Source organism: Hyla sarda, chromosome 5, assembly GCF_029499605.1.
Source record: "Hyla sarda isolate aHylSar1 chromosome 5, aHylSar1.hap1, whole genome shotgun sequence".
Classification (NCBI taxonomy): domain Eukaryota; kingdom Metazoa; phylum Chordata; class Amphibia; order Anura; family Hylidae; genus Hyla; species Hyla sarda.
This window is the reverse complement of record NC_079193.1, coordinates 165,619,691-165,691,779: the sequence shown is the minus strand read 5'-3', so window position 1 is coordinate 165,691,779 and position 72,089 is coordinate 165,619,691. Positions and strand designations below refer to the sequence as shown.

Sequence of the window (72,089 nt, the reverse complement as noted above, 5' to 3'; positions counted from 1 at the left end):
GAACTACTACTCCCAGCATGCCTGAGAATGTTTGGGAGTTGTGGTTTTGCAACAGCTGGAGGCACACTGGTTGGGAAACATTGTTTCCTAACTCAGTGTTTCCCAACCCGTGTGCCTCCAGCTGTTGCAAAACCACAACTCCCAAACATTCTCAGGCATGCTGGGAGTAGTAGTTTTGCAACAGCTGGAGGTCCCCCCCCCCCCCTGTGAATGTACAGGGTACATTCACATGGGCAGGGGCTTACAGTGAGTATCGGGCTGCAAGTTTGCAATGCAGCAAATTTTGCGCGGCAGCTCAAACTCGCAGCGGGAAACTAGCTGTAATCCCCTGCCCGTGTGACTGTACCCTAAAACCACTACACTAACACAAAATAAAATATAAAGTAAAAAACACTACATATACACATACCCCTACACAGCCCCCCTCCTTCCCCAATAAAAATGAAAAACGTCTGGTACGCCACTCTTTCCAAAATGGAGCCTCCAGCTGTTGCAAAACAACAATTCCCAGTATTGCCGGACAGCCGTTGACTGTCCAGGCATGCTGGGAGTTTTGCAACAGCTGGAGGCACCCTGTTTGGGAATCACTGGCGTAGAATACCCCTATGTCCACCCCTATGCAAATCCCTAATTCAGGCCTCAAATGCGCATGGCGCTCTCACTTTGGAGCCCTGTCGTATTTCAAGGCAACAGTTTAGGGCCACATATGGGGTATCGCCGTACTCGGGAGAAATTGCCTAACAAATCTTGGGGGTCTTTTTCTCCTTTCACCCCTTATGAAAAGGTGAAGTTGGGGTCTACACCAGCATGTTAGTGTAAAAAAATAAACTTTTTACACTAACATGCTGGTGTTGCCCTATACTTTTCATTTTGACAAGAGGTAAAGGGGAAAAAAGCCCCCCAAAATTTGTAACGCAATTTCTCCCGAGTACGGAGATACCACATATGTGGGCGCAAAGTGCTCTGGGGGCGCACAACAAGGCCCAGAAGGGAGAGTGCGCCATGTACATTTGAGGTGATTTGCACAGGGGTGGCTGATTGTTACAGCGGTTTTGACAAACGCAAAAAAAAAAAAAACACCACATGTGACCCCATTTCGGAAATTACACCCCTCACGGAATGTAATGAGGGGTGCAGTGAGAATTTACACCCCACAGATGTCTGACAGATCTTTGGAAGAGTGGGCTGTGCAAATTAAAAATGTTGTACAGCCCACTGTTTCAAAGATATGACAGACACCAGTGGGGGGTAAATGCTCACTTTACACCTTGTTACATTCCACAAGGGGTCTAATTTCCAAAATGGTATGCCATGTGGGGGTTATTTTGCTGTCCTGGCACCATATGGGCTTCCTAAATGCGACATGCCCCCGAGCAAAATTTGCTCTCAAAAAGCCAAATATGACTCCTTCTCTTCTGAGCATTGTAGTTCACCCATAGTACACCTCAGGTCAACTTATGGGGTACCTTCATACTCAGAAGAGATGGGGTTACAATGTTTGGGGTGTATTTTCTGCTATTAACCCTTGCAAAAATGTGACATTTGGGGGGAAACACACATTTTAGTGAAATTTATTTTTATTTTTTTACATATGCAAAAGTCGTGAAACCCCTGTGGGGTATTAAGGCTCACTTTATTCCTTGTTCCTCAAGGGGTCTAGTTTCCAAAATGGTATGCCATGTGGGGGATTTTTGCTGTTCTGGCACCATAGGGGCTTTCTTAATGCAACATGCCCCCCCAAAAACCATTTAAAAAAACGTACTCTCCAAAATCCCCTTGTCGCTCCTTCGCTTCTGAGCCCTCTACTGCGCCGGCCGAACACTTTACATAGACATATGAGGTATGTGCTTACTTGAGAGAAATTGGGCTACAAATATAAGTATACATTTTCTTCTTTTACCCCTTGTAAAAATTCAAAAATTGGGTCTACAAGAACATGCGAGTGTAAAAAATGGAGATTGTGAATTTTCTCCTTCACTTTGCTGTTATTCCTGTGAAACACCTAAAGGGTTAAAACGCTGACTGAATGTCATTTTGAATACTTTGGGGGGTGCAGTTTTTATATTGGGGTCATTTGTGGGGTATTTCTAATATGAAGACCCTTCAAATCCACTTCAAACCTGAACTGGTCCCTGAAAAATTGTGAGTTTGGAAATTTTGTGAAAAATTGGAAAATTGCTGCTGAACTTTGAAGCCCTCTGGTGTCTTCCAAAAGTAAAAACACGTAAATTTTATGATGCAAACATAAAGTAGACATATTGTATATGTGAATAAAAAAAACATTATTTGGAATATCCATTTTCTTACAAGCAGAGAGCTTCAAAGTTAGAAAAATGCTAAATTTTCAAATTTTTCATCAAATTTTGGGATTTTTCACCAAGAAAGGATGCAAGATACCACAAAATTTTACCACTATGTTAAAGTAGAATATGTCACGAAAAAACAATCTCGGAATCAGAATGATAACTAAAAGCATTCCAGAGTTAGTAATGTTAAAAGTGACAGTGGTCAGATGTGCAAAAAATGGACGGGTCCTGAGGTTTAAAATGGCTGGGTCCTTAAGGGGTTAAACGTATACATTTTCCTGCATGTAGTTATGATTTTTTTCAGAAGTGCGACAAAATCAAACCTATATAAGTAGGGTATCATTTTAATCATATGGACCTACAGAATAAAGAAAGTGTGTAATTTTTACCGAAAAATGTACGGCGTAGAAACAGACGCCCCCAAAAGTAACAAAATGGCGTTTTTTTTTTCAATTTTCACGATGATTGTTTTTTTTTTTTTTTTCGTTTCGCAGTAGATTTTTGGGTAAAATGACTGATGTCATTACAAAATAGTTTTAGGTGCAAAATTGAAAGTTGTGATTTTTTTAAAAGTAAGGAGGGAAAAAATGAAAGTGCAAAAACAAAAAAAAACCTGGACCTTAAGGGGTTAAAACCAAAACCTCTCCCCCAATACCCATGATATATTTTCTTTTCCTCCCCAAAAAATGGGTCTTGGGACACAGAGTCAATAGCATTGGGGGTTTGCAGCTTCCTCATTTGCGCAGCGCTCTCTCACAACCTGCGCATTTGAGGTAACAGGTCAGGGACGGCCACACACATCACATTCCCAGAATGATGATTCAGAGTATAGGGTTTGGGGCGGGCATCATTTTTACTTGCGGCTATACTCTGGGTCATCATTCTGGGAATTGGCATATCAGTATTAAAATTGCAATTTTCATCCGCCCCAATAGTACACTTCATCCATTCCTGGAAAATACATTTAGGTAACACCCGTCTAGGCTCACATGTGGGTGTTCCTTTCTTGTATTTTCCTCTGAATGTATGTAACTGTTAGGTCCGTAAGAAACATCGGCCTCAAATACAAAGAGTTCTCGCTCATGAGCTCTGTCTTATTTCCTGGCGACAATTTGGAGTCTCATATTGTTCCCAGAAAGATGAGGCAGAGAATAGGTTGAAAATTGCAATTTTCAAAAGCTACCTCTCATCCATTCCTCGAAAATAAATTTAGGAAACACCCATGCGTTCAAAATGTTCTCCTTACCCCTATACCCATTCCTCAGGGTGGGTACTTTCTGTAATGGTGTCACATGTGGGTGTTTCATTTTTGTATTTTCCTCTGAATGTATGTAACCGTCAGCTACTGATATGCCATAGGCCTCAAATGCAAACAGACCTCTATGACTTCTGAGCCTTGTTGTGCGCCCGCCCAACACGTTACCCCATATGTGGATGTGTTTCCATAGTCAGGAGAAAAAGCCCTCCAAAATTATTTGTGACCCAATTACCCCTTGTGAAAATATAAAAAACTGGGTAACCCCAGCATTTTAGTGTAAAAAAATCTAATTTTTCATTTTCTGGCCCACTTTTCAAATAACCTGTGAGGTGTAAGTACTCACTGTACCCCTTGTTGTGTTCCTGGAGGGGTCTAGTTTCCAAAATGGTGTCACATGTGCGGGGTTTCTACTGTTCTGGCTCCATGGGAGGTTTGAAAATGTACATGACCCCGGCTTCCAATTTCAGCAAAATTCTCTCTTCAAAAGACCAATGGCGCTCCTCCTGTTCTGGGACCTGTAGTGCCCCAGCAGAGCACTTAACATACACATATGGGGCATTTTCTTAATCCGGAGAAATTGGGCTTCAAATTTTGGGGTCCATTTTATCCTTTTACACCATGTGAAAATGAAAAATTTGGAGTAACCCCATAATTTTAGTGTTAAAAATCAAATTTTTCACTTTTACGGCCCACTGTTACAAAAACTTGTGATGGGTAAGTACTCACTGTAACCTTGATATGTTCCTGGAGGGGTCTAGTTTCCAAAATGGTGTCACATGTGGGGGGGTTACTGCTGTTCTGACATCATGGGAGGTTTGAAAATGTACAAGACCAATGGCGCTCCTTCTGTCTTGAGACCTGTAGTGCGCCAGCAGAGCACTTAACATCCACATATGGGGCGTTTTCTTAATCAGGAGAAATTGGGCTTCAAATTTTGTGGTCCATTTTCTCCAATTACCCCTTGTGAAAAAGAAAAATTTGGGGTAACACCATCAATTTAGTGTTAAAAATCAAATTTTCCATTTTCACATCAAACTTCAACACAAAGTCGTCAAACACCTGTGAGGTGTTAAGGCTCACTATACCCCTTGTTATGTTCCTTGAGGGGTGTAGTTTCCAAAATAGTATGCCATGTGTGTTTTTTTTTTTTTTTTTTTTTTGCTATTCTGGCACCCTGGGAACTTAAAGGGGTATTCCAGGAAAAACCTTTTTTTATATATATATCAACTGGCTCCAGAAAGTTAAACAGATTTGTAAATTACTTCTATTAAAAAATCTTAATCCTTCCAATAGTTATTAGCTTCTGAAGTTTTCTGTCTAACTGCTCAATGATGATGTCACGTCCCGGGAGCTGTGCCTGATGGGAGAATATCCCCATAGGAACTGCACAGCTCCCGGGACGTGAGTTATCAGAGAGCAGTTAGACAGAAAACAACAACTCGACTTCAGAAGCTAATAACTATTGGAAGGATTAAGATTTTTTAATAGAAGTAATTTACAAATCTGTTTAACTTTCCGGAGCCAGTTGATATATAAAAAAAAGTTTTGGCCTGGAATACCCCTTTAACCTCTTAAGGACCCAGGGCGTATGGATGCGCCCTCACACCCTGGGCCTTAAGGACCCATGGCGTATTCATACGCCCTGGCGTTTTCCGGTCCCTGCCGCGCGCCGGGCAGAGAGTGCAACCGGATACCTGCTGAAATCCATGTAGGCCCCCCATGTCGGCGATCGCCGCAAATCGCAAGGGAAATCGCCCTTGCGATCTGCAACGATACCGGGCTGATCGGGTCTCTGGGACCCGACCGCCCGGTAATTTTGCATGATCCCGGCTGTCAGACAGCCAGTACCATGCTAACGTATCATGCTAACGTACCATGCTAACGATCCCCTGCGATTCTTCGGTTAGTTAACCGACCAATCGCAGGGGGGGGGGGGGCGGTTACTTCCTCCCGCCCTGCCCGGCCCCTGGAAGTCCGGAGAGGACGGGAGGAAGACCGGAGGACGCGGCGGGGGACGGGGGAGTGCTGGGGCCCGGCCCCGGTACTTACCTCCTCCCTGAAGACCCGGATCCAGACTATGAAGACGGCGGCGGCGACAGGTGAGTTCCTCTTCAGCCGTAAAGCGACATGCATTGCTGTAATGGGACCCTGTATACTATAACTCCCAGCATGCCCAGACAGCCCTTGGCGTCTGGGCATGCTGGGAGTTGCAGTTTTGCAACATCTGGAGGTCCACAGTTTGGAGACCACTGTGCCCTTCCAGATGTTGCAAAACTACACATCCTCAGCATGCCCTTACTGTCCAGGCATGCTGGGAACTGTAGTTCTGTAACATCTGGCCCTTCAGATGTTGGAGAACTACAACTCTTAGCATGCCTGGACAGTTTTGGCATACTGGGAATTGTAGTTTTGCAACATCAGGAAGGGCACAGATTGGGAACCACTGTATTAGTGGTCGGCAAACTGTAGTCCTCCAGGTGTTGCAAAACTACAACTCCAAGCATGCTGGGAGTTGTAGTTCGGCAACATCTGGCTATAAAGATGTTGCCGAACTACTACTTCCAGCATGCCTGAGAATGTTTGGGAGTAGTGGTTTTGCAACAACTGGAGGCACACTGGTTGGGAAACATTGTCTGTCTCCTAACTCAGTGTTTCCCAACCCGTGTGCCTCCAGCTGTTGCAAAACTATAACTACCAGCATGCACTGATAGACTGTGCATGCTGGGAGTTGTAGTTTTGCAACAGCTGGAGGTCCCCCCCCCCCCTGTGAATGTACAGGGTACACTCACATGGGCAGGGGCTTACAGTGAGTATCAGGGTGCAAGTTTGCGATGCAGCAAATTTTGCGCGGCAGCTCAAACTCGCAGCGGGAAACTCGCTGTAACCCCCCCGCCCATGTGACTGTACCCTAAAAACACTACACTACACTACCACAAAATAAAATAAGTAAAAAACACTACATATACACATACCCCTACACAGCCCCCCTCCCCAATAAAAATGAAAAACGTCTGGTACGCCACTGTTTCCAAAATGGAGCCTCCAGCTGTTGCAAAACAACAACTCCCAGTATTGCCGGACAGCCGTTGACTGTCCAAGCATGCTGGGAGTTTTGCAACAGCTGGAGGCACCCTGTTTGGGAATCACTGGCGTAGAATACCCCTATGTCCACCCCTATGCAAATCCCTAATTCAGGCCTCAAATGCACATGGCGCTCTCACTTTGGAGCCCTGTCGTATTTCAAGGCAACAGTTTAGGGCCACATATGGGGTATCGCCGTACTCGGGAGAAATTGCCTAACAAATTTTGGGGGTCTTTTTCTCCTTTCACCCCTTATGAAAAGGTGAAGTTGGGGTCTACATCAGCATGTTAGTGTAAAAAAATAAATTGTTTACACTAACATGCTGGTGTTGCCCTATACTTTTCATTTTGACAAGAGGTAAAAGGGGAAAAAAGCCCCCCAAAATTTGTAATGCAATTTCTTCCGACTACGGAGATACCCCATATGTGGGCGCAAAGTGCTCTGGGGCGCACAACAAGGCCCAGAAGGGAGAGTGCACCATGTACATTTGAGGTGATTTGCACAGGGGTGGCTGATTGTTACAGCGGTTTTGACAAACGCAAAAAAAAAAAAAAAACACATGTGACCCCATTTCGGAAACTACATCCCTCACGGAATGTAATGAGGGGTGCAGTGAGAATTTACACCCCACTGGTGTCTGACAGATCTTTGGAACAGTGGGCTGTGCAAATTAAAAATTTCGTACAGCCCACTGTTCCAAAGATCTGACAGACACCAGTGGGGGTAAATGCTCACTGTACCCCTTGTTATGTTCCTCAAGGGGTCTAGTTTCCAAAATGGTATGCCATGTGTTTTTTTTTTTGCTGTTCTGGCCCCATAGAGGCTTCCTAAATGCGACATGCCCCCCGAGCAAAATTTGCTCTCAAAAAGCAAAGTATGACTCCTTCTCTTCTGAGCATTGTAGTTCGCCCGTAGTGCACTTCAGGTCAACTTATGGGTACCTCCTTACTCAGAAGAGATGGGGTTTCAAATTTTGGGGGGTATTTTTTTGCTATTAACCCTTGCAAAAATGTGAAATTTGGGGGGGAAACACACATTTTAGTGACATATTTTTTTTTTTTAGTATGCAAAAGTCGTGAAACCCCTGTGGGGTATTAAGGCTCACTTTATTCCTTGTTACGTTCCTCAAGGGGTCTAGTTTCCAAAATGGTATGCCATGTGGGTTTTTTTTTGCTCTCCTGGCACCATAGGGGCTTCCTGAATGCGACATGCCCCCGAGCAAAATTTGCTCTCAAAAAGCCAAATATGACTCCTTCTCTTCTGAGCATTGTAGTTCACCCGTAGTGCACTTCTGAGTATGGCGGTACCCCATAAGTTGACCAGAAGAGATGGGGTTACACATTTTGGGGGGTATTTTCTGCTATTAACCCTTGCAAAAATGTGAAATTTGGGGGGAAACACACATTTTAGGGAAATTTTTTAATTTTTTTACATATGCAAAAGTCGTGAAACACATGTGGGGTATTAAGGCTCACTTAATTCCTTGTTACGTTCCTCAAAGGGTCTTGTTTCCAAAATGGTATGGCATGTGTTTTTTTTTTTTGCTGTTCTGGCACCATAGGGGCTTCCTAAATGCAACATGCCCCCCAAAACCCATTTCAGAAAAACGTACTCTCCAAAATCCCCTTGTCGCTCCTTCGGTTCTAAGCCCTCTACTGCGCCCACGGAACACTTTACATAGACAGAGAAATTGGGCTACAAATATAAGTATACATTTTCTCCTTTTACCCCTTGTAAAAATTCAAAAATTGGGTCTACAAGAACATGCGAGTGTAAAAAATGAAGATTGTGAATTTTCTCCTTCACTTTGCTGCTATTCCTGTGAAACACCTAAAGGGTTAAAAGGCTGACCGAATATAATTTTGAATACTTTGGGGGGTGCAGTTTTTATAATGGGGTCATTTGTGGGGTATTTCTAAGATGAGACCCTTCAAATCCACTTCAAACCTGAACTGGTCCCTGAAAAATAGTGAGTTTGGAAATTTTGTGAAAAATTGGAAAATTGCTGCTGAACTTTGAAGCCCTCTGGTGTCTTCCAAATGTAAAAACATGTCAATTTTATGATGCAAACATAAAGTAGACATATTGTATATGTGAATAATAAAAAAAATATTTTGAATATCCATTTTCCTTACAAGCAGAGAGCTTCAAAGTTAGAAAAATTCAAAATTTTCATAAAATTTTGGGATTTTTCACCAAGAAAGGATGCAAGTTACCAAAAAATGTTACCACTATGTTAAAGTAGAATATGTCACGAAAAAACAGTCTCGGAATCAGAATGCTAACTAAAAGCATTCCAGAGTTATTAATGTTTAAAGTGACAGTGGTCAGATGTTCAAAAAATGGCCGGGTCCTAAGGTGTAAAATGGCTGGGTCCTTAAGAGGTTAACGTCCACATATGGGGCGTTTTCCTAAATGGGAGAAATTGGGCTTCAAATTTTGGGGTCCATTTTCTCCTATTACCCCTTGTGAAAATGAAAAATGTGGGGTAACACCATCAATTTAGTGTTACAAATGTTCAAATGTCCAAATTCAACGCAAAGTCGTCAAACACCTGTAAGGTGTTAAGGCTCACTTATACCCCTTGTTACGTTCCTAGAGGGGTGTAGTTTCAAAAATAGTATGCCATGTGTTTTTATTTTATTTTTTTTTATTTATTGCTGTTCTGACGTCATGGGGGCTTCCTAAATGCAACATGGCCCCCAAAAACCATGACAGCAAAAAATTTTTTAAAAAATCCCACAGTTGCTCTTTCCCTGTTGATTCATGTTTTGAGCCCACAGAGCATTCTATGTCAACATATGAGGTATTTCCATACTTGAGAGAAATTGGGCTACAAATTTTTTTTTCCACCTAATACCACTTTTAAAAATGAAAAAAAAAAAATGGGGCTACAAGAACATGTTAGTGTAAAAAATGCAGATTTTGATTTTTCTCCTCCACTTTTCTGCTATTCTTGTGAAACACCTAAAGGGTTAACAAACTTTCTGAATCTCATTTTGAATACTTTGAGGGGTATAGTTTCTATAATGGGGTCATTTATGGGGTATTTCTCACAGAAAGGCCCCTCAAATCCACTTCAAACTTAACTGATCCCTGAAAATTTTCAAAACGGCTGCAATACTTTGAAGCCCTCATGTCTTCAAAAAGTAAAAACATGTCAACCTTATGATATCAACATAAAGTAGACATATTGTATTTGTGAAATCAATATAAAATGTATTTGGAATATCCATTTTCCTTAAAAGCAGAGAGTTTCATAGTTAAAAAAAAATTCAGAATTTTCATGAAATTTGGGGATTTTTCACCAAGAAAGGATGCAAGTAACGACAAAAAATTTCCACTATGTTAAAGTGGAATATGTTACGAAAAAACTGTCTCGGAATCAGAATAATCGCTAAAAACATCTGAGTTATTAATGCATAAAATGACAGTGATCAGAATTGCAAAAAAGTGCTCCGTCCTTAAGGGGTTAACTTTGTTTAAAAAAAAAAAAAAAGCAGCTTCTCGTGCTCTCTGTGCCCTCCAGTGGCTGTAAGGTGTATCTGTGTATAGCACGGTACAGTACAGCCCTGCCCACTCTAGTGGCCAATGGTGGTTTTTTCTTCTACATAGTTTTCTATGGGTTTTTCCACCCAGTACCTGTGCCTTGTGGCGGACCAGATGTAATATCAGTTTCAGTCAAATTTTTTTCAAATTGGTACAATCCTGTGCAGATTGCATGGTGCCTGCACTAGGATGACATGCAACTTTGTGAAGCGTTCCATAAGTATATGTCCCATCATCCATCAAGGGGGTGTCCTGGCATGTCATATATTATGATTCCCTCCTCCATGGGCTGCCGCATTCGTGGCTATTGCTCCGGATTCTTATGTCTAGTGTGAGATCTCCGTGGAGGCTTTCCTGCGTGGGCATGGATTGGTCCTGATGTCGATATGTCTGACAGTAGGCTTGCCTGTCACTCATCTCTCAGCTGCCGCGTCTGCGGCTGGCACTCCGGTACTCCACTACTAGTGCAGGTGTCCGACAGAGTGACTCGTTGTCTACTACGGACCCAGACCAGTAAGCCAGACAGTGGTCTGCATGGTTTCCTCACAACACACAGCTGTTGTATCTGCGACTGGAGTTCCGGTTCCCAAGCTGCTGTTCGCAATGTCCAAAGGAGTGAACTGTTGTATACTATGGACCCTTACCAGTAAGACTGACTGTGGTCTGCATGGTTTCCTCACATCACACAGCTGATGTATCTGCATTTGAACTTCCCATTCCCCACTGGTGTGCGTGGTGTCCGAAGGAGTGACCTGTTTTATACTATGGACACTTCCCTGTAAGTCAGACTGTGGTCTGCATGGTTTCTTTACATCATACAGCTGATGCATCTGCGGCTGGACTCTCAGTTCCCTGCTGCTGTGCGCGGTGTCCGAAGGAGTGACCCGTTGTATACTATTGACCATACCAGTAAGCCGGACAGTGGTCTGCATGTTTTATTTATATCAAACAGCTGGTGTATCTGTCACTGGATGTTCCGGTTCTCCACTGCTCTGCGGAGCGTACAAAGATGTGTTTCTATGGATCCTAGACGAGGTAACGGGGATGCATTCCACGGCTCTTCAGCCTCCCCCGATCTCCCAAAGTGGCGGGGATACTATCCACAGCTCTTAGGACTCCCCTCCCACCTGTGACAGAGGGGCACAGTGATCGTCTATCTTGCTGTCCCCTTTTATCCAGCGCCTGGAAGTGTATTTGTTCAGCCAGACCATTGTCTGCACGGTCCCCATCGCTGTTGGTCTCCCATATCTGGGCTGCCGCGGGCTTGGTCAGGTTTCCCGTACCTCTCTGCTGGTGGAAGGACTCTGGATGAAGGTCCCTGCAGGTGCTCGGGACTGATACCAGTCAGCCACCCGGTCACCTGTTAGGTTGTGCTCCAATACTCCACTTTCCGTGGGGGGGATTTGATGGAGTTACCCTGCGCATTCGGGAATCCTATACAGTCAGCCCGACTGTCTGCATGGTCTTCTACTATGTCTGGTCCACTACCATACACTTCCCACGCCGTTGACGCTAGTTCAGGTTATCCACTTCTAAGGTGTAGTTTTCAATCTATACAATACACCACATACATGTTCGCAGGATTCCCTTCTTTACCAGGTTCCTCCCTGCATGCCTGCCGCTATCTATGCTGAAGGTTGGTAACCCTTTTTCGGTGTTTGATTCTGTCTACTGCAACCGGTGTGGCCATGGTCCCTAGGCCAGATAGCCAGATGGTGTCTGCAAGGTCACTTTCCCCATCCTTGCTGCTCCCGCAGCTTCAGTCCGGTGACTCGTTTTCCAGGTGAAGTTCCTAGAGTGTGTCTCAGTGGTTTCATTGGATCTTTTATACCTACCTGTCAGACTATGTTGGCATGTTTCCTTTCCTACACACATCCCCCGTCTCTTGCATCTGCTACTGCAGCCCTGTTGTGTGGCACCATTAGGAGATGGGGTGTGGGCGTTTCCTGCAGGTTCCATGGACTTTCACTGAAACAGCTGCATTCTCTGTTCCCCTTCTAGGGTGTATCGCTGATCTGCTTGGGGCATGGTTGCGCAACACCGTCGGGTGCTGAGCCTGTCTTTCAGGCTGCCGAACTTTTGGATGTCTGTTCTTTCGTGTCAGCAGTCTTGGTACCCCACTACTATCAGGCGGTTACCAAGTTGGTGTCCATACATGAGCTGGGCCACTCTGCACGTGTAGAGCCCACCTTCCCTTTCCTTCAGTAGGCTGTTCCTCGGGTGATTTTGTTTCCGACAGTTAAGCACCTCTGTTCCGGCATGGGATGTTATGGGGCGACACAGTCAGTTCATCCCCCGATCCCCTTATAAGCCCAGGTTCCTGTCCTGGGCCCCTCTGCGGGATGGTTCAAATGCTGGCTCAGTTACCTTAGAATGACCAGTATGGCTCAGTCGTCGCCCCTCTGGTCCAGTGTTTTCCATGTTGGGGTGTTTCCTTCCACTCTTTGGTTGCTGTGGGGGCATGTACTTCTTCCATTCATAGTCACGTCTTGGTATCTTTGCCCAGCACCAGTGTACAGATTTCCAACCTCTCGGGGACACACAGTTTGATCTTCTATTCCTCGATATGTTGTTGGAGGGTTCCTTGGGACTATATCTGCCCTGTACTTTGTCCCCTTGCCTTGGGTGGCATTTCTCTGCTCCTGTAGTGCCTGGCACACTTGACCATTCCCCTCCCGTACGGGGATCAGGGAGCTTGGCATGGTCGGGGCCTGGTCTTCATCGAGACTACCCCTTGTTTCTCTTCCTCTATATAGATGGGGTACCTGGCTTTTTTTGCTGAGAGCAATCAGCTGAGCTGCGCACCTTGCAGCCTGGCCGGTCTTTCTGTACTGCACTTACTCTTGTCCAGATGTAGAAGTTTGTCCCGGAGCGTTTCGCACGTTGGGTTTACTTACTCTACAGGTGTACGTCTTCCAGGTGACAAGGCAACCTCCATTTACCATGTCAGCTGCTCCAGTGTTTCGGGATGCTCCATTTGGCCGTTTATTCTTATATGTACATCTTCCTGGTGACCCGGGTACCTCCAGTTACCTTGCTGATGTTCCGGGATGCTCCTATTCAGGGCATTCCATTCTTTTTTGTGGCCTTATTCCTTTGTCTCCTCCTTAGGGGCCAATGTATTTCCGAGGCAGTGGGCAGTGGGTCCTTTATGCTACTTGAGCTCATTTTGCCTCCCAGGTGCTAGCGGCGGGCCCTTGGGATGGGGTTTTTGGTCGGCAACTGTTCCGGTCATTGCTTTTCTGCAACAGGACTCTCCAGAACCTGTCGCCTTCATTCTTTATTTTTTCCTTCTGCTCAGACGTACACTGCTTTCCATGGTGTCTTTTTCCACCATGTTCTCTTGCCTCGGTTGACTCTGGATGGGGTTCCCTTGTTCTGCCTTTTTCCGTTTTCTATTTTCCTGCCAGGCCAGCCTTCTTTCTGATTCTGTGTTCCTTGGAGTTGATTTCCTATCTCCTCCCGGGATGGTTCCGGCTCCTCTGGTTTCCGGTCAACCCCTTTTTTTCTGTCTCTCTCTATGGACCGTAGGCTTGGAGTATCAACATAGGATGGTCTCTTCTTGGCATACTAGTCCATCTCCATTGACGGGGGTTCTTCCGGGAGCTCAGTTTGTGGGCCTTGGTTGGCTCTGCCAGGAGCTCGTCCTCAGGCCTTATGGTCGAGGGGTTTCGGTCTCTGAACTGATTCCCCTTTCGTTGTTGTTTTTTTTTTTTTTTCCCACCCTAAGGGACTACTTTGGTACGTCCCATCAGTAAAGTGTCCCCCAATGAAGAGCGACCGAGAAAAGGAGATTTTTTTTTGTACTCATCGTAAAATCTCTTTCTCGTAGCCTTAATTGGGGGACACTGCACCCACCCTTTCTTCATCTTCTTTCCAGATAGTTTTTTTTTTTCATGTTCTTGTTTTTTTTTTTTTTTTTTTATCTGGGATTCTTTTCTAGGGTCCTTCGGATGTATGTCTTTGTTGGTTTCTCTACCTGGCTGGTATATCCTGCCAGGGAGGAGCCAACTTTTTTTCCCTAGTGTCAGCACCTCCTAGTGGCAAGAGCATATACCCATCAGTAAGGTGTCCCCCAATGAAGGCTACGAGAGAGATATTTTACGGCGAGTACAAAAAAAATATCTCCTTTTTGCATTATGGAGTTAATGTTGTAGGTCAAGGTGATTATGCACAGAATGGGTCATGGAATATAGTAGGCGGATTCTAACAATGTCAACATTTCTGCGATTATTATAGAGTTATGAGCTGTAGGAGACGCTGGTTGAAGTGTAAATGATGAAATTTTTCCAAAAATAGTGTTCTTCACATGTATTCACAAACAGCAAGAAAAGAAAACTTCTTCTGAGGAAGGTGGACTCCAACGAATCACACAAGGGGACAAAACAGACTGTAGTAAGAAATCCTGCTATTTAGGACACTTTGTTAGGCTAGAGTTACACTGCTGATTGATTTCAACTGTAGAGAGACAGCTGCAGTTTATAAAATTGCAGACAAATCTGTATTGCTTTGGACACTCAAATGTTAAATTAGTTGCTCTACAATAGGTTACAGTGGAGCTCTGAACTTAGATTTATAAAGGTGTGACACTAAAAGGCCACTAACATGTTTGTCATAGAACAGAATTATGTTTTTTATAACTGTGGCCATTTTGTGGCCTAATGCACCTAAGCCTAGGTTTTTAAAAGCTAGTAAGTCTAAGTTGAAGCACCTGCAAAAGAGGCTTGGTGTATGTTTACACTCTATCTTTCTTGAGGGGGAAAAATATGCTGTGCAACATGTGGCAGCAATTCCAAAGGTGGCTTTGGGTTTTTTATTTATTTTAGTGGAAATTGAACAGATACAGACAGTAGCAAAAAAAAAAAAAAAAAAAGGACAATGTAATGATCGAAGAAACCATGTCTGCTGGTGTACTGTAATTTTTCTCATTAAATAGATTGACATTACAACAAAGTCTTTTACTGCGAGGGGTAGCAGTAATGACAGAGTGAATCCTCTCAGACTAATAGTAGTCAGAGTCCCTAGTAGGTATCAGTAAGAGGATGATCAACACCCTCTTCCCCAACACCATGTCAAATTTGCATTCACATCCCTCATTCCTGAAAACCACCAGTTCACATGACATAACTGCTCCAGATTTCCATTTGACAACCACTGGGTCTTGATATATGGACCTTAAAGGGATTTTACCATGGAAAAAAAATGGTCTAAACTAAATTATGTGAAATTAAATGTATTTCCAATGTACAAGTATTTCCTATTTAAAAGATATATTAATATAATTGGGTCTGTGGGAATGTGTGTTAGGTTGCCAGGCAACAGCAGGGTCACAATTTACAGAGGAAACCAAAAACTGATAAGGTCATAATAAATATATATAATATATACACACTGTTTAAAAAAAATAAAGGGAACACTTAAACAACACAATCGAAGGGTGCATGCACACCACGTTTTTGCAATACAGTTCCCGTATCAGGTTTTTGATGAAAAACGGATTCCTCAAAACCTGACTAAACTGTATCAAAACGTGTACAAATTTTAACCCATATATGGTTAAAAACCGTATACAGTTTAAAAAATGGTGTCCGGTTGCATCCGTTTTTTTTAAGAAAAGAACGGACACGTTTTTAACTTTTCACTCCATTTTGAACAAAGTTTCACTTGTTTGATTGAAATTCCAAGAAAAAAAACTGTGCAAAGTCAAAAACCGTATGGTGAAAACTGGATGGAACTGTACGCACATACAGTTCTGTACGGTTCCCATTGACTCCCATGTTAAAAAAAAACATATACCGTTTAATACAGTTTTTCACCTGGACCATAAAACGTGGTAGACTGCGGTTTTGGGTACGGATAAAAAAAAACCGGACAAAACCGTATAAGTTGTAAAACGGACTAAACCGGATGATGCGTTTGACATACAGTTTGCAATGTTAAGTCAATGCATACGGTTTTCTATACAGTTCCATACGGTTTTTAACTTGAAACCGTATAAGGGAACTGTATAGCAAAAACGTGGTGTGCATGCACCCTAACTCCAAGTCAATCACAGTTCTGTGAAAGCACACTGTCCACTCAGGAAGCAACACTGATTGACAATCAATTTCACATGGTGTTTTGCAAATGGAACAGACAACAGGTGGAAATAAAGGCAATTAGCAAGACACCCCCAATAAAGGAGTGGTTCTGCATTTGGTGACCATAGACCACTTCTCAGTTCCTATGCTTCCTGGCTGATGTTTTGGTCACTTTTGACTGCTGGCGGTGCTTTCACTCTAGTGGTAGCATGAGACGGAGTCTAAAACCCACAAAAGTGGCTCAGGTAGTGCAGCTCATCCAGGATGGCACATCAATGCGAGCTGTGGCAAGAAGGTTTGCTGTGTCTGTCAGCGTAGTGTCCAGAGCATAGAGGCACAACCAGGAGACGTGGAGGAGGCCATAGGAGGGCAACAGCCCTGCAGCCGGGTCACTACCTCCGCCTTTGTGCAAGTAGGCGCACTGCCAGAGCCCTGCAAAATGACCTCCAGCAGGTCACAAATGTGCATGTGTCCACTCAAACGGTCAGAAACAGACTCCATGAGGGTGGTATGAGGGCCCAACATCCACAGGTGGAGGTTGTGCTTACAGCCCAACACCGTGCAGGAGGTTTGACATTTTCCAGAGAACACCAAGATTGGCAAATTTGCCACGGGCACCCTGTGCTCTTCACAGATGAAAGCAGGTTCACACAGACGTGACAGAGTCTGGAGAAGCGGTGGAGAATGTTCTGCTGCCTGCAACATCCTCCAGCATGACCGGTTTGGCGGTGGGTCAGTAATGGTGGGGGGTGGCATTTCTTTGGGGAGCCACACAGCCCTCCATATGCTTCCCAGGGGTAGCCTGACTGCCATTAGGTATGGAGATGAGATCCTCAGACCCCATGTGAGACCATATACTGGTGCGGTTGGTCCTGGGTTCCTCCTAATGCAACACAAAGCTAGACCTCATGTGACTGGAGTGTGTCAGAAGTTCCTTCAAGAGGAAGGCATTGATGCTGTGGACTGGTCTACCTGTTCCCCAGACCTGAATCCGATTGAGCACATCTGGGACATCATGTCTCACTCCATCCACCAACACCACATTGCACCACAAACTGTCCAGGAGTTGGCGGATGCTTTATTCCAGTTCTGGGAGGACATCCGCCACCTCATCAGGAGCATGCCCAGACATTGTAGGGGGGTCATACGGGCATGTGGAGGTCACACACACAAGCCTCATTTTGACTTGTTTTAAGGACATTACATCAAAGTTAGATCAGCCAGTAGTGTGGTTTTCCACTTTGATTTTGAGTGTGACTCCATATCCAGACCTCTATGGGTTAATACATTTGATTTCCATTGATAATTTTTGTGTGATTTTGATCCGCACATTCAACTATGTAAAGACGAAAGAATTTCATACGATTAGTTCATTCATTTAGATCTAGGATGTGTTATATCAGTGTTCCCTTTATTTATTTTTTTGAGCAGTAGATATATATATATATATATATATATACACACACACTGTATATATAATATAGTTGAAACCAGAAGTTTACATACACTATATAAAAAGATAGATATGGGGGCGCATGCGCAGGACTCGCTGAAGCGATCGCACTGCATGTGAGCTCCATGACAGCCATCTGCTTTTAGCCTCTCTGAGTGCCGTGAACGACTTCACAGCAGCAGATTTCTTCCCCACAACCCGCTGACATGTCCAGCGAGAACAAGAAGCAGCCCGGAGGGGATTCCCAGCCACTTTCTCAGACTATACTGGAGATGTTTAAAGTGGGCCAGCAATCCAATATGGTGCTGACTCTGTCCCGTGCTCCCAGCCGAGCAGTAAAAGAAGAGGACTTAGCCGATTTGCCGTTGGCTCAGTCTCCAGCCGCATACCCTATGGACTCTGTTTCCTCGCATCTAGAAGATGATTTGGGATGTACTCTTTAAGGCTGTGGCTGATTTCACCAAGTAGGTGGGTGAGCTGGGGCATCGGGTCTCGGACCTTGATATTAAGCATGATGAGTTGGCGGACGACATAGAGCAGGACAAGCTACTGCTTACCGAACATGCTGGAAGCCTTTGAGCTTTAAATTGAGGACCTTGAGAACAGGCCCCGCAGGGCCAATCTCTGTATTAGAGGTCTACCGAATCCAGGGCTAACTTAATCCAGTGACCAAGCTCTTTACCGCCCTACTCCCGCAGGTTGATGTGGTGCAGTTTAGCATAGCTCAAACTCATAGGGCTCTGGCACGCCCTAAAAACCCGGACATTCCCAGAAATGTTATCTTAAAGCTTCACTATCCTGACATGAGGGATTGTATTCTTCAGGCTGCTTGTAATCTATTTCCTCTCCCAGACATGCCTGTGTCTGTCCACATCTATGCAGACTTGGCTGCCTCCACACTTGAGAGGTGCCACACTATGCGACCCCTCACTCTTGCACTTCAAAAGCTTCAAATCAAGTACTGTTGGGGCTTCCCCTATAGCTTGCAGTTCCAGATCAACTCACACACCTACCTGTTGCGTACGTTCTCCGAGACTCAAGATGCTCTCCGTAGTGAACAGATATCCTGTGAAGATGTCTCACCTCACCCACAGAAGTCTAGGTGAGTCTGGCACCACACTGGATCAAGTCGGAAGAGACATAGATCTCACCCTTCCTACCCTGGACTCCCTATTGCCCCGTGACAGTATTTTTGCCTACCCCCTCTACAACTTGCCTTTCCCTTCCCCACGCTCTCCTTACCTGCTCCTCTCTCCCTTCCCTTGCCTCTCCTGTTGTTTCCCTTTCCTTCCCCACTTCCCTTTCCCTGCTGCCTCTGCCTCCTGCTAGCGAGGCTTTTTTACGGCTTGAACTATCATGTTGCCTTCGCGTCATAGATGCTTGGGATTGTTGGTCACTGCCTGGTTGTTCGTTGTGACCCTGTCCTGTACTTCTCTTTTTGTACTTTGGTTTTGGTTGTTCATTCTCCCCTCTGTTCCCTTTCCCTGATTGTATGGGTGGTCTTGTCTCTTGTCATCCCTGCATGTCACAGGTCTCTTTATGTTTTTGCGTGTGTGCATATCTGCTGATGTTTTTTCTGCATTTTGGGTCTTCAGTGTTTTATGGCATCTTTCATAGCCGTTTTATTATGTTTTATCACATATTGTTAGGGGCTTTAACTCCCCTATAAAATGCAAAAAGGCCTTCCTGGATAATGTGTCCCATAACCCTAATGTCTTGTTTCTCCAGGAGTCCCATTTTACTCCCTCCTCTTTCCCGGCCTACCTCCACCCCCATTATGCAAGGTAATTTAAGGCCTCCTTTGTCATCTTCTCCATAACTCCTTCCCTTTTTCAGTTATTGCCTCCTTGGAGGATCCTGAAGGACGGTACTTAATCCTGGTTGACCTTTATCGTGATACTCCTTTGTGTATTGTTAATATGCACCTACTGAGTCAAAAACTGCAGTTTATGTGTCAAAAACTGCAGCCTATCCATTACGAATGTTTGATTTGGTGGGGAGACTTCAATATGGTGTTCAATGGTGTCCTGGACAGGTCCCATACCACAGCCTTTAGAAGGTCAGGGGTGCAGCAGTGGCTCCTTCAAGACTCTTTCAGAGATGCAGATCTCGCTGATACCTGGCGTGAGCACAACTTGACCCAGAGGGGCTATTTCTCCCCGGCCCATAAATTGTACACCCGTATTGATTGGGTGTAGGTGAACACGTCCTCCATCCCTGTTACAATATGGTCATCATATTCCCTGTGTTTGGTCGGAACATGGTATGGTTCCTGCCGTTTTCAACCTTACCCCTAAGGATGCCACCCCTTATCCTTGGAGACTGAATGAGTCGCTGCTGTGCAGTCCTTACATTAGGGGCGAAATTGCTTCGGCCCTGTCTGCCTACTTTGCAGTTAATGCCACCCCTGAGGCAGATACAGGATGGACATCAATGGTGCACAAAGACACGATTAGGGGGAAGATAATAGTGGTCGCCTCTGGCCTTAACCATGCCCACCTGAAGACTCAGGCCCTTTTGGAGCAGAAATTGACCAATTTAGTTGCAGCTCACCAACATCTTCCTAGCCCCTATCTCTTCTATGCTATCCACACCACTAAGCACCAATTAGATGCGGTCCTCTCTGACCGTACGGAGCGGGCTCTTAGATGGACCCAGGCTACATACTATAGATAAGCTATTGCCTGGCATGCTGAGGTGGAGGCAACACATCAATAGAGTCCACAGAATCCAGGTTAAGCCTGGGGTCTCCTCCTCTTCTCGCTCCTGTGTTTACGACTCTTTTCCCTCTTGTTATGCTTCCCTTTACAGAGACGGAGGGCCACCAGCTCCAGAGGCATTAGATTCCTTCCTGGCATCTGTTTTTACCGTCTCTTTCCTCTGCTCAGTGGGACTCCCTTAATGCTCCGGAGACCACTGAAGAGGTGGCGACCGTGATCACTGCTTTGAAATTAGGTAAGGCTCCGGGACTTAATGGACTATCGGCTCCATATTATAAAAAATTCTCTCATATTCTTTCCCCTCACATCTCCTCCTGTAATAAACTTCTCTCTGGCGCTCCTAGTCAACCAAGTCGGATGTCCTCTTATGTCAAACTCCCCTTCTCACACAGAAACTCATCTACCTCAACTTTGATTTACCTTCCTCTTCTCCTATTCCCTATCTTGGTGTGGTATCGGGTGAGGGTAATGAGCAATTAACCTTTTCGTGACGCCAGAGCACGGTTAACCTAAACACCGTCCGAGGTTGAGCCAGCTTCTCCTGGGCCAGGCACAGGGCAATAAGTACTCCGACGCAAGGTTACGGAAAAACTGACTTTACTGAGGAAGGATAGATAGTAAAATCTGTTACAGCTCAGATCTGCACAAAGGGAAGGGGGAGGGTAAACCTTGGAAGCTTATGGGCTTGCTGGAACTTGTAGTTGATTGTGCTGTATATGACTGTCTTGCTGTATGACAAATGACAACCCGCGCTGACTTTAGTGACTTGAATGACTGACTTGTATGACGGAGTTGGATCCCCGGGACTTTAGTGCTTACCGCTAGGCTTGACATTCACCTGGGCACAGGGGACTTGCTTTAGAAGATTCGTGGTTGCAGGATTAGACTAGAGGCCTCCTCAGAACACCTCACTCTCTCTTCAGACTTTCTCCAAGACTGTACCTTAGCTTAAACTGCACCAGTCGCTGAACTCTGAACTCCTACCACACTATATAAGGGGCAAATTTGGAGGATCCCCATTGGGCTGACAAGTCACATGGTTTACTTCTGCACACTCCCTTAACAACAGGTTTCTAACAGGCTTAAAGCAACAGGTACATAGAAATTACCAATACATTAACATAGCATAACATTGCATTATATTGAGTCTTGAGTAGTGTGGACCCAAGACGGACACTGAAGGCAACATCTGCCACAAAGGATGGGCAGTATGCTATATTCTGTACTGGGTCACCACATAGGTATATCTCTCCCCTTCTCAGTCTCCTCCCTCTATAAGCTGAACTATCCCCCTCTTTTCAAGGCGAGCACTGCGGGAGGATCTTGCTAAGTGGCTTCTCCCCCCACATCTCTTGGATGGGCTGCATCCACTCCAAAATGACCCCCCTGCCGCGCCTTCTTTACTTCTTTCGTACTATCCCTATTCCTGTTCGGGTCTCGGACCTTCATGCTCTTCAGGCCGACATTTTCCAGTTCAAATGGCGAGGCCTTAGGCCTTGTATCCCAAAGAAAATGATGTGTTATGTCGGGTTAATAACTCATTTATGAATTATTAATTATGGTCAACAAAAATATTTAAAATATTATGACAGTTATGAATTGCCAAAAATATACAAACAATGCAATTCACCATATCTGGGCCCGACTATTTTCCCAGATATGAGTTCCTTGAAGTAGTGGTAGAAGTAACTTTTGCAATATAATAAAATAATATTGCAGTTATTATAAAAATTATATGTACATTTATTGGTTACAATTGATCAACATTAAAGAGTAATAAACACAGACCATAATATAAATGAAATTATATTAAGAATATCAATGACATAATGTCAGATATAAATCAATGATATATTAGTAATGTTATTTAATAATTAAACTTAATCACAGAAGGGGGTTAGTTCAGACATCATTAATATTACTTTGCATAGAGATAATCAGATTACATGATATCTTATTGGCATTTTACATATATAAAATGGGAGTAAACCCCGCCCAGTTCTAACTATCTCTGGTAAGATATGGTACTAAATATATAATTTATAATACGCTACTAATTAGGAAGACTTAAATTAAGTTTCCTCGTGGAAATTGTTATATCATGTGATGGAGCAGAGGAAGATCCCATCAGACTATGCTAATATGCAATATGATTGCATTCATCCCCATAAGATGTGCCTCATTCATCTGCAGTAGAAAGGGGTGTGGCTTATAAACTACTACTACACTTCATAATTGAGGTTATATATATCAGCCAGGTCTGCTCCTCCACATAATATAATTCTGTCCACATTAAAAATGAGGTAACTTAATCAAATAAGAAACCTGTGTATCTTAGGAATAGTTGTACTTCTGGATAAAAGAAATATGGCTACCTGGGGTCCAAGGGAACGCCTGTAGTCATAACCGGTTAGCAGAGAAGAGTGGGCTTATGGAATAAAGTTCTCTCCCTGACTCTTCATGGCTCCGCCCCTTCAGGTAGCCTCTAGGACAGTGGTTCTTAACCTTGTTGGAGGTACTGAACCCCACCAGTTTCATATGCGCCTTCACCGAACCCCTCTTAATTGGAAAAATAAAATATGATTTTTTTCAAATTCAAAACATAGGAGGTATATATATTTATACTTAGGTGCACAAAATGAACAAAACCATGAAAACATGTTTTTCACACAAAAACAAAAACATAATGAATATTTACTGCAAATCAGTGTGACTTCTGCTGTTGTCTTTCAGAGACCAGTTCAGAAATGCGCGGCTTTATCTTGGCAAGTGCCACTCTCATGTCATTTTCGCAACAATGCCAGTGTTCCCCCACATTAGGCAGGCAGTGTTCCCCCCCCCCCCACATTAGGCAGGCAGTGTTTTCCCCACATTAGGCAGGCAGTGATCCCCCCACATTAGGCAGGCAGTGATCCCCCCACATTAGGCAGGCAGTGTCCCCCCCCCCCACTTTAGGCAGGCACTGATCCCCCCACATTAGGCAGGCAGTGTTCCCCCCACATTAGGCAGGCAGTGTTCCCCCACATTAGGAAGGCAGTGTTCCCCCACATTAGGCAGGCAGTGTTCCCCCACATTAGGCAGGCAGAGTTCCCCCCACATTAGGCAGACAGTGTTCCCCCCACATTAGGCAGGCAGAGTTCCCCCACATTAGGCAGGCAGAGTTCCCCCACATTAGGCAGGCAGTGTTCCCCCACATTAGGCAGGCAGTGTTCCCCCACATTAGGCAGACAGTGTTCCCCCACATTAGGCAAGCAGTGTTCCCCCACATTAGGCAAGCAGTGTTCCCCCACATTAGGCAGGCAGTGTTCCCCCACATTAGGCAGGCAGTGTTCCCCCACATTAGGCAGGCAGTGTTCCCCCACATTAGGCAGACAGTGTTCCCCCACATTAGGCAGGCAGTGTTCCCCCACATTAGGCAGGCAGTGTTCCCCCACATTAGGCAGACAGTGTTCCCCCACATTAGGCAGGCAGTGTTCCCCCCACATTTGGCTGGCAGTGTTCCCCCACATTAGGCAGGCAGTGTTCCCCCACATTAGGCAGGCAGTGTTCCCCCACATTAGGCAGGCAGAGTTCCCCCACATTAGGCAGGCAGAGTTCCCCCACATTAGGCATATAGAAAGACAAGGAGCGCTCCATAGTGGATTAAAAGGGTAATACAGCTAAACCGATATTATCGGAAGCGCTTACCCGGTAGGTTGTGCTAAGTCACCCAGGCACAACACTGATAAAAGGTAATCCACAAGGCAGCCAATCCCAACACCGAGACGGTGTAGCAATTGCAGCAAACCCTCCAGACTCCACAGGGACTTAAGTCGGCGCAGAATGGATAAGGAACAATGTCAATAGCTAGGCGATTTATTTAGGAACAACGCGTTTCGACGCCAGGACAGGTGAACTTGAAAAAGACGCCTGTCCTGGCGTCGAAACGCGTTGTTCCTAAATAAATCACCTAGCTATTGACATTGTTCCTTATCCATTCTGCGCCGACTTAAGTCCCTGTGGAGTCTGGAGGTTTTGCCACATTAGGCAGGCAGTGTTCCCCAACATTAGGCAGGCAGTGTTCCCCCACATTATGTAGGCCAGTGGTCCTCAACCTGCGGATCTCCAGATGTTGCAAAACTACAACTCCTAGCATGCCTGGGCCGCAAACGGCTGTCCGGGCATGCTGGGAGTTGTAGTTTTGCAACATCTGGAGGTCCACAGGTTGAGGACCACTGATGTAGGCAGTGTTCCCCCACAGACATACAGCCTCCAGCCATATACAGTGTATGGCTGGAGGCTGTATGCCTGTGCACTGCCCACTTCAGTGCTCCGACCACCGCTCAGGCTATAGCAGTAGGTCTCAGGACCGGTGGTCAGAGCACCAAAGATGACGTGCCGCTGGTCACTTACCAAGCTGGCAAACGCTCTTCTTCCTCCTTCTCTATCCTCCGGTCCTCGGCGCCTTAGTTTCCATGGCCGCACGCACGGGACGTCAATGACGTCCCGGCGTGCGATATGTCCCGGCGGCCCTGCTTTTTTAAACTTAACGCGGGGCCGCAGGGAGTTACTAGTGATGGGGGGAATAGCCCCGTCGCTACAGGAGGGGCAAACACCAGCTCTGCTCGGGGCCCCGGGCCAGCTCGGGGCCCCAAGCAATTGCTTGGTTTGCCTGTCTTGTTGCGACCTCCCCCGCCGAACCCCTGGGGTTCGATCGAACCCAGGTTAAGAACCACTGCTCTAGGAACTTCAGTAATGAGGATCTGTGATGCTTCCTCTTGCTATCTTTTGCAGTCCTCACTCTGTGCTCCTTACACCTGCTTTTAGCTTGCCAAACAAATATATGATCATCCAATGATGACTGGGGGTGTGTGTGTATGGAGATCAGGGCTAGTCACATGTTTAGTCACATGACATCACAGCTAATCATTAATTATAATGGTATACAGTAGGGATGCACCGATATATCGGCAAAATGCCGAAACAACTAAAAATGTGCCGATAATGACCACCTCCCCTGCCCGCCCACAGCACAAGTTACAAACACTGCCAGTGGCAGAGGCACTCATGGGTGGTGCAGGGGGGGCCGGCCGCAACATCTGGGGGGGGGATTGCGCTCTCCGGGATAGGATTAGGAATACTTCTTTTTATGTGCCCGGGCTGGCTCCTGTGTGTGGCTGCAGGCGGGGGCCGGCCAGAGCATATAAAAACTAATACTGTGTACTAAAAACCAGGGGGCCTCCAGCTGTTGTGAAACTACAACTCCCAGCATGCCCGGACCGGCAAAGTCTGTCCGAGCATGCTGGGAGTTGTAGTTTCACAACAGCTGGAGGCCCCCTGGTTTTTAGTACACAGTATTAGGTTTTATATGCTCTGGCCGGCCCTCGCCTGCAGCCACACACGGGAGCCAGCCCGGGCACATAAAAAGAAGTATTACTAATCCTATCCTGGACATCCCTGTGTCCCGAAAAATCTTTTCGGGACATAAGGATGTCCGACGGTCACTCACCATTCCCCGGCGTCCTCCCGCGATCCTCCTTCGGTCCTTCACTTCTTCGCCTCTATGGTCGTACGCACGGGACGTCACTGACGTCCCGTGCGTACAACCATAGAGACGCAGGAGGACCGCAGGATTGCCGCCGGAGAACGCACACTGGCCGAGGCCTGGTAAGTGACCGTGTCATCTTCTTCAGTGTTTCGGTCACCGCTCCCCCGGTCCCGGCACCTACTGCTATGGTCCATGGGCCATAGCAGTAGATGTGACCCCGGGCCGGAGGAGCGGTGACCGGATCACTGTGGGGGCAGCAGTACAGACATACAGCCTCCAGCCATACACTGTATATGGCTGGAAGCTGTATGTCTGCGGGGTGGGGGAACTGCTGACCTAATGTGGGGGGGAGCTGCCTACAAATGTGGGGGGGAGCTGCCTACAAATGTGGGGGGAGCTGCCTAATATTGTTGGGGGGGGAGCTGCCTAATATTGTGGGGGGGGGGGGAGCTGCCTAATATTGTGGGGGAGCTGCCTAATATTGTTGGGGGGAGCTGCCCAATATTGTTGGGGGGAGCTGCCCAATATTGTGGGGGGAGCTGCCTACAAATGTGGGGGGAGCTGCCTAATATTGTGGGGGAACTGCCTACTATTGTGGGGAACCTGCCTACTATTGTGGGGGAACTGCTGACCTAATGTGGGGGGGAGCTGCCTACAAATGTGGGGGGAGCTGCCTAATATTGTTGGGGGGAGCTGCCTAATATTGTGTGGGAACTGCCTACTATTGTTGGGGGAGCTGCCTACTATTGTGGGGGAACTGCTGACCTAATGTGGGGGAGCTGCCTACTATTGTGAGGAACCTGCCTACTATTGAGGGGGAACTGCTGACCTAATGTGGGGGGGAGCTGCCTAAAAATGTGGGGGGAGCTGCCTAATATTGTTGGGGGGAGCTGCCTAATATTGTGTGGGAACTGCCTACTATTGTTGAGGGGAGCTGCCTACTATTGTGGGGAACCTGCCTACTATTGTGGGGGAAATGCTGACCTAATTTGGGAACCTGCCTACTATTGTGGGGGAAATGCTGACCTAATTTGGGAACCTGCCTACTGTTGTGGGGGAGCTGCCTACTATTGTGGGGGAGCGGCCTACTATTGTGGGGGAACTCCCGACCTAATGTGGGGGAGCTGGCAATCTAATGTGGGGGAGCTGGCAATCTAATGTGGGGGAATCTAATCTAATGAGCGGAGCGCTGCATTTTACCAGAAGACGGGGAGAAGTCATTTTCGGTATCGGTTTCGGCCGGATATTTTTTTTTATTTCGGTCTCGTTTCGGTTCTGAAATTTCCATTTCGGTGCACCTCTAGTATACAGTGGTCCCTCAACATACGATGGTAATTCATTCCAAACGATCCATCGTATGTTGAGGGATTCGTGCAATGTAAAGTATAGGAAGCTGTACTCACCTGTCCCCGCCGCTCCCGATGGTGACCCCGGGCCTCCGCTGGGCTCTCCTGGTCATCTCCGGTCCTCCGCTGTCTTCTCCGGTCCTCTGCTGTCTTCTCCGGTCCTCCGCTGTCTTCTCCGGTCCTCTGCTGTTTTCCGCAGGGCCTTACTGGGCCTGCGTAGCGACGTCATTACCTCGGCTGCGTACGCCATTCCTATTGGATGACGTGCGCAGCAGCGTATTGACTTCATCGGAGAGGGCCGAGAAGACACCGGAAGACCAGCGCTGGACCCGGAGGGTACCCCCAAGCATCGTGGAGGGGTAAGTAATACTTACCACACCACACGGGGAACATTAAGCTGATATCCGGCAGCAGCTTAAGCATTTGGCGCTGCCGGATAGCACTTAATGCGATGGCCCCAACATAAAAAAAGCATCGTATGTCGATGCTGACATCGACATGCGATGGCCTCTGAGATGGCCATCGTATGTCGATTTGATCATATGTCGGGGCCATCGTAGGTCGGGGGGGTCACTGTATTCTATATATGATTAAATTCACCATAAGTAATAGATATATCGATATCATGTATATTACTATATTTATCATTATATGATATATTATTCCTGAATTAACTTATCAGGCAACACAAATTACATGACTGGACATCCCACACATTATTTAGATAATTGAACACAGCATTTAGCTACATAGCTGTATACATAATAATAATAATAATAATAATCGTTATAATGCCACTATCTCAGTTATATATATCAATATTGTTATAATGGGGCAAGATAACATATTCATGCTACAGAGATCATATTATAAGATCATATATAGGAATGTTTTTATGAAGACATTTATTTTAACCTGTATATCACCTTTGGCTGGCTGAATACTCTCAGGGACATGTCTCTTGTTTACAGTCCCCCATTATCATTAGCTTAGTAAATATGAAAGCTATTGTGTTCAATCCATTGCATCTACTTCTGTGACAAAAAATGTTCAGAAATCTACTGGAGAACAATCACAACTAAGAAAATTCTTTATATCTGACAAAGTTACCATAAGGATGACACCAGAAAAATTCAAACACCACATTATTGAAATGGTGGTAAAGAATAGTGTACCACTATCCTTCTTTTCACAGACAGCCTTTTTAGGCCTAAATGGAGAAATGGCAAAAAAAACTTGGTGTTTCTGTGGAAAGAGAAAGTATAAGGAAACTTATAATTGAGGAGGCCAAATGTAAAAAAGAAGAACTACAGAAAGCTCTGACATGACGTTTTGTCTTCCTTAAAATGGATGCATACACACGTCACAGGGTCAATTATTTTGCTATTAATGTTAGATTTGTGGATGAAAATAACAAAACAATAACACGGACCCTTGGACTAAAGGACACTCAGGCACATCACACCAGTGATTACCTTCAGAAGTTAGTGGAGGGTGTTCTAGAAGATTTTGAAATGAAAAAGGAACAGATTTTATGTGTTGTGGCAGATAATGCTTCTAACATGTTTAGCACAATTGAGAAGATGAACGCAGATGAAGAAGGTAACAAACAAATATTAAAGTTAGAGGAAGAAGGCTCTGCAAGTATTGGAGAAAGTTTAGAATCTGAAGAGAATGCTGAATTTTTTTAGACAACTTTGTTGAAGAAGCATTGAAGCTTGCTACTATTCATCATATGCGATGTGCTGTTCATGCACTGCAACTTGCCATAAGAGATGGATTAAAAGATCGCCATGCAGCTACACTAATTGGCAAATTACGGCAAGTAACTGTTGCAGCCAGGGCCCTGAAAACAGATGCAATTTTGAAAAGACATGCAGGAAAAGGAGCCATTTTGGATCAAACAACTCGCTGGGGAAGCACTTCTTTAATGGTGAAGCGTTTGCTTGGACTTAAAGACTTCATAGAAAAAATGGACAATGAAAATCTTGAATTAACTGAAAGCCAGTGGACACAAACAAAAGAGCTGGAGAACCTTCTTTCTCACCCCTTCACTGTCACCAAGAGGTTGCAATGTGACGATCTAACCCAGGGTAAATTCCTCTTGGAATGGAAGAGCCCGTTATATCGCCTGAACAAAAATAGAGGGTTAATAGCTGAGGGCATTGCATCTTCAATGATGAAAAGAGAGAGTCTTGTGCTGGAAAACGAAATCTTGTTAGCGGCTATTTATGTCGACCCAATGACCCAAAAAGGCCCTCTATGATGTAGCAGTTCTCATGAAGGGATTACGACCTGAAATAGCTCCACAGGAGGATAAAATTCTTTTAAGCAATAGTGGTAACTCAGGATCATCTTCATTTAGACTTTCATTCCTTCTTAGACAAAATGGAAGTTGCTAAAGGAAAGCGACGTCGCATAAGCGTTACAGAACCAGTAAATGTCCAAATAAAAAAATTCCAACAGGAGTTTTATAAAGCACTAAAAGAAGTTGAAAAGTATGATGCTCATCAAAACTTACTGTTGAAGAAGCCATCCTTGCTTATCCAGAGATCGTTAGTGATGTGGCCAGAATAGTTACTGCAATGCCACCCACCCAAGTCAGTGTCAAAAGATTATATTCAGCCCTAAAAATAATAAAGTCTGACTTAAAGGGGTACTCCGCCCCTAGACATCTTATCCCCTATCCAAAGGATAAGATGTCAGATCACCGCGGTCCCGCTGCTGGGGATCCCTGGGATCCCCGCTGCGGCACCCCGCTATCATTACAGCACAGAGCGAGTTCGCTCTGCATGTAATGACGGGCAATACAGGGGACGGAGCATCGTTACGTCACGGCCCGCCCCTTTCAATACAAGTCTATGGGAGGGGGCGTGGCGGTCGTCACGCCCCCTGCCATAGACTTGCATTAAGGGGACGGGCCGTGATGTCACGAGGGGCGGAGCCATGATGTCACGCTGCTCCGTCCCCTGTATTGCCCGTCATTACGCACAGAGCGAACTCGCTCTGTGCTGTAATGATAGTGGGGTGCCGCAGCGGGGATCCCGGGCTCCCCAGCAGCGGGACCGCGGCGATCTGACATCTTATCCCCTATCCTTTGGATAGGGGATAAGATGTCTAGGGGCGGAGTACCCCTTTACGAGCCTCTATGAAAGAGGATCTGGCAGAAGCAATTCTCTTCCTTAGAACTCTATATTGAATTAATTTGCATTTGCTAAGCCTATAACTACATTTCAAGATTAATATACACCATTTCTAGGTTTTACAGATTTAGTTTTTGGTTCATATAGCTAAGCTTTGTTTTTGTTCTAAAACAACCAAATAATGTGGTTTGTATTTTTGAACTGGTAAAGTTCCTGTTCCTGATGTTTATGCCTGCTGCTACTATCCAGCCACTTGATTAATTAAATTAATTTAAAAAATTTTATAAAAAACTTTGTTTTTATTGTGTTTGTCTTTTGCTTAAACTGTTCAATACAGTAGACTGATTGCTTCCCAGCCAGTAGTCCTGTGGTAATGACATGTTGCCTTTCTTTCCTTCAAGGAATATATAAAATACATTCTCATATTAATACAGAAGAGTCGAGGAGTTGGAAGTACAAAAAACTGCAGAGTCGGAGTCTGAGTCGGAACATTTATCGACCGACTCCACAGCCCTGGTTGTAAATCAGGGGATTTCGGTGCGAACAATGGGGGGTATTTATTAAGCATTTTACCCTGGTTTTCTTGGGTAAATTTGTCTCAATATTTTGGCACAGTGTGTTTTTTGCGACTTTTCCTGCGACTTTTCATTTACCTGTGTTTTGGTTTGTTGCTGTGGTAGACGTGTTTTTGGTAGATTTTTTGCAGTGGTCAATGATATATCAAAATGCAACTTTTTTAAAAAGTCGCATACTTTAGCGCAACCCACCAAAACGTGCGATATTCACCACCAAGTAAAAAAGCACTTACTAACTGTGGACAGCATTATTAAAAAGTCGCATAATTGTCGCACGGATTAAAGTCACAGAAAAACACCATACAAAGTGGAGTACTGATGTAAGAAATGTGATCAGCACCAGATTTATCACATGCCCTGCACCATGTGATAAATTAGGTGCAGGTACACAGTTTCCACTACAGTGACCCCCGACCTACGATGGCCCCGGCATACAATAATTTCAACATGCGATGGCCTCTCAGAGGCAATCGCATGTTGAAGGCAGCATCAACTTACGATGCTTTTGTATGTCGGGGCCATCGCATAAACAGCTATCCGACAGCGCTGACTGCTTCAGCTGCTGCCGTATAGCCGTTTATGGTGCCCTGTGTGCTCTGGTGATGGTCTCCTACCTATCCTCGGGGCTCCGGAGCGTCCTCTTCGGGATCCCGTCCATCGATGGCACTCTCCATCGTTGTCATCACGTCGCTGCGCATGCCGCCCCCAATAGGAGCGGCATGCGTAGTGACGTGATGACGGCGATGTACCAGGGCAGCAGAGACGTTCCGGAGCGGCGGGGACACCACGGGGACGCGGCGACAGCGATGGACCAGGGCAGTGGTGACAATCACCTACACCACTTTTCATAAATACCCCCCCCCCCATGACTTTAAGATCAGATGTTTTGCTAACATAAAAATTCTTAATGATAAACCATTCAATGGACTTTGCTCCATGAAATCCCCCAATGCTACCATTCTCATGGATATTTCTAACTTAGTTTTACATTTATTATTCAGAAAGCTCTCTATCTGGGCCCCAAATCCTTCAACCTTTCTGTATTTCCATATTAAATGAGAAAAGTTTGCCTCATGCTCACTACATTTAGGACATGTGGAATGTTCCCTATATTTTGCCATCCATAAAAATAATTGAGAATAACTGTTGAAATTGGAGTCTCTTATTACTTGAACACTTGGTGAAATTTTTTAGTATTGTATTCCATGTCGCTTCATCATCTACTCCTAACTCGTGTCCACTTACTACGAATTTTATTTTGAAAATATCTTTGAGTCTTCCCTATTAAGTTTTTGTATAAAAAAATGGCACCACTTTAGTGCCCTCTACACCCCTACTTAATTTTGTGAATAATGGATGTGATTCCACAATAAGAAAAAAAAAATTCCACTGTTAATCTCTCGGCTTCCTTCAGTTGAAGAAACGAAAACTTCATACTTTCACTCAACCCAAACACCTTTTTCATTTCTTCAAAGGAAATCAATACCCTGTGACTAAATAATTGATTGACCCGAAATCCCTTCATTTTTCCGAATAGCCTTTGCCAATGGTTCTATATACAGAACAAATAAAATCAGAGAAAGGGGCACCCTTGCCAGGTGCCTCGAGTGAGCAAAAAAGGCTCAGTAAATTCTCCATTCAGAATGGGAGTCCCAAATCCCTTAAAGGGGTACTCCGATGAAAACCTTTTTTCTATTAAATCAACTGGTGGCAGAAAGTTTAACATATTTGTAAATTACTTCTATTAAAAAATCTTAATCCTTCCTGTACTTATTAGCTGCTGAATACTACAGAGGAAATTCTTTTTTTTTTTTTGAATGCTCTCTGATGACATCATGAGCACAGTTCTCTCTGCTGACGTTATTATAATAATAATGCTTTATTTAATGTTGTCCTTAGTGGGATTTGAACCCAAGTCCCCAGCACTGCAAGGCAGCAGTGCTAACCACTGAGCCACCATGCTGCCCTTAGCATACATCTGCTATGCATGGTTGCTAAAATGGACAGAGATGTCAGCAAAGAGCACTGTGCTCGTGATGTCATCAGTGTTCCAAAAAGAAAGGAATTTCCTCTGTAGCATTCAGCAGCTAATAAGTACTGGAAGGATTAAGATTTTTTTAATAGAAGTAATTTACAAATATGTTACACTTTCTGCCACCAGTTGATTTAAAAGAAAAAAGGTTTTCACCGGAGTACCCTTTAATTCCCTAGCGTCCCTCAGCAGCACAATGTGGGGTGTCTCCGCCCCTGTGAGCTAATAGGACTGTGGAATTTTTTTATCAAAAACAAAATAAAAATCACTAAGTACCTCCCTTCGCATAGAAAGGTGCCCTGCTCACAAAAGACAGTGAGTCCCTCTTCATTTACCTTAATCTCTTTTTTTCTTTTTCTTTTACAGATTCGCTGTGAGGCGACAGCGGCGTCTTGCTCCGGTGCGCGGCGCCATCTTTCCGTAGACAGGAAGTTGACGGAGGTGCAGAACTAATGGTGTTTCCCTTTTGGCAAAGACACAATTTTGCCGTAGATCGTCTGCAGTTAGGAGCGTCGAATCGGAGTTCGACATCGCCTTACTGCGCATTTTAGGGTTCAGAGGGGATGGTACGGCAGGTTGGGATTCCAATCCTGCTTTTTGGGGGCATTTTTTAGTACTTAAATAGAATTATCAAACGAGCAAGTACTTCCGGCAGAAGTGGGCGGAGCCTATCGACGGGGTATTGGTATATATACCCCCCTTCTTCCGCTGGCTCTTGGAGCCATACTCTGCTCCAGTTGCTGTGTGCTTGTGTGTTGTGCTTAAGGAGATTATTACATCTGAGAGTGTAGGTCTCTTTCCTTTTAGGTCCCTTTCTCTTATTCTTTTGCATACTTATTTCAATTTTTATTGATTATTTCAGATGTCCTCTATGGAATGAGGAGGGTCTAGTGGATGCAGAGACCACCATGGAAAGACCTTGCATAAACGAAAGGCATTTGGAATGTTCTTCATGCAAAATTCCCCTTCCTGATGGTTATGACCATTCTTTGTGTGCTACTTGCCGTCCGAGATTACCTCCTAATCAGGAGCCGTCCATGTTTATATGGGTCAAAGAATGCGTAGCTGACTCAATTAAAGAGCTTAAAGATTCTCTAACATCTGCCCCTCCTCCTAAGAGGCCTAAGCATAGGCAAGAAACTATTGTGGTTCATTCTGAGGAGGAATAGTGTCCTAGAGGAGACAAGATCATGTAGTTCGGAAGAGAAGGAGGTGCCAGGGAACACGCAATTCCCTGCGGAAAAATTTCCAAAATGTATCCGTGCGGTGCAGATAGAAAATGCATCAACTGATCAGGTTGACACACCCTCCACTTCTAAGGGGCCTAGAATATTTTCAGTAGATGATACCATTACTGATCTTATGAAAGCAGAATGGATCAACACGGAGAAAGCACCAGTCATCAATAGGCGCTTTAAGACCTTATACCCCTTAGACCAGTCTAGGTCTAAAGAACGGATAAATCCTTCTAAGGTGGATTATGCAATATCTAAATTATCTAAAATAACTATCATTCCATCTGATGATGGATCAAGCTTAAAAAGACCCTATGGATCGTCGTCTTGAAGTCACACTTAGGAGATCATATACAGCATCCTCCAGTCAAATTGCAGTAGGAAGTGCCTGCTTTGAAGTTTGTAAAGCCATGAAATCTTGGATCTCAAAGATTCAAGATGACTGATTCCGGGGTCAGCAGACAGGATATCCTCCATTCTTTCAAGTATGTCAATTTAGCCATGGATTATCTTCAGGATGCAAATGGTCAGCGTTATCATCAGCTGCCAGAAGAGCACTGTGGCTGAGATCCTGGTCAGGGGATACCCATTCAAAATACATACTCTGCAACCTGGAGTTTAGTCCGACCTAGTTGTTTGGGCCAAAATTAGGCACAATAATGGAGGAACTTTCTAATAGAAAGGCTAAAAATTTACCTTTATGGGATCGGTCCTTTCGTGGGCACTACAATCAATCCAGACGTGACCGTTCGCCCCAGAGAGCCCGGCAAGGAAGATATTCAACCGGTGGCAGAGGTTCGGGTTCAGCAAGGAAGGGCTCCTCCAGAGCTAGAGGATTGTTTCTTCAGTCTTGGGAAAAATTAATAAAAGATCCTTGGGTGTTCAATATTGTAAGCTGTGGTTACTTTCTTCCCCTCAGATCCCCTCCTCTAGGAAGGTTTCTAGTTTCTTCCATTCTAAGTACTCCAAGACAGAAAGTTTTAAAACTAGCAGTTCTAAATCTCATCGCAAATTTTGCAGTTGAGCCAGTCCCTTTTCCAGTATTTCTGGTGCCCAAGCCAGGAGGGAAATGGAGGCTAATTACAGACCTCAGATTCCTCAACCGGTACATAGTGAAGAAAAGTTTCTGTATGGAAACAATAAAGTCTGTCAAAACAATCATACAACCCGGAGACTTCATGGCGTCCATAGATCTCAAGGATGCCTATTTTCATATTCCGATCTATCAAGAACACAAAGTTCTTAAAGGGGTACTACGCCCCTAGACATCTTATCCCCTATCCAAAGGATAGGGGATAAGATGTCAGATCGCCGCGGTCCCGCTTCTGGGGAGCCCAGGGATCCCCGCTGCGGCACCGCGCTATCATTACAGTACAGAGCGAGTTCGCTCTGCATGTAATGACGGGCAATACAGGGGCCGGAGCATCGTTACATCACGGCTCCGCCCCCCCCCCCGTGACATCATGGCCCGCCCCTTTCAATACAAGTCTATGGGAGGGGGCGCGGCGGTCGTCACGCCCCCTACCATAGACTTGCATTAAGGGGACAGGCCGTGATGTCACGGGGGGCGGAGCCATGACGTCACACGGCTCTGTCCCCTGTATCGCCCGTCATTACGCACAGAGCGAACTCTGTGCTGTAATGATAGCGCAGTGCCGCAGCGGGGATCCCATGGCTCCCCAGTAGCGGCACCGCGGCAATCTGACATCTTATCCCTTATCCTTTGGATAGGGAATAAGATGTCTAGGGGTGGAGTACCCCTTTAAGGATCGCTGTAACTATCAAGGGAGTCGTTCACCATCTACAATTCAGAGTTCTCCCATTCGGAATTTCAACTGCCCCCTTTGTTTTCACAAAGGTGGTGTCCTCAATGATGGTGACACTCAGAGTTCAAGGAATAAAGATCATTCCATACCTGGACGATTGGCTCATATTAGCCAGGTCACAGGAAGAACTCCATCTTCACATCTCCAAGACAGTGTATCTTCTCCACAAACTCGGGTGGTTAATAAACTTACAGAAGTCACAGTTAATTCCAACCAACAGAATAACATTCCTAGGCTTCTGTATAGACTCCCTGGAGATGAAGATATATCTATCTGCCGCAAGGAAGGACAGAATATCCAGGGGATATCAATTCCTTTGTGTGCCTCTCAGAGTACCACGGAGAACTCTAATGAGATTTCTAGGTCTCTTATCTTCTTCAGCGGAAGCAGTACCGTGGGCACTCTGGCCTATGAGAACTCTTCAGGCAGAGGTTCTTCAAGCCTGGGACAGGAGACTTTCCTCCCTAGATGTTCCTCTCTCTCATCGGCAGTCCACAGATCCCTGAAATGGTGGGCCATTCCTCGGGACGGTATGTCCCTTACAGATCCTCATTGGTTGATTTTAACAGCAGATGCCTCGGGATCAGGATGGGGGGCTCATCTCCTAGGCAGAAAAGTAGCAGGGAAATGGAATTCACAAGAACTTCTGTCTTCAAACATCAAGGAGGTAAGAGCAATTTACTATGCTCTCCTACATTTTGCCCCTCTTCTTCTGGGACAGGCTGTCAAGATAAGAACGGACATGTCAGCTGTTTATTATATAAACAAGCAGGGGGGAACAAGGTCAGTGGCACTCCAAGAAGTGGCAAAGATTTTTCGATGGGCAGAATCACAGATTCTGAGGTTATCCGCAGTCCACATAAGAGGAACACCGAATATAATTGCAGATCGTCTCAGCAGAGAACTAACAATTCCTGGAGAGTGGGCCGTAAACCAGGAGATTTTTTTCTCAACTTGTAGACCTTTGGGGTCTTCCAGAGATAGATCTCATGGCCACAAGATCCAATCACAGATTGGAGAAGTTCTGTTCCCTATATATCCAGAGGACAGACCCTTTTGGGTAGATGCTGTGACACAACCATGGAACTTCAATCTGGCCTACAGTAATAGCCATCATTCCCTTCTGGCCCAAGAGAGCCTGGTTCTCTCTCCTCATCCAGATGAGCAGAGGAGTTTACTGGAAACTTCCTCTCAGGCAGAACCTGGCATCTCAGGGCACTCCGACATGCCACAATCTCAGAACATTCAGTCTGACTGCATGGAGATTGATAGGTCCTTATTGAAAGCCCGAGGGTTTTCAGACCGCATACTCGAGACGCTATCTCACTCTAGGATCTTCATCACATGGCGTGTCTCCAAGAATGTCGATGCTTCTTCACAATCCACTCCTACAATCTTAGAATTCTTACAGGATGGTTTTGATTGGGGAAAGTCCTCTAACTCTATTAAGGTTTAACTAGCAGCCTTGTCTGCTGTCCTACAAAGACGACCGGTGGTAAAATCATTCAAAGCTATCACCAGATTACATCCTAAATCTGTGAAACCGGTTGCTACTTGGGATCTGGCATTGGTCTTACAACAACTTTGTGCTAAACCCTTTGAACCCCTAGAGGAAGTGGAACTTAGGTTCCTCACTCTTAAGACAGTCCTATTACTAGCTGTCACTAATGCCATAAGGGTTGGTGAACTTCAGGCCTTACCTTCAGTGGAACCCTATATTACCTTTCTACCTGACAAGGTCCTTCTCAGATTTTTGCCATCATTTCTACCAAAAGTGCCTTCTTTTTTAAACATTAACCAGGTTCTCTCTTCCACAGTTTTCACCTGAGCTTGGGACTTCTCAGAAGAACCTTGTCACTCTGGACCTGTTAAGGTGTCTAAAGATTTATTTACAGAGAACTAAACCATTTAGAAGGTCAGAGAACTTGTTGGTCTTATATCAGGGATCCAAGAAAGGTGCTAAGGCATCTAAACCTTCCATTTCTAGATTGATTTGTGAATGCATAGATCTATGCTACACATCTAAAGGCCTTACTCCACTAGTCTGTCTCTGCTTCTTGGGCAGAGAGTAACTCCGTTTCATTAGAACACATTTGCCAGTCGACAACAGAGCTCTCCGTTAACCTTTTTTAAACATTAGAGTTGATACTTTCCTATCCAGCTAAACGAATTTAGCTAGAACAATAATACATTCTGCAACGCAGGAGAGCCCTCCCTAGGGGTGATTCTTGCTATATCCCCACATTGTGCTGCTGAGGGATGCTAGGGAAGACTAAATTTAAGTAGTTCATTTGTTTTCCCTTAGTCTCCTCAGCAGCACAAGCTTCCCTCCCTATGTTTTTGTTTACTTTTTAATTAACTCACTGTCCTTTGTGAGCAGGGCGCCTTTATAGGCGATGGGAGGTACTTAGTGATTTTTATTTAGTTTTTCATTTAAAAATTCCACAGTCCTATTAGTAAACTCCAGCCAGCTCACCCTGCCCGGAACAGATGGAGCACGGATCCGGGTGCTGGAGAACACCAAACAATGGAGAAAAACAAGGAAGGTAGGAACCAGCTCAAATGCAAATAAAATCTGTTTATTGAGGACAAAGCAGGAAGAAGGTAGTTACGCATTTCAAGCGCATGACTAAGTGCTTGATGCTTGAAACGCGTAACTACCTTCTTGTTCCTGCTTTGTCCTCAATAAACGGATTTTATTTGCATTTGAGCTGGATCCTACCTTCCTTTTTTTACAGTCCTATTAGCTCACAGAGGCAGAGACGCCCCACATTGTGCTGCTGAGGAGACTAAGGGAAAACAAATGAACTACTTAAATTTAGTCATATTGTAAAACTTGCTCCTCTTATACACATACCTCAAACCCATATAGCTCCTTAAAAAATGTCACCACTTTATCACAAACCTTATCTGGTCGGGAGACTGTCCATACTCCTCAGTAAGAATGGATCGAATTTCATTACTTCCCTTTTACATTCTCCCTGGTCGAACTCCCTCCAAAAAATTATTTTGTTTCCCGAAAAATAAGTTTTTGCTTAGCCTTATTCAAACTATAATCAGAATATCTAGTTTGTCCATTCTTCATCTTGCTATAATTATCCTCTCATTCCCTGTATTACCCTGGTTGCCAGTCTTTGAACCCTCTCCAGCTCTACTATATATTTCTTGTACACTGGTGCCCAGAGGTTTTATTAAAATAAATAAAAAAAGCGCACTGATTTGTTGCTATGGGCAACTGCACCACTCTATTACACAGGTTTTGATACCCCCCCCCCCCCCTAAATATCATGCAGAAGTCCACTTCTGTGTTTTAGGTAGCAACACCGTAAAAAAAGGTAAAAAAAGATAAACAGAACAGTATCCAAAAATCTGCCATGTGTAAATATACCCTTGGATTATTTAGGTGCTTTGTAAGATGCCATACACAGTATTACTAAGGTCCATTGGTGGAATGTATGGCAGCACTACTCCAATGTAAGTAGCTATAAGGTGATGCACCTCTGGCTTATTTGGGTAGGTGCACACAGGTCTTTTAGCCAGCTTTTTTACAAGGTCTTTATCCACACTATATGCAAAAATGGCCACACATTCGGCATTTTGTTTTTAATCAGACACGAGAATTAGATAATTCAATCATAGTTTTTATTTAGATCATATTTGCCCAGTCCATGCCCATGATGCTATGGACAGTCCAATTACCCATCACAAAGCAAGATAAAAACCTATAGCTTCACTTTTGTAACAATTTGTCTAAAATGGAACCAGAATTAGATTTAAGAAAAAAAAAAAAAAGATTTTTGTTTGAAGTATACCATAGGAAATGAAACTTGAAGTCTTTCACACATTCCACATAAATAGCGCTTTCAGCTTCCTTTTTTATATAAATTATATCCTTGCATTAAAGAGCTAATGTTTGTTGGCAATAATTCTGAAAAGTGACCATACATTATGCTGTGTCCCTACTTTTACTTCTTGCACAAATGAAACCTTTTGGAAACAGAACTGGGGGAGAAATTAAAGGGGTACTCCACTGGCCAGCATTCAGAACTAAATGTTCCGTACACTGTTTTCGTGCTGTGGGGGTCGGCCACGCCCCCTCGTGACATGGTCATGCTCCCCCAATGCAAGTCTATGGGAGGTGGCGTGACGGTCTTCACGTCCCCTCCAATATACTTGCATTGAGGGGCGTGACCATGACATCACGAGGGGTGCGGCCGACCCCCCCCCCACAGCACAAAAAACAGCACGGAGTACCCCTTTAATAAGATTAGAAAATACCCAACACTACCTCCAGCCACATGGCAAAACCTGGAGCAAGAAAAACAACGGGAAGTACAATATTAATCTAATGGATCATCTCATTCACAGTTTTACAATAGAGCATTCTACAAAAGGATACAGAATTCCCATTGTTAAAAAGCTCACTAGAAAAAGAGTTGCTTTAAATAAAATTGCTACCAACACCAAGATTTAGCTTCCCATATGGCAACAGGGTGGAGATTAAGTCTAGTTGAAGACTGACCTGTAATGTGAATTACAACTTGTCCAAATGATCTTTTCGGACTATGTACAGGGATGTAATTACTAATATTGCCTAGTAACATCAGTAAAAGTGATCTGAACCAGAAAAAGATATGACAAAGGGGGTCAACCGTGGTAGTGGGACCAATGAGGTCTACAACCAAACCTTAAAAAGGGGTTATCAAGGAATAGAAAAACCGCTTAATTCTTCCAAAAACAGCACCACACCTGTCCTCAGGCTGTGTGTGGTGTTACAACTTGGCCCCATTCACTTCAATGGAACAGAGTTGCATAGCCTACAATCTGATGAGCGGTCTGGTACTGTATTTTAAGCAGCTGTTTTTAGTCCTGGAGAAACCCTTTACCATGGCTGCTTACAAACCATTTGCATTTGGCATAGCAAGAAACATTTAGGCTAGTAAAGTGGACCTGTTAGCAGGAAAACAGTGGTGTAAGAAAGATAGTCATCAGTATTCCAGGCAAACAATTTTTTTCCCATAGTCCTTTCCAGCAGATATATAAACCTTTGAGTTATTAAGCAAAAGAGGCTCAAGTCAAATCAATGACTGACCAATGACTGTCAAACCGGAAAGGTGGATGAAAGCAGACCAGGGGAGGAGAAGAGGAGGACATGGACTGGACTGGCCGGCCAGGAGACTACTCCTGGGCACTAGAGCCTTATCTGCATAACAAAAAAGGCTTAATATCTTGGCAAAGGAATGAAGATATCAAAAAAACTATAAATATATGTAACTGGAATCCTCATTAAAAGCATTATATAGCCATTTGCTCATTTACACCCCTGTTCTGCTGCTGCCAGGTGCACATTATAACCCCAATCCCTACATGTTTCCCCCCAGTCTTTATAATGGCACTGTATGTAACAAGAACACCAAATATTTTAAAGCTGACAATCCTTTTAAGTAAAAATACCCACAGCACAGTCAGTTCAAGATCTTGTCCAATGTTAAACAGGGAAGAAGAATTTATATATAAAAAAAAAAAAAAAACGACCAAATCACACAATGAGCAAACTGACCATCCTGAACACATTTCAAGTATTTAGAAGTTTTACACTTGACAAGTTCTATACTTTGCACAGGAATACTTGAGCTAGCTATTGAAGCATGGCACGCTGCAACTGACTTGTAGCCACTATGCAGATAATTCTGCAGATTGTAACATTGTAGATGTACATGTGGTAGTGCTATGGGAGGACACTAGAGGGGGAACCTACATATTGGAGCTTCATAAACGTACTAAAGAGAAAAAGGCCAAAATATGGCAGTAATATTTATCATGTGATTTCCCAAATGTCTGGTAGGTGGATTTCTTTTTAATTCCTTGCTTTTGGTACACACTTTACCCTCTAAAAAAGGCAACAAACTACAGCTTTGCACTAGATTCTATGAAAACCTGTGTATCAATTACCCATCTAATGAAAACTATAAAGAAGCCACTACATGGTCTAACACTAAATGCCTTTAAGGTCACTTAACTGATGGACACAAAGCAGACAATGTATAAAGGTGAAGTGATCTCATCTTAGTAGGTGTACCTAAACAGAGGAAGGGGGATTCTACTCCCTCCACTCCTTGTCCAAATACACTTATATGAAGTATACAATCTCTGGTTGTGTGTAAAAATGGCCATCCACATGATGTCTACTATGGGCATGGCAAAACGGTCGTTTTTGAGGTAGTCAACCTTTGTGAGGGCTCAGCGGAAAAAAAGATTTTAATAACCTCCAAAAACTGCTTTTTCACTCTCCACTTATGTGTAATGTTTACAACAGGAAATCTTGTTCAATTCTCATAGCCTTGTGTGTTTCCATATTCAAAGAAAAAAAAAGCAAAGGGGAGGGGGGGGGGGGGGGGTAAAGGGGACGTAGCAAGAGAAATAAGGAAAGTGTTAAATTTGGAACGTTGGAGGATCCAGTCATCTGTTTCATCCATCGCTGAGCGGAGAAGTTCAGACAGTTCCGATGATCTCAAGTACAACAGCTGTAGTTTGTTTTCCTTATGGGCAAGTTTATAAAGATTGTGGTAAATGTTTTTGCAGCTTTATTGTTCACCAAGAACTGCGTACTGGTTGTCTAACTGAAGTTGAACAGCCTGATTCTTTCCAGTTTCCTCCCTGGCGCGGTTTTTATGCTTTACAATTTCGAATGTCTTCTCCATTTCTCTATCCCTAGTTTTTATAACAAAAATGACAATGGTCAAGGATTTATATGTGGATGGAGGACAAACAGAACATTATCTTAGCAGATTGTTAATTTTTACATAGGTGCAAAACATCCAGCTGACAAATCGCGCCCCCCCATGTAGTCAACTGCAGAGATATGGAAAAATGGAATCTAACTCCTGTCAGGTGATTGGGCAGCGGTGGAAGAGGGGGAATGGCACTCATAGCACCAGATAGTTTGGCCCCACCCAATTTCTATTCTATTGAATAGAATTTTTCATATATATAAGGTCCCCTTTGTACCCTCCCCTCACTACTCTGATGAGTTTTGCCGAGCTTCCTGCAGCAATGTCAGGTCGGGGAACACCTCGACGATTGCTGCACCAAGCACCTTGGTTGGTAATCACCGGTGACTTTTGTTTGGAGCTATTTTTTTTTAATCTCGATCAGCACTTTACTGGGCTCATTGGATCTTTATTGCCACTTTACGTAATAAATCTGTAGTGCACTTACACTTTATAGATTTTCTATTTGTACTGCGATATGTTTGTAGTGCACTTGCACTTTAAATATTCTTGATTGTTTTTGCCTATATTTATGAAGTTATAATTTTTATTTGTCTATATCCCCTGTAGTACTTTGTAACCGTGGTCAATGTGGTGGAATTTGCAGTAGATTGCATATTTTTTATAAGTATGTATATATCCATGAAATTGAAGTGTTCCCCCACCATGTGGTTTTTTAATGTCCTATGTGTTTAAGTCTTTCGTTATAAAATTGAGGTACTTTTGCCCCAATATTTTGTGTATTTATCAGGAGGCTATTGTAGGTTGAGTACTTATGCTAAACTTGCTGTATAATGCATGAATACACTATTACTAGTGGTTCTCCTTATGAAGGTTGTCATGCCACAGTAATATTCTGTCAGTATGCAGTTGTATTCCCCAAAACAAAGGCCATTTTATGCAAAAATTGCATGGTAGAAGAGGCACACTTTTCTACTTGCCTGCGGGATTCTATATGCTTGGCAGTGGATTGTAGAGATGGGAACTGAGTATCACTATAAATTTCTGGGGGACCTTGTGGTTTTCGTGTTGGAGCAGAAGACATTCGGGCAGCAGGGGGTCTATATACACCAGATGGCGCTGCAGGCTCCGGAGCTTCTGTAACTGAGAGAAGAAAAAAATAAATAAAATAAAAAAGGAAAAGGGTTATTCAAAACCAAACATATACCAGGACCAGACCAAAATATACTGGAACACGAGCAGACATGAGCAGATGCCATTAGTAAATCATCAGTATATAAAAAAAAAAAAAAAAAGCTGGAATCAGAATGGTTGCTATTTGTTACTCCTTTATTCACATCTGTACTTATTCCTGTGGTACAATACATTTTAACCCCCCCCCCCACCCACACGTTAAAAATGTTATGCCTACAAAGTTGTCTTACCAACACTTATAGGAGCTTGAGGAGGGGGAGCACTTTTATTCCAGGGACCCGAGGTCTTGTCTGAGCCATAGCCTCCAGCCTCTTCCCAATCAGCCCCCTGGTCTTCCTTTTTATCATTGTCGTCATCATCCTTTTCATTGCTACAAGCAGAAATACAGAAGAAGCATCATTAAGCAGAGGACATTAAAGAGTACCTGTCACTAAATAAACCATAAACAAACTACCCCTAACACCCCTCCTGCCTTAAAAAAAATGTCCGAGCTTTAAATACTTTGTATGATACCTTTCCCTTGTTCACATTGTGTGAGCTCCCAGCAGGAGAAGTGGACGTTCCCCAACCGATGCAACCTCACTGAAGCCTGTGAGAGCTGAGCCCCAACCATGCCCCGCACACACATTTGGTCTCCTGCCAGGCCGGGAGGAGACCAAACTAACTGTTTGACTTGTGGCAGGGAAAAGGACAGAGCCCCCTAGTGGCTGTTTTTCCAACCACATTAAAAACATTTAACAGCAAGTGACTAGCAAAGTGTCTTCTAATTACATAAGGAACAATATATTAACCCCTTAAGGACCAAGCGTTTCTGTTTGTGCACTTTCGTTTTTTCCTCTTTACCTTTTAAAAATCATAACCCTTTCAATTTTGCAAATAAAAAACCATATGATGGCTTATTTTTTGCGCCACCAATTCTACTTTAATGACAGTCATTTTACTCAAAAATCTACGGCAAAGCAGGCAAAAAAAATAATTGTGCAACAAAATTGAAGAAAAAACCCCCCACAATTTTGTAACTTTTGGGGGCTTCCGTTTCTACGTAGTACATTTATCGGTAAAAATTAAACCTCTTTATTCTGTAGGTCCATATGATTAAAATGATACTCTACTTATATAGGTTTGATTTTGTCCTACTTTTGGAAAAAATCATAACCACATGCACGAAAATGTATACATTTAAAATTGTCCTCTTTTTAAATTTTCCACATATGGGGGTAGCATGAGGGCTCATATTTTGCGCAGTGATCTGAAGTTTTAATCGGTACCATTTTTGTTTTGATCTGACTTTCTGATCGCTTTTTAAGGTATAAAAAGTGACCAAAAATAAGCTTTTTGGACTTTGGAAATTTTTTGGCGCGTATGCCATTGACCGTGCGGTTTAATTTGATATATTTTTATAGTGCGGACATTTACGCATGCGGAGATACCACATATGTTCATTTTTATTATGTTTATATATTTTTTATATGGAATTTGGGAAAAGGGGGGCGATTTAAACTTTTAATAATGAAGGGGTTAATGTGTGTTTTTAAACTTTTTTTTCTCACACTTTGTCCCCTTAGGGGACTTTTAGGAGGAATCATTTGATTCCTCATACAGATGAATGTGGTTCTATAAAACCACATTGATCTGTGTGCTCTGCGCTCGATTGATAAAGCCTGGTCCTGCCAGGCTTTGTCATTCTGAGCGCCGGAGCCAGCATGGAAGAAGAGGTAAGCCCTCAGGCTACCTCCTCAGTGGATTGCCCCACCGCGATCGTGCTGCAGGGGGGCGATCCACCCCACTGGACCCCCAGGGATGGGATACAGGCACCTTTAGACGCCACTGTCAGCTTTAATAGAAGCGATCTAAAGGGTTAATAGCCGGAGGCATGTCGGCTATTAACCCCTTAAGGACTGAGCCCTTTTTCACCTTAAGGACTCAGCCCTTTTTTGCAATTCTGACCACTGTCACTTTATGCATTAATAACTCTGGGATGCTTTTACCGATTATTCTGATTCCGAGATTGTTTTTTCATGACATATTCTACTTTAACATAGTGGTAAATCATCATCGTTACATGCATCCTTTCTTGGTGAAAAATTCCCAAATTTCATGAAAATTTAGAAAAGTTAGCATTTTTCTAACTTTGAAACTCTGCTTGTAAGGAAAATGGATATTGCAAATAAATTATATATTGATTCACAAATACAATATGTCTACTTTATATTTGCATCATAAAGTTGACATGTTTTTACTTTTGGAAGACATCAGAGGGCTTCAAATATAGCAGTAATTTTCTACAAAATTTTCAAAATCTGAATTTTTCAGGGACCAGTTCAGTTTTGAAGTGTATTTGAGGGGTCGTCTTATTAGAAATACCCCATAAATGACCCCATTTATAAAAACTGCACCCCCAAAGTATGCAAAATGATATTCAGAAAGTGTGTTAACCCTTTAGGTGTTTCACAGGAATATCTAAAGGTAAAAGGTAAAGGAGAAAATTCAAAATTTACATTTTTTAAACTTGCATGCTCTTGTAGACCCAGTTTTTGAAATTTTACAAGGGGTAAAAGAAGAAAAAGCCCCCCAAAAGTAGAAAAGTAGAGGGCTCAGAGGGGAAGGAGCAACAAATGGGATTTTGTGCACCCGCAGAGCATTTTAAGCCCGCATATGGGGTATTTCCGTACTCAGGAGAAATTGCGTTACAAATTTAGTTTAGTTTTTTCCCTTTTACCGCTTGTGAAAATTAAAAGTATGGGGCAACACCAGCATGTTAGTGTAAAAATTTTTTTTTCCACTAACACGCTGGTGTAGACCTCAACTTTACCTTTTCATAAGGGGTAAAAGGAGAAAAAGCCCCCCAAAATTTGTAACGCAATTTCTCCCGAGTACGGAAATACCCCATATGTGGCCCTAAACTGTTTCCTTGAAATACAACAGGGCTCCGAAGTGAGAGAGCGCCATGCGCGTTTGAGGACTAAATTGGGGATTTGAATCCGCCACAAAAATACCCTACGGCAGTGTTTCCCAAACAGGGTGTCTCACGCTGTTGCAAAACTCCCGGCATGCCTTGACAGTCAGTGCCTGCGGCAATACTGTGAGTTGTTGTTTGGAAACAGTGCCGTACAAGATTTTTTTTTATTGAAAGGTGGGGGGGGGGGGGGGGGGGGTTAGGACTGTGTAGGGGTATGTAGTGTTTTACTTTTTATTTTGCAGAAAATTTGCTGCATCTCAAGCTTGCAGCAGAACCCGCTGTTAACCTGCCCGTGTGAATGTGAACATTGGGGGGGCAATCCTCCAGCTGTTGCAAAACTACAATGCCAAGCATGCATTGACAGACCATACATGCTGGGAGTTGTTATGCAACAGCTGGGGGCACATTGGTTGGGAAACAGAGTTTCTTAACTCAGTGTTTCGCAACCAGTGTGCCTCCAGCCGTTGCAAAACTAGAATTCCCAGCATGTACAGTCTCAATGCATGCTGGGAGTTGTATTTTTGCAACAGCTGGAGGCACAATGGTTGCAAAACACTGAGTTAAGTAGCAAACTCTGTTTCACAACCAATGTGTCTCCAGCTGTTGCAAAACTGCAACAATCAGCATGCATTGACAGCCGAAGGGCATGCTGAGAGTTGTAGTTTTGCAACAGCTGGAGGCACACTGCTACAACTCCCAGCATAGCCTTTGGTAGTCTGAGCATGCTGGGAGTTGTAGTTATACAACAGCTGGCTGCACACTTTCATAGAAAAAAAAAAAAAGTGCCTCCAGCTGTTGCATAACTACATCCCCCAGCATACACAGACTAGCAAAGGGCATGCAGGGAGTTGTAGTTGGAACTACAGCAGTTGCAAAACTACAACTCCCAGCATGCCCTTTGGCTTTTGCATGCCAAGAGTTGTTGCTAAGCAACAGCAGGAAGTGAAGAGGCCTTACCTCCTGCTGTGTATCCTGCCCCGGGATGCCACCACTGCTGCAGCAGATCCTGCTGCTCCGGTCACCGCCACCACACCAGAGGGGACCCCCGCCAGACCCCCACAGACCCCTGCTGTCCCCAGCAGGTCCGTGACTGATCGGTCGTTCCGACCGATCAACCACGTGATCGTGAGGCGGCACCTGTGCCTCACTCCTGCAGGGTAAGGTTGAATGGGGCTGTATCGGACAGCCCCATTCACCCTTTTTTTCAGGGTCACCAGAGATCCAATTGACCCGGAATAACCGCAAATCGCACGTCTGAATTGACGCGCGATTTGCGGCGATCGCCGACCTAAGGACCTCCCTGGGCGATATGCGGGGATGCCTGCTGAACGATATCAGCAGGCATCCCGGTCCGGTCCCTGCCCGGGGAGGACTCTGAAACGGGGGCGTATGCATACGCCCTGCATCCTTAAGGGGTTAAAGGAGATGTCCAGCGCAGACTTTCTATTTCATCCTGCTTGGGCTACAAAAAAAAAAAAAAAAAAAACACAAAACAAACTTTCACTTCCCTCCATATGTTGCCCCGAAGCTCTTCAACAGCTGATCGGTCAGCCGGGATGTCTGCTTCCGACTTCCTTTAGCCCAGTATGTCACACGGCGCTTCAGCCTATCACCGGCCGCAGTGATGTCCCGCCTCGGCCAGTGATAGGCTGAAACGCGGTGTGACGTACCGGGCTAAAGGAAGTAGGAAGTAAACAGCTCGGCTGACCGATCAGCTGTTGCGGAGCTCTGGGGCAACATTTGGAGGTAAGTGAAAGTTTGTTTTGTCTTTTTTCAGCCCAGGCAGGATGAAATAGAAAAATCTGCGCTGTACATTCCTTTAATGCCGGCCCCCAGCTACAAGAATCTGCTGAGGGCCGGCCGGTATGACGCGGGCTCGAGTCGGGAGCCCGCGTCATATCCGGTTAAAGGCACATGGATGAGTATAGACGTCCATGGTCGTTAACCAGTTAAAAGTTTAGTTTGGTGACCGGTACTCAAGATCAGACTGACCGTTTGGCCTGTCTTGTAAACGCCCATTGGGGCATACTGAAAGTTTGCATTTAATAAAATGTGTGCAAATGAACTCGTATCAGCAATATTTAATTTCTTCATTCATTATTGTGCTTAAGCTCTCAGCATTCCTTGCAGACTATAAATCTTCAGGGTTTTTCTACTAGTTACTTTGGAAAATTGTAGTGGTATTATACAGAATACACTATAGTGTAGGACACAACACTGCCTGGCCACTTTACTAGGTATACCTGTTAAACTGCTTGTTAACACAACTAGTCAATTACATGGCAGCAACTCATTTAGGCATGTAAATGTGGTCTAGACAACTTGCTTGGGAAAGGAAGGGAATTCCAATTACTTTGAATTGATTGGTATTAATCATAACATCTGAAGGGTATATCAGTGTGACTGCGGATATCGACCATTACTGGCGGGTCCCCGGCTGCTGAAAGAAGTCTATAAAGCAAGCACAGCTCCTGCACTCTCTTTATAGCCAGAACAGGATTCAGGACTTAAGATGTACTTCCTGGTGTGCCAAATACAAGGCATCCAGGGCGTATAGGTACATCCTGTGTCCTCAGCAGGTTAAAGGCAACCAGTCATGCTTTACCCTATATAACCACCAGCAGCACATTCTACATCTTAGACCCCTTTCACATTACAAACTTAGTCCATTTTAAAGATCCGTTGGAAGTTCAGTCTGAAAATCAGCTGTAAAACGGCAGTTACAAAATCCTATACAGCCGTTAGAAAATCCCATTTTAGTCTATGGGATTTTTCTATTAGCCGTTTTAACCAGTTATTAATAACGGCCATTATTTTGTGATGGAAGATAGTAACGGGAGAAATAGTGCATGAACTATTTCACCCGTTACTATCTTCTGCCACAAAATATTAATCTTTAAAACTGAGTAATTTTTTACTGTGAAAGAAGCCTTACAATAATGCTTTCTATCATGTCCGTATATCCTCCTGCCCGTTTTTAAGCTTTTCTGCATCATATGCTAATTAGGGTTATCTAGTCATCAGGGTGTGTGGCATCCTGAAATAGTCACCTCGCCACTAGTGGATTACGCCTATTCATTCCCCAGTCACACACTCAGGCATAATGAACAGCCTGTGTACGAGAGAAACATCACAGCTCCACTCCCTGTATTCTGTTCATTCTAAACAGAGATGTGGAAATCCGATCTCCCGCATGCATTTAGCCCTGCTTCGGACAGACAGTCAAACTTGCGATTTTAATATGGCGGCGTCCCGCTCCATACCCAGCAGCCCCGGGCTAATTTCAGTAGCTGGGGGCCTTTTAACCATTCCTGGTGGTCTAGTGGGGTGGATCGCCCCTCGCAGTGCAATCGCGCGGGGTGGTGGGTGGGGAATTGCGGGTGATCCACTGTGGAGGTAGCCGGAGGGCTTACCTCTTCATCCATGGCTGCCATGGATCTGTATTAATGTAATTAAGCACAGATCACACAGATAAGTGGAATTCAATAGAACTACATTGATCTGTATGAGGAATCTAATGATTCCACCTGCATGAATATGTAACCTTTAAATCCTAAAAGCTCTACAGAAGAGGATTCACTTCCATTTGGGTTAATAAAAGTAAATATTAGTAAGATGTTACCTCATTTGCAATGACTGAATCCTTAGGCCACTGTAGTCAACTTCTTTCTGTTCAAATTCTTTCCATTCATCATCTTCCTAAGATTAAAGAGGAGAAACATTAACATGGAAAAAAAAGGCTAAAAACATCTACTTTAGCTATGTCACATATATATGACATATTACGCTTGTCAGGAGTCCAATGTCTGGGACCCTTGCCCAGAGAAAACTGCAGTACTAGGACCTAGCATCCTTGTCTTGTGCCCAAAAGATGTTGTAGTGCTACCATTGGACTGCATAAGGAACCCAAAGACTACTCAAACCTACACATAACAGGCACTAACATTCTCTACATTCTTGTTTCAGATGAGAACCTTTAACCCCTTAAAAACCGTGTTAAGCAGGTACGGCGCGGGCTCCCGACTCGAGCCCACGCCATACCGGACGGCCCCCAGCGATCGCTGCAGCTTACCATTAACCCTTTAGATCGCTGCTGTAAAATCTGAATCTAAGGGTACCTTTAACTGGTCCCTGGTGGTGTAGTGGATCGCCCCCCCTGCAGCGTGACCGTGGGGGACATCCACTTCTGAGATAGCAGGAAGGCTTACCTCTGCTTCCACGGCGGCAGGACCAGGCTTTATTAATCAAGCGCAGAGCACACAGATCAATGTAGTTCTATGGAACCACATTGATCTGTATAAGGAATCTAATGATTCCTCCTAAAAGTCCCCTAAGGGGACAAAAAAAAATAAATAAATAAAAAAGGTTAAAAACACACATTAACCCCTTCCTTGTTAAAAGTTTAAATCACCACCCCCTTCCCAAATTCAATTAAAACATGTGTTATCGCCGCGTGCGTAAATGTCCGAACTATAAAAATAGAAGGTTAATGAAACCACACAGCCAATGGCGTACATGTAAAAAAAAAAAAAAAAAACAACATCCAAAATTGCGTATTTTTGGTCACTTTGTTTACCCTAAAATAATTTAAAAAAAATGTATAAAAAAAACGATCAAAAAGTCCAATCAAAACAAAAATGGTACTGATAAAAACTTCAGATCACGGCGCAAAAAATTAGCTCTCATATCCCCGTATATGGAAAAAGAAAAGTTAGTGGTCAGAAGATGAAATTTTTAACCTAATTTTCTTACATAAAATTTTTTTTTTTTTTTTATAACAGAAGTAAAACAAAATCAAACCTATATAAACCTACAGATTAAAGATAAGGTGTAGAAACGGAAGCCCCCAAACTGCGTAGAAATGAAAGCCCCCAAATGTTACAAAATGCCCCCCCAAAATTTCTGGTTTCGCTGTAGATTTTGTAGTGAAATTATTGATGTCATTACAAAGTAAAATAGATGGGGCAAAAAGCAAGCCCTCATATGGGTCTGTAGGTGTAAAACCAAGTAATGTTTTTTTTTTAGAAGGTAAGGAGGAAAAAACAAGTGAAAAAAGGAAAACCTGTGGTCACTATCACTATTATAGGCAGCATTAAGGTCCACCTGTGAGGCCGGCAACATATCAGCCAACTTGGGTGGGGCTTATAGTCTGCCTCCCTCCTCCCATTGTATGTTTGCTCAGCCACACTGGAGGGTACCTGGGAGGAGGCCTAATGCAGCTGTGAGTCGGCCTAATGCTGCTGCAATTGTCCACTGGCCCCTGGTATTGCCCATACGGCACAGGTATGTTAGTGTTAGGTCCCGTGCCACTTGAGAAACCTTGGTGTTGGTGTGCGGGCTCAGGTATGTCCTTCATATTTTAACATCAGTGTTGAGGGATAGCCAATGTCATTGTATAAATCTACCACAGTAGTGCACCTAAATTCCTGTAATGTATTATTCTAATTGTTACACATTCAAACCATCTAACAGGTGTAGGATGCCATTGTGGAACTTGTAGTCTGTTGCAGGCATCCTCCATTGTATGCATTTTATGCTGGGGATTGCCATTAGCAACAGACAACCAGGCGCAGGATCTGCTCCCCCAGGTATATATGCATAACTGCATTTGGGGTTGAGCACCTCCAGCCATTTGAGACCACGTCTTTATTGTTGTTTAACCCCTTAAGGACGCTCTCAAACGGCCCCTTTTCTGAGTCCTTAAGGACGCAGGACGTTTGAGTACGTCCTGTCAAATCCCGGCCCCCCGCCGCTAGCCGGAGGGGAGCCGGTGCCCGATGCCTGCTGAAATCGTTCAGCAGACATCGCGGCATATCGCCCAGGGGGGTCATGATGCTCCCTCATGTCGGCGATGGCCGCAGATCGCTGGACAATTCAGCCCAGCGATCTGCGGCGGATTCCGGGTCAATCGGGTCTCCAGTGACCCGGAATTACAGGCTGTTCGGGGCAGTCTGACGGCCCCGAACAGCCATAGCCAGCAGGGGTGAGGTGGCACTGGTGCCACCTGACGAATGCCGATTCGTCGGCCGGTTTACCAGCTGACCAATCAGGGCACCTGCTGCGGGTGTCACTCCCGCAACCTGCTCCACCCCTCTTCCGGAGGACGTGATTGGGTGCGGGAAGAGGACCCCTGCAGCTGGGACCACGATCCCCGGCGTCAATGTTGGGATCGGGGCCCCAGGAGCGTCGGCGGCAAGGGACTGACCTGAAGCGGCGTGGATCAGCAGTTGGAGATGAGTGACAGCCTCCTGCTGTTGCTTAGCAACAGCTCCCAGCATGCAAAAAGGGCATGATGGGAGCTGTAGTTATGCAACAGCAGGAGGCAGACCAACACAACTCCCAGCATTCCCTTATGGGCATGCTGGGACTTATAGTTTTGCAACAGCTGGAGGCACATTTTTTCTATGGAAAAGTGTACCTTCAGCTGTTTTATAACTACAACTCCCAGCTTGCACAAACAGCTAAAGTGCATGGTGGGAGTTGTAGTGGTGCATCTGCTGGTTGCATAACTACAACTCCCAGCATGCCCGTTGGCTGTCGGTGACTGCTGAGAGTTGTAGTTTTGCAACAGCTGAAGGCACACTGGTTGTGAAACACTGAGTTAGGACACAAACTCAGTGATACACAACCAGTGTGCCTACAGCTGTTGCAAAACTAAAACTCTCAGCATGTACAGTCTGTCAGCACATGCTGGGAGTTGTAGTTTTGCAACGAGTGGATGTTCCCCCCCAATGTGAACATACAGGGTACACTCACATGGGCGGAGGATTACAGTAAGTATCCGGCTGCAAGTTTGAGCTGCGGCAAATTTTCTGCCGCAGCTCAAACTGCCAGTGAGAAACTACTGTGAACCCCCGCCCGTGAGACTGTACCCTAAAAACACTACACTACAACAAAATAAAATAAAAAGTAAAAACACTACATATACACATACCCCTACACAGCCCCCCTCCCCATCCCAATAAAAATGTAAACGTCTGGAGGCACCCTGTTTGGGAATCACTGGCGTAGAATACCCCTATGCAAGTCCCAAATTTAGGCCTCAAATGCGCATGGCGCTCTCACTTTGGAGCCCTGTCGTATTTCAAGGCAACAGTTTAGGGTCCCATATGGGGTATCGCCGTACTCTGGAGAAATTGTGTTACAAATTTTGGGGGGTATTTTCTGCTTTTACCCTTTTAAAAAATGTAAAATTTTTGGGAAAACAAGCATTTTAGGTAAAAAATGAAACACCTGTGGGGTATAAAGGTTCACTTAACCCCTTGTTACATTCCCCGAGGGGTCTAGTTTCCAAAATGGTATGCCATGTGTTTTTTTTTGCTAACCTGGCACCATAGGGGCTTCCTAAATGCGGAATGCCCCCAGAGCAAAATTTGCTTTCAAAAAGCCAAATGTGACTACTCCTCTTCTGAGACCTGTAGTGCGCCAGCAGAGCACTTTTCCCCTCCATATGGGGTGTTTTCTGAATCGGGAGAAATTGGGCTTCAAATTTTGGGGGGTATTTTCTGCTATTAACCTTTTTAAAAATGTAAATTTTTTGGGAAAACAAGCATTTTTTTTACATATGCAAAAGTCGTGAATCACCTGTGGGGTATTAAGGTTCACATTACCCCTTATGTTCCCCGAGGGGTCTAGTTTCCAAAATGGTATGCCATGTGTTTTTTTTTTTTGCTGTTCTGACACCATAGGGGCTTCCTAAATGTGACATGCCCCCCAAAAACCATTTGTCGCTCCTTCCCTTCTGAGCCCTCTACTGCGCCCGCTGAACACTTTACATAGACATATGAGGTATGTGCTTACTCGAGAGAAATTGGGTTTCAAATACAAGTAAAAAATTTCTCCTTTTACCCCTTGCAAAAATTCAAAAATTGGCTCTACAAGAACATGCGAGTGTAAAAAATGAAGATGGTGAATTTTCTCCTTCACTTTGCTGCTATTCCTGTGAAACACCTAAAGGGTTAAAACGCTGACTGAATGGCATTTTGAATACTTTGGGGGGTGCAGTTTTTATAATGGGGTCATTTGTGGGGTATTTCTAATATGCTGGCCCTTCAAATCCACTTCAAAACTGAACTGGTCACTGAAAAATACTGAGTTTGAAAATTTTGTGAAAAATTTGAAAATTGCTGCAGAACTTTGAAGCCCTCTGGTGTCTTCCAAAAGTAAAAACTCAAATTTTATTATGCAAACATAAAGTAGTCATATTGTATATGTGAACCATATAGCTGGGAGTCAATATGAAAACATTCAACACCATAACTACCTTAAGTGGTAGTTTTTTTTTTTTTTAAATGGCAGCATATCATTTCCTCGCAATGACCTATATAGGTTGATCCAAAACACCCAAAAAATCATGTATGTATAGTTCAATATAAAGTCTGAAAGAATCACATGACTCACGATAAATGCGAGGAATAAGCCACCCACTAAAAACAAACTAATTTTGAAGAAAATACCACAAAAACTGCATCCGTGGTGTTTTTTCAGGCCAAATAAAAAGTTGTCTCGGATCTTAAACAAGCTCTCATTAATAGACTTGGGCTAAGAATAGATCGCCTCCATGACAAGCGTTTAAGCTATGCCCCAGGACCAGCATGGTGAAAGCATTGGCACGCATATTTCTTGATGATGTTCACTGGGTTGCCACTAATGTGTATATACTTAAAATTCTAAGCAAGGATGAGAACTATAATATGCCTACAGCATTTCATTTACATTTTTATATTTAGAAAATTAGAATGAGTACATGTTCAGAGGGGGGTACAACTATCCCAGCTTATCCCTTCACACTACATTACAGCTTTTGACTGCAGATGTATTAAAAGTAGAGCATGCAAGATTGGCAGCCTTCAGTTTACTGCTCCCATTTTCTGAAAGGGCCTCTGAACAAAAACAGAAGTGGTTGCTATAGGGAATGAATCATTCCACTTTCATACTTCAACACTTTCCGTGGATCCAACTCCCAGTACCTCCACTGAGCATCTAAAAAATACAAAACCCCCAAAGGTTGCAAAATTCCTGTTTTCTTTTTCATTTCCCCCCGCGCAATTTTTTTTTAAAATGAAAGGTGTCATTAAAAAGTGCAATTGGTTTGCGCAAGAAACAAGGGCCTGGGGGTTCCTGGGTGGGGGAAGTGTCATCCCTCTAAAGGTGGTTGTTTCATTTTGTTTACTTTGGTGATGAAACAACCACCATGATCCTTTTTACCTCACCTTTTCTACATGTTAATATACTTGTTTATTGCCTTTTCATTACTATGTACATTCATTGTGGTGGGGATGGCTCTCTGCCCCTGGTGTCTTTAACCCCTTCCCTCCCAGGCCATTTTTTCATTTATGCACTTTACCTTCTAAAAATCACACTTCCTTTGTATACCTTTAATCATTTCACCACACAATCTACGGCAAAACCAGGAAAAAAAAATATATTTTTGTGGGGCAAAATTGGAAAAAAAAAATAACTGCCATTTTGTAAATTTTGGGGGCTTCCAAGTTTATGTAGGTTTTATTTTAGTATGTTTAAAATTGTCATCCGACCCTATAACTTTATTTTTCCACATAAAGAGATGTAGGAGGGCTCATTTTTTTAACCATCTTTATTCTGATGGTACCTTTTGATCGCATTTTATTCATTTTTTTTTCTAGTATATGAAGTGACCAAAAATACGCATTTCTGTACTTTTTTATGCTTGTGCCTTTGACTGTACTGTTTAACATATTTTAATAGTTCGGACATTCACGAAAGCGGCAATACCACATGTTTAGGTATTCATTTTTTTCACATTTTATTTGAAAAAATGGGGTGATTTAACCCCTTAAGGACTCATCCCATTTTGGCCTTAAGGACTCCTATTTTTATTTTAAAAGTTTCCGTTTTTCCTCCTCACCTTCAAAAAAAATCACAACTAATATTTTCATCCACAGACTAGTATGAGGGCTTGTTTTTTACATGACCAGTTGTCCGTTGTAATGCCATCACTCACTTTACCATAAAATGTATGGCGCAACCAACAAAAGTACTATTTGTGTGGGGAAATTAAAAAGAAAACTGCAACTTTGCAAATTTTGGAAGGTTTCGTTTTCACGCTGTACAATTTATGGTAAAAATGACATGTGTTCTTTTTTTCTTTGGGTCAATATGATTAAAAGGACACCCATGATTACATACTTTTCTATGACTGTTGCACATAAAAGCAAATTTTTTAACCAAATTAGTGCGTTTAAAATCCCTCTATTTTGAAGACCTATATCTTTTAAATTTTTCCGTATAAGCGGCGGTATGAGGGCTCATTTTTTGTGTATATCTTATCAATTTTTTGGAATAAAATGTAAAAAAAAGCAGTGATTTTGGACTTTTTACGCTCACCATACGGAATCATTAACATTATATTTTAATAGTTCGGATATTTACGCACGCGGCGATACCAAATATGTTTTTATTTTTTTACACTTTTTGGGGGTGAAATGGGGAAAATGGGACAATTTACATTTTTATTGAGGGAGGGGATTTTTCAAATTGTTTTTACTTTTATAGTTACACTTTAATAGTCCCCATAGGAGACTATTTATAGCAATCATTTGATTGCTAATACTGTTCAGTGCTATGCATAGGGCATAGTACTTAGTGCTATCGGTCACCCTCTGCTCTGGTCTGCTCAATCTCAGACCAGAGCAGAAGACGCCGGGAGACGGCAGGTGAGGGGACCTCCGTTTGCCGTTCTGGATTATCGGATCTCCGCAGCAGTGCTTTGGGTGATCCGATCATCCATTTTACTGATTGCAGCGCTGCAAATGCCATGATCTGTATTGATCACGTCACCTGAGGGTTTAATGCGCGATCGCGGATGTAAGCCATTACCGGCGGGTTCCTGGCTGCTATTAGCAGCCGTGACCTGCCCGCATGACTCGAGCATCGTGCCGATGCTTGCGGTCATGTATAGGACGTAAATATATGTCCTGGTGAGTTAAGTACCACCGCCATTTACCTCCTGCGTCATTAAGGGGTTAAACTTATTAGGGAAGGGGCTAATGCATATTTTTTCACTTTTAATTTAATTTTTACAATTTTTTAGTCCCCATAAGGGACTATACCCATATAATCTCTAGATTGCATACACTGATCAATGCTTCTCCACAGGAGAGTATTTATCAGTGTTTTCGGTGCTCCATTGCTCCAGCCTGGCAAAGCTGAACACAAGCCTGGAGCACAGATCGGGCGGCAGGGAAGAAGGTAAGAGATGTGTGTCCCGCCCCCCCCCCCCGTCCTCTCAGCTGATATGTCCATTTGTGGGAAGGGGTTAAAGAATTAAAACAAACAAGCCCTCTTATGGCTCTGTAGATGGAAAAATAGAGTTATGGCTCTCAGAAGAGGATAAAAAAAAAAAAAGTTAACACACAAAGGAAATTGGCTGTGTCCTTAAAGGGTTAAAGGGAATGTATCCTCAAACTTATTTCCTGATTAGAGAGATACTGAAGCATTTTTTTCTTATCTGTTTATATTTTCTGGAATTTTTTTTTACTTGACTTTTTTGTACATTAGAGGCAGCCTGAGCTGTGAAGTGCATTTACATCTACACTTTACAGCAGGCCCCACGGATATGGACAATAAACTGAAGCTTTCCCATTCACGTGAAAGGGAAAGGTGTCTGGGTGTACTGTGAACTTTGCTGGGGTCATTCTACAGCGAGAGGGTGGCTGATCTGTGAGCAACAGCTATTGTGTGAATTTCTGTTCTCGATGTTGTCATTTACAATACTCGAGCATAAGGAGGGCACTGCTAGAAAGTGATCTGTACAGAACAGGAACTATCAAGTTTTAAATTATTTTAAAATATAGATAATAGCATGGAAAAAATAGAAAACCACCAAAAATACTTAAAAATAAATAAGGTTAATAAAAAAATATTAAAATAGAGAGCAGCATAACCAGTGATCGCATTCAATTTTTTATATGCAACTGATAGTGGTCTCCGATGTATGCAGGAAAAACTTGTACAACAGGCTCAATGCATCCCTACACAGAGTGGGGAGAACGCTAGGGACTACAAAGCATCGGGGCTAAAAGGTTCTATTCAACCTTGTCAAAAAAGGTAGTGCCACACTGCTAGAATTGGTCACTGCCTAACTTTAGACTAAAACCTCCCCCCACGGGGCAGTCCCTCCCTCCCTCTGGATCAAACGGTCACGTGTGCTCGCTGTACAGTTTATAAAAATAAAAAAAAAGTGGCAGCATTCTGTATGTGCAATATGGGGTATTACTGTTACCATATATACTCAAGTATAAGCCGACCCGAATATAAGCCGAGGCCCCTAATTTTACCCCTAAAACCCGGGAAAAGTTATTGACTCGACTATAAGCCTAGGGTGGGAAATACATCATCCAGACCCCCGGTCATCATCCAGACCCCCCCCCCCCCCCCGTCAAGGCCTTCATCAGTGGTCTTCAACCTGCGGACCTCCAGATGTTGCAAAACTACAACTCCCAGCATGCCCGGACAGCCATCGAACTCTGGAGATCTGGAGGTTAAAGACCACTGCGGCTTTTGTCATCATCCAGCCCCCTTTTGTTTTGTACTCACCTCCCCTCGGCGGGACATTAGGGTGAACTGGTCCGGGCCATCTATGCTGCAGGGACCGTCCGGTGGGGATGGTTAGTCGTTCCGGGCTGTCCATTTTCACAGGGGGGGGGGGCCTCTTTTCAGCCCCATGCCCGGAGTAGTGACATTGCCTTGACAACGACGCACAAGGACGTTGCACATGTACGTCCCTGTGCGTCGTCATCAAGGCAACGTCACTACACCGGAGAAGAGGCCCCCAGATGGCCGGGCCAGCTCACCCTAACTACCTGCCGAGGAGAGGTGAGTACAAAACAAAAGGGGGGGGTTCTGGATGACGACAAAGGCCGCAGTGGTCTTCAACCTGTGGACCTCCAGAGGTTTCAAAACTACAACACCCAGCATGCCGGGACCGCCGTTGGCTGTCCAGGCTTGCTGGGAGTTGTAGTTTTGCAACTTCTGGAGGTCTGCAGGTTGAAGAACACTGATGAAGGGATTGACAGGCGGAGAGTTCACTCAAATATAAGCCGAGGGGGGCGTTTTCAGCACGAAAAATCGTGCTGAAAAACTGCTTATAGTCGAGTATATACGTTATATACAGTTCATACACTTTCCTACAAACCAGTTACAGGTGCCAAATAGGTATCTAAAGGAACCTCTCCAGGTAACGTCACATTCGTACCTCTGGACCTGCCCTCAGGCTGCTCAGGGAAATCTTATAACAAGGGTAGTCCCAATAGAATACATCATGCAGCAGCAAGGCAGCCAAAGGAAGGGCTGTGGCCGAGACACGATAAGTATCATTAAATATGCGCAGGATACTGTATGTGTGAATAGAGACCCTAAAGGGGTTTTCTGGGCTAATGACTGACTGCTTACCTTCAGGATAAACCATCAATAGCTGATCTGTGGAATGCAACACACAGCATACCCCACATTAGTGCTGGGCGGTATACCGGTTCATACCAAAAAATTTTCCCTGCACAATATGAATTTTGCCCATACCGCAATACCGGTTGGGCCCCTCCCCCCCCCCCCCTTGAATCAGTGAATTATCCGCCGAAGCGTGCTGTACCCACATTGGGGAACTAATCATATGTGACCCGCGAGCGCTGTTCTGCTTTTCTTTCATCCTCCAATGAATTATCAGAGCACAAGTGCTGCTCTGCTCATCCTCCTATGAGTTGCGGGCCACCGGCGCTAGAAATCTATACTGTACTACAAATAACGTTGCCTGGGCTGCAAAAACAAAAAATTAACTTTAACATACCTTCCTACGATTTCAATTTCACTTCACCAATATTTTTTTGTTTTTGTTTCGGAGCATATGTTATGGATCAATTAAATGGTATTGTAGTAGCTATTTATGACATAGGGTGAGGAGGAAAAAAAAGCGTAAAAGAGAAAATTGCCCAGGTCAAGTGGATCGTCATGAGGGACAAGTAGATTTGGTCCATTTTAGCCCTGTGGACAAGTAGTTTTTTTTTTTTTTCAAATTAAAATTCCACACCCCTGCAATAAAAAGCAATATTACAGTAGAATCTCCCAGTCCCATTTAATGTCCCCCTTATCCCCCCCCTGTACCATTTCATCCCTTTTTATACCCTGTGCCATTTTATTCCCCCTGTGCCTTGTGCCAAATTATCCCCCCCCCCTTAGACCGTGTCACATTTCCCCTTTATCCCCCCTGTGCCATTTCATTCTCCCTTCATTACCCTCTGTGTAAATTCATCACCCCCCCCCCTCTTTATGAAGTGGCACAGGTAATAAAGAGGTAATGAAATGGCACAGGGCATGGTAAAGAGGGGGTGATGAATTTGCACAGAGGGCAGTAAAGAGGGAATTAAATAGCACAGGGAAGATCAAGAGGATATGATGTGGACCCCAAACTTGTCATACAGTGGGACCAAGGCTCCATGAGAATGGAAAAAGCTGGGAAGGGGAGTATAAGAGTTTCCTTTTACCATGTACTCAAGCACAGTTATACAAAAATATTACTCCTTCGGATACTCTTCAAAGTTCACTGAAAATTATCTCAGTTTAATCTCAGACCACCGCCCATATTTACTGGAAATCTGACTATTCTAAAAAAAAAAAAAAAAAAAAAAAAAAAGGCCCAAGATAAATTGGTCTACACTGGTGAGACTTATCAGCAACTCTGCTATTTGACACCACTTGCACAGGACCCACTATAAGGCCAAGGTGTCTGCCGAACTCAGATAGGATAAGTCCTTTTACTGAACTTGCAGTGTCTTACTCACATGACTTATTACAAGCATATAGGGCAGTGTTTCCCAACCAGGGTGCCTCCAGCTGTGGCAAAACAAAAATCCCAGCATGCCTGGACAACCAAAGGCTGTCCAGGCATGCTGGTAGTTTTAGTTTTGCCACAGCTGGAGGCACCCTGGTTGGGAAACACTGCTATAGGGGGTAATTTACTATTGAGTTTATGCAGTTTTTGTGGCGGCAAAATAGTGCATCTTTAGGGTGAATGCGCCTTTGCACCGTTTTCATATAAGCCCTTTTCTACAACTGACTGAAATCCAGCTGTGGCCGTTTTCTGAAGCAGTGGAGGATATTTGCGCCTTTTAGCAAAAGGGCACATTGACCTTAAACAAGCAACAAATTCATTCCATATCAAGGCAAGCTTTTCATTGTGGCTAGAGCCAGCAAAAGCTGAGGAAAAAATCAAAAGGTGCCATGTTTATTAAGGGCGTGCACCTTTATAGTAAATTTGGCGCTCAACAGCCAAAATAGTTGCTACAAATTCAGTCAGAAAAAAAACGGCAACATTAACAAATGTCCCCTATACTGTATGCAAATTGTGGCACCTCAGAGGGGTAAGCAGCAAATGCTCACTAAAGTAGCATGCACTAAAGCAAGTGGTGCCTCTGGGCCACCATCACTCGCTATAAAGGCGGTGCCTCTGGGCCTCCATCACTCGCTATAAAGGCGGTGCCTCTGGGCCACCATCACTCGCTATAAAGGCGGTGCCTCTGGGCCACCATCACTCGCTATAAAGGCGGTGCCTCTGGGCCACCATCACTCGCTATAAAGGCGGTGCCTCTGGGCCACCATCACTCGCTATAAAGGCGGTGCCTCTGGGCCTCCATCACTCGCTATAAAGGCGGTGCCTCTGGGCCTCCATCACTCGCTATAAAGGCGGTGCCTCTGGGCCTCCATCACTCGCTATAAAGGCGGTGCCTCTGGGCCTCCATCACTCGCTATAAAGGCGGTGCCTCTGGGCCTCCATCACTCGCTATAAAGGCGGTGCCTCTGGGCCTCCATCACTCGCTATAAAGGCGGTGCCTCTGGGCCTCCATCACTCGCTATAAAGGCGGTGCCTCTGGGCCTCCATCACTCGCTATAAAGGCGGTGCCTCTGGGCCTCCATCACTCGCTATAAAGGCGGTGCCTCTGGGCCTCCATCACTCGCTATAAAGGCGGTACCTCAGCCTCCATCACACGCTATATAGTGGTGCTTCTAGGCCTCCATCACTTGCTATAAAGGTGGTGCCTCAGTCTCCATCACTCGCAATAAAGGTGGTGCCTCTGGGCCTCCATCACTCGCAATAAAGTGGTGCCCCCCAAGAGTTCAGCTGCTCACATTTCATTTTCTAAAAGCTGCTCTTGTTTAGATTCTTGCGCCTGAACCTTACAATGTTATAACAGTTGGAAACACTGTAAGGCTATGTTCACATGTCGGAATGTCTGCATGGCAATGCATTCCGTGCAGTCCACAGAAAGAATGGACAGGTCCATTCTTTCTGTGGACACGGAAATCTGAATTTCAACGCCAGAAACATCTGGCAAGGAAATTCCACCGTGTGCACAGAGCAGCAGAATCCCATTGAATACAATGGGACTCTGCTGCCCCGGGTAACCCTATGTAGAATTCCGCATGGAAATTCCAACGATTAAGCGTAGCCCAAGGCTGCGTTCACATTTGGTGTACGGCAGACTGATCTCACTGGTGCCATATCCCAGCCACACCTCATTCAATTAGCCGGAGTCACAGACAGAGCCTAGTTGGCTTATTTTTGGATCCGTTTTTTGTTGCCAAACTGAAAACTGTCTGCTGCGGTTTCAGTCTGGCAACAAAAACGGATATGGTCCAAAAAAAATGAGCCAACTAGAGCGACTACCCTGACTCCGCCCGGTTAATTGCAATGAATGGGGATAGGGCAGAGGCAGGTTTTTAAATTCTCTGTCAGATCCGGCTGCCATATGTCCAAATTGTGGTGTGAATGCACCCTAAAAAAAAAGTGCATGTCTATTTTTTTTTTCTTAAACATGTGGCACTGACAGCAACAGGATGTCATGGTATTTGCAACTATGGCAGTGCTTCCCAAGCAAGGGTGCCTCCAGCTGTTGCAAAACTACAATTATCAGCATGCCCGGACAGCCTTCGGCTGTCCGGGCATGCTGATAGTTGTAGTTTTGCAACAGCTGGAGGCACCCTTGCTTGGGAAGAAGCATCAGCCCTTGCCTAGGATGTGGGGGATTAATACTGAACAGTAAGTGATGCGGCAGATGTGCCCCCTATTCTGCAATCATGTCACACGCAGCTGCCATCAACAGGTAGCTGAGCCCTGACGTCCCCTATACGAGCACATCACATCCGGAGCCATATTCTACTGCTGCCTAGAACTTTCCCTACGCTGTCGCTCCACAGTGACATCAGGTGGTGCCGAACATGGCGATGACATCCACGCTAATAACCCACACGTGTAGTGACAGAGCCAGCTGAGGGCGCCCACCTTCTCCTGCTGCGGGTCCTGCGACTCACTCTTGTAAGACTTCTCCTTCTTGGGGCCCTTGGCCGCTCCGCTCAGTGACGAGAGCGATGACTGTCCCCCCTCCGCCGTCCTCGCTGCCCCCTTGCCGCCGGCCGGGCCGCCAGAACCTCCCTTTTCTTTCTTCTTTTTCTTATCTCTTTTGGCGAAGAAGTCGTCCAGGCTCCTCTCCTCGGGCTCGGCCATGCTGGCGACACCTAGCACACGCGACGGTAAGAGGGTCTGTGACGGCGGAGACTGCGCGCTACACGCACCGGTCACACCAACTGACTGAGTGGAGCGGTGAGGCCGGAAGCGCTGCCCACACCCGGGAACGAACGATCCTGCGCTCATTCATAGGGGGTGGAACAAGTTATCCCTAGCTGTGCGTATAGGTCTACAAGATCACGTGGGTCTCAACTTCCCCCTCTTTGGCATTGAGTGGTATCGTCCTCCTTTCTGCCCGTACTTACTCAACATGGAACGTGTCTGGCCACTTGGGTTGGGATTATTTCTTTTTTTTTTTTCTTCAATAACTTTATTTATATTGTTACGGTTCCTGGCTTAATGCCGCTGTATTGAAAGTTGGTAAAGGGGTGCAGATATGTCTGCTGATGTCTTTAGTCATTTGGATAGGGAACTGCAGAACATTGAGGCAAATAGTCTTTCCCTGTCGTCCCTCAGCAGCACAAACGGGGTTTCCTGCCCCTTCGTGAGCCAATAGGACACAGGAATTTTTTAATGAAAAGTAAAAAGGCACCTCCCCAAGTGTCTATATAATGTCCGTCCATCTACAGGACAGTGATTTTTTTTTCTGTCCTGTGAGACAGACTAACCTGTGTAGTTTTCTTTCTTTTGCGCAGGCGCCTTTCCTGGAGCCCAGCTGCTTATGTGGAGAGCGCGTCGTGCGCGACGTCACTTCCTGTGTCATCACCGGAAGTCGCTTCCGGTTCCGAGCATGGATGAGGCTATATTCTTCAATTTTTTGTCAAATGTGCCCCCCGTGAGCGCTACCATCACTAGCGGTGTCACAATTCCGAGCGCGGCTCTGTTCCCCGTCCCTGTCAGCTCTTAGGGTACGGGAACAGATTTAAAAGCCTCGCGCGCAGCTAACGTAGTACTGCGCATGCACAGTACTACGCAAGTAGCATAGGGCTAACGCTAGGCTCTTAGAGCTGCCTACGTAAGCCCTACGCTATTTGGGTAGTGCTGCGCCTGCGCAGTACTACGTTAGCTGCGCGCGAGGCTTTTAAATCTGTTCCCGTACCCTAAGAGCTGACAGGGACGGGGAACAGAGCCACGCTCGGAATTCTTGTGACACCGCTAGTGGGCACAGGGACCCCGCTAGCGGTGATGGTAGCGCTCGCGGGGGGGCACATTTGACACCGCTAGTGGGCACAGGGACCCCGCTAGCGGTGGGGATTGATCGTGCTTGCGGGGACACAGTAAAAGGATTAGCCGCGCTGGGCTCTACAATTCATCCGGAGGGTGGGGGAGGGGCCGACCGGTATAGCGGTATGGGCAAAAATCCATACCGTGGGAGAAAAAGAAAACGGTATCCGGTTCATAATAATATAAACACAATGGAGAGGCTCCTGTCTATCTGACCGTCACTAAAGACCCGAGCGACCCAACAAACACCTATACCCACGGTGTAAAAAATAGGGACAATGTATTAAAAGTAAATGGGGCTCAAAGGTCAAAGATATCTGGTTTAGAATAATTTGTATTTATTAATATAGAATATAAAATGAATTAAATAGGGAATGCACAGGGCCCTTGTACTCCCCTAATTAATTTAATACACAGTAAAATATATATAATAATCCCAATATAAAAATAGCAACTAAAAACTAAAATTCAATACAAACTAAAAATAACTGTAAAAATTATTCTGCGATTTGAGCCTGTGTGATCAATATAGCGATCGCCTAATCCTGTAGAGAAGCACAGTACAAATGTTCATTCCTGTTCACAGAGCTCTTCAATAAAACAGATACAATGTAGCAGCTGCAGATAACAATAAGTCAATTAGTATTGTATCTGTCCAGCCAGTGGCAACTAAATTCCACCGATATAATGATACAATATAGCGCTTTGTGGCTAGTCGCTTGAGATCGATCTTTAAGTGTCTCTGTATATACCGCAAATTATCACATCAACCAGTTGGCAATAAAATCAAAAAAATGCTCACCGCTCCCGGGATACCATGGATCTCCCTTCGGTGTAGTCCTGTGGACCGTCTGTATGGTGTATTTCGCCCGGTGACTGGCCTCAGTCAGGGATCGTGCTGCTGGAGTCTCGGCCGACTCCTAAGGACGCAGCACTTGGTGGTGGGCACCGTTTGGGGGGACTGCAGCGCTGTCAAGCGGAGTCCCTTGATCAAACCAACTGGGAAAAAAGGCGGTCAGCAAACATCGAATCCTTGTTGTAGATAGCCCGGTTAACTTTAAACTTGTAATTAAAGTAGCGGCTGGATGCGGTATACAGAGTGAGTGACCCGGCGGCGTTCCTCGTGCACAGGTCGCGCGCTCGGGAGATAGCACACTGTAACAAATGTCTTGGATCTGTCGGATGATCGCTAGTGCTGTTAGGCAGATGTTCTATATTAGCAGGCTCAATGTCGCATATTTAGAATCGCTGGACGCGTTTCAAAACCATCCTCGTTTTTTTCTTCAGCAGCGGAACGTTCCGCTGCTGAAGAAAAAACCGAGGATGGTTTTGAAACGCGTCCAGCGATTCTAAATATGCGATATTGAGCCTGCTAATATAGAACATCTGCCTAACAGCACTAGCGATCATCCGACAGATCCAAGACATTTGTTACAGTGTGCTATCTCCCGAGCGCGCGACCTGTGCACGAGGAACGCCGCCGGGTCACTCACTCTGTATACCGCATCCAGCCGCTACTTTAATTACAAGTTTAAAGTTAACCGGGCTATCTACAACAAGGATTCGATGTTTGCTGACCGCCTTTTTTCCCAGTTGGTTTGATCAAGGGACTCCGCTTGACAGCGCTGCAGTCCCCCCAAACGGTGCCCACCACCAAGTGCTGCGTCCTTAGGAGTCGGCTGAGACTCCAGCAGCACGATCCCTGACTGAGGCCAGTCACCGGGCGAAATACACCATACAGCCGGTCCACAGGACTACACCGAAGGGAGATCCATGGTATCCCGGGAGCGGTGAGCATTTTTTGGATTTTATTGCCAACTGGTTGATGTGATAATTTGCGGTATATACAGAGACACTTAAAGATCGATCTCAAGCGACTAGCCACAAAGCGCTATATTGTATCATTATATCGGTGGAATTTAGTTGCCACTGGCTGGACAGATACAATACTAATTGACTTATTGTTATCTGCAGCTGCTACATTGTATCTGTTTTATTGAAGAGCTCTGTGAACAGGAATGAACATTTGTACTGTGCTTCTCTACAGGATTAGCCGATCGCTATATTGATCACACAGGCTCAAATCGCAGAATAATTTTTACAGTTATTTTTAGTTTGTATTGAATTTTAGTTTTTAGTTGCTATTTTTATATTGGGATTATTATATATATTTTACTGTGTATTAAATTAATTAGGGGAGTACAAGGGCCCTGTGCATTCCCTATTTAATTCATTTTATATTCTATATTAATAAATACAAATTATTCTAAACCAGATATCTTTGACCTTTGAGCCCCATTTACTTTTAATACGGTATCCGGTTCATACCGGTATACCGCCCAGCACTATCAGGGGGCGTGGCTTGGTTTGTTTTGGTGCCGCGGCGCCCTATTTAAACCTCTCCCTACCTAAGCTCAGTCTCTTTGAGCAGGATAGTGTTTGTACTCTGTTGTGTACACCTGCTATTCTTTTCTTCTTTGATCTTTGAAGTTGACCTTAAAGGAGATGTCCGGTGCTCACTTTTCTTATTTTATCCGTTCCGGGCTGAAAAATAAAAGAAAACAAATTTTCTCTTACCTGCCTAGGCTCCCCCGGTGCTTTGGTACAGGTGTTCGGTCCCCGGGCTGTATTCTTCTTACTTCCTGTTAGCCCGGCACGTCACACGGAGCTTCAACCTATCACCGGCCGCAGCGATGTCCCGCCTCGGCCAGTGATAGGCTGAAGCTCCGTGTAACGTGTCGGGCTAAGAGGAAGTAAGAAGAATACAGCCCGGGGAACGAACGCCTGTACCGGAGCACCGGGGGAGCGTAGGCAAGCAAGACAAAGCTTATTTTCTTTTTTTTTTGCAGCCCGGAACGGATACAATAAGAAAAGTGAGCACCGGACATGTCCTTTAAGTCCTTGTTCTGTAGGTCCTCATAGTTCCTCTCCTCTGCTTCTTTCTCATCTTTTTCTTCTTGCTAAACAATTTTTTTGTGTGTTTTTCCATTAGACATTCTCAATGGATTCTGGCGGCTCTGGTGATCGCAGGGACTCTAGAGGAAAGTCCACTCATAAAAAGGGACACATTGAGTGTTCTGTGTGCAAGGTTCCTCTCCCGGATGGATTTGAGTTCTCTACCTGCAGTTCATGCCGTCCCCGGTTACCCCCAAACCAGGAACCAACCATGCAGGACATGTATGTCTGTGTGAAAGACCTGGTAGCATCCTCCATTAAGGAGCTGAAGGATCTAGCCAAAACCCCTAGGAAGGGTGAAGCTCCCACATTAATCCATTCTGAAGAGGAGTTCAGAATAGTGGATGAGGCCAATTCTTCCTCCTCGGAGGAGCTTGAAGTCCAGGGCAAGGAAGATTTTCCCATTGAAAAATTTCCCAAATTCATTAGAGCCGTACAGACAGAAAATCTGCCGGAAGGTCAGGAGGAAACCCCTTCAACCTCTAAAGGTCCTAGAACCTTTTCCATAGATGAATCTATTATGTTTCTAATCAAGAATGAATAGATTAATCCATAGAAAGCGCCTGTATTAGATAGGCATTTCAAGACTCTTTTTTAATTAGATCAGGCAAAATGCAAGTCTTGGATATCCCCTCCCAAAGTGGATTTCGCTATTGCAAAGCTATCAAAGAGGACCATCATTCCATCCAAGGATGACTCTAACCTATCTGATCCTATGGATCGCAGGATTGAGGTTACGTTGAGACGTTCCTATACCACCGCCACTAGCCAGACTACGGTAGCTTGTGCACTTACTAAAGTTATTAAAGCCATGAAATCTTGGCTCTCTAAGATCCAAGATGACATAGACTCGGGCGTCAGTAGAGAGGATATCTTAAGATCCTTTAGATATATTAACCTGGGCATGGATTACTTCAGTGATGCCAATAATCAACAGGTTAAGCTGGCTGCATGTAACATGTCCCTATCCTGTGCCGCCAGAAGAGCGCTTTGGATAAAGCACTGGCCTAGTGACACCTCGTCTAAGTATAGTCTTTGTGATCTGGAATACGTCCCGGACAAACTCTTCGGTCCAGAACTGGACACGATTATGGAAGAACTATCCAACAGGAAGGGGAAAAACCTTCCTGTCCCTTATCGGTCCTTTCGAGGGAAATACAGTCAATCTAGACAAGACCGTTCTCCTCAGCGTTCCAGACCCAGCAGAGGCTACTCACGCGGAAGAGGCGCTGGCTCCTCCAGAAGAGGAGCACCTAGAGGGAAGGATACTAAGAAGCCAGAATTTTGACTACCTGCCAGTAGGCGGTCGTCTTCTCCACTTTCTTCCAGCTTGGAGGCTTACCATACAGAATATGTGGGTACTAAACATTATCCGCAGAGGTTACTCTCCACCCCTAACCTCTCAGCCTCCAGAAAGATATCTTGTGTCTACTGTACCCAAGCAGCCAAAACTGAAGATTCTAGAAGAAGCTATTCTAGAACTCATAGCTGTACGGGCAGTAGAATGAGTGCCTCTCCTAGAGAGAGGCAGGGGGGTTTACTCCCCAGTATTCCTAGTTCCAAAGCCAGGAGGAAAGTGGAGACTAATCATAGATCTCCGCTACTTAAGCAGGTTTATAATAAAGAAAAGATTCCGCATGGAAACTATAAGATCCGTAAAAATGTTCATCCAAGAAAATTATTTCATGACGTCCCTGGACCTCGAGGATGCTTATTTCCATGTTCCCATTTCAGTCAGTCACCGGAGACTACTCCGTATTGAAGTTATGATCAAAGGTACTTTTCATCTTCAATTTCGGGTACTTCCATTCGGGATCTCTACAGCCCCCTTTGTATTTACAAAGATAATCTCCTCCATTATGGCAGTGCTCAGGATTCAGGGAGTATGCATAATTCCGTATTTGGACGACTGGCTCATCCTAGCCAGCTCTCAACAGGAGTCTCTCCACCACACCAACCTAACCTTGAGTCTCTTACACAAATTGGGTTGGATAGTAAATATGGAGAAGTGACATCTAACACCAGCGACACTGAAGAAATTTCTGGGATTTCTCATAGACTCCCACATTATGACTATCTCCCTCTCTCCCGAAAGGAAGGACAGAATTTCCAGGGGCTGTCAGTTCCTGCGAGTTCCTCGCAGTGTTTCTCTGAGGACTCTTATGAGATTTCTGGGTCTCCTATCCTCCTCAGCAGAGGCAGTACCTTGGGCCCTCTGGCACATGAGACCTCTTCAGTCCCAGATTCTGAGGTGCTGGGACAGGAAAATTTCCTCCCTGAATACCTGCATCAGACTCCCCCTTACAGTACGCAAATCCCTCAGTTGGTGGAAAACACCTCAGGACGGAATGTCCCTCCTAGAATATAGGTGTTTGATTCTTACAACAGACGCCTCAGGATCAGGATGGGGAGCTCATCTTCTGGAAAGAAGAGTAGCCGGGAAGTGGAGTTCAGAAGAACTCCCCCTATCATCCAATGTCAAAGAAATAAGAGCAATATATTATGCCCTGCTGCATTTTTATCCCCTTCTCAAAGGAGAGGCGGTCAAGGTAAGAACGGACAACCTGGTGGCTGTATACTATCTAAACAAACAGGGAGGAACAAGATCTACTGTGTTACTTCAGGAAGTAGCGAAGATCTTCAGGTGGGGAGAAGCCAGTGTTCCCAAATTGTCAGCTGTTCATATAAGGGGCATAGAGAATATCTTAGCAGATCGCCTCAGCAGAGATCTTACCGTACCAGGGGAATGGACTCTCAACCAGAAAGTTTTCCGCCAAATTGTGGACCCAGACATAGACTTGATGGCAACAAGAAAAAATCGTCAGGTGGAGAAATTCTGCTCCCTATATCCTTCAGACAACCCCTGTTGGACGGATGCAATGACAATTCCTGGGAATTTCAGTCTGGCTTACATCTTCCCACAAACTTCCATGATACCCAGGGTATTGATGAAGATCAGACAGGATCAGGCCTCGGTGATAGCGATCATTCCTTTTTGGCCCAAGAGATCCTGGTTCTCCCAGCTCATCCAGATGAGCAGAGGAGTATACTGGAAGCTTCCCCTCAGGCAGGATCTGCTGTCTCAAGGTACACAGCTTTGCCACAACCTCAGAACCTTCAATCTAACAGCATGGAGGTTGATAGGTCCTTATTGAAAGCCAGAGGGTTTTCGGACCGTATTCTGAGCACACTTTCTCACTCTAGGAGTGAGTCTACTAACAAAGCCTATGCCAGAATAAGGGGGATCTTCCACAAGTGGTGCCTTGGTAAGAATATTAATCCTGCCAATCCTTCTATTCCAGCCATACTAGAGTTTCTCCAGGACGGCTTTGACAAAGGACTTTCTCCAAACTCCATCAAGGTTCAGTTAGCAGCTTTATCGGCTTCTCTTCACAGACGA

At 44.6% G+C, this 72,089-nt stretch overlaps 1 protein-coding gene and 1 non-coding gene across 3 annotated transcripts; one reads left to right on the top strand and one right to left on the bottom strand.

Moving 5' to 3' along the window:
• The first annotated feature begins 10,317 nt into the window (after positions 1-10,317).
• LOC130274737 (U6 spliceosomal RNA) lies at positions 10,318-10,419 on the top strand. Its single transcript, XR_008844453.1, has one exon. It is a non-coding gene; the product is annotated as a U6 spliceosomal RNA (small nuclear RNA).
• Positions 10,420-39,757: 29,338 nt separating this feature from the next.
• On the bottom strand, positions 39,758-64,667 carry CDV3 (CDV3 homolog). 2 transcript variants are annotated; one of them, XM_056520644.1, is made up of 5 exons: positions 64,328-64,667; positions 50,639-50,715; positions 44,288-44,427; positions 43,844-44,006; positions 39,758-42,843 (listed from the first exon to the last, which is right to left on the bottom strand). In XM_056520644.1, exons 1-5 carry the CDS (start codon positions 64,547-64,549, stop codon positions 42,717-42,719), a joined length of 729 nt encoding a protein of 242 aa, XP_056376619.1. In that variant the 5' UTR covers positions 64,550-64,667; the 3' UTR covers positions 39,758-42,716. The 2 variants fall into 2 exon arrangements, with proteins under 2 accessions (XP_056376619.1, XP_056376620.1); XM_056520645.1 differs by lacking the exon at positions 64,328-64,667 and adding an exon at positions 53,222-53,242.
• Between the last annotated feature and the right edge of the window lie 7,422 nt (positions 64,668-72,089).

Coding starts and splice junctions, on each gene's coding strand:
- CDV3 (XM_056520644.1), bottom strand. CDS start 64,549: ATGGCCGAGCCCGAGGAGAGGAGCCTGGACGACTTCTTCGCCAAAAGA. Junction 50,716..64,327: donor AGGACCCGCAGCAGGAGAAG/GTGGGCGCCCTC, acceptor CTTTAATCTTAG/GAAGATGATGAATGGAAAGA. Junction 44,007..44,287: donor TCAAGCTCCTATAAGTGTTG/GTAAGACAACTT, acceptor TTCTTCTCTCAG/TTACAGAAGCTCCGGAGCCT.